The sequence below is a fragment of the Eleutherodactylus coqui genome, chromosome 1 (assembly GCF_035609145.1).
Source record: "Eleutherodactylus coqui strain aEleCoq1 chromosome 1, aEleCoq1.hap1, whole genome shotgun sequence".
Lineage (NCBI taxonomy): Eukaryota > Metazoa > Chordata > Amphibia > Anura > Eleutherodactylidae > Eleutherodactylus > Eleutherodactylus coqui.
Window position 1 is genome coordinate 358,869,505 of NC_089837.1, and position 72,089 is coordinate 358,941,593.

Sequence of the window (72,089 nt, forward strand, 5' to 3'; positions counted from 1 at the left end):
ATGAATGCATTCATCATCCAGGAAATGCCTCCATACTCTGGCCACAGGAAGCAGGGTGTTGTCCTACACCAGGAGGAACCCAGGGCCCACTAGTGAAAGTTCTGACAATGTTAGGATACTATTGGCTATCATATAGAGGTTTGAGCGACCCTCACACCTACCCAAAGGATACGACTCCCTAGACCCTCATTGACTTACCGCCAAACCAGTCATGCTGGATGAAGTTGCAGGCAGCAAAACATTCTTCAAGACATTTTCAGACTGTTTCACATCTGATTGCCAATGATAAGCTTGGCAATTCTAGTCTTCTGTGGAGAATGTCAATCAAACTGCATGGTACTGGGCTGTAGGCAGAGATCTCACTACTAGATTTTAGGGCATCATGAACCCTTTTGGAGCCTGTTTCTGAAAGTCTGGTCAGTTACTTGCAGACGAGTACCCCACTAGACATTTTGCAGGGCCATGGAAGTACTATTCCGGTTTCTCCTTACAGAAGGGAGTAGATACCAATCCTGACGCTGGGTTGATGCCCTTCTACGGCCCTTCCAGTATTCCATGTGTAATGGCCAGTGTCCCGATGTTTGCTCCATGTTCTTGACACAAGGGACACAGCAAACCCTGCAATTGCCTGTAAGGATGTGCCATCCTGAGGGAGCAGGACTACCTGTGCAACCCGATTGGGCTGCAAGTGCTTCCTCATGCTACCAGTAGTGGCAAGGACACTAGCAAAATACAAAAACTAGAGAAAAGCCTGTCAGGAGAGATAATGAAAGTTTAATTACTCGAGGCCACTTCCTGCAAAACAATTCCCCTTTTGGGAGTTGTCTGTTGCCAATCTAGTGCAGCTGATGTCACTATGCAGGTGAAATTGATTCAGAATTACTTATGCTTCCTAACTGGACAGATCGATATCCCTGAAGTTTTAGTGGTTTGGTGTTATAATGTGATTCTAAACGGTGAATGCCCACGGACGGATTTCTACCGCGTTTCCCATGGTGGAAATCCATGTGTGAATTCCACACCTAATAGGTTTTATTCAACCTAATAGCTTTCTGCCTGCCAATGAAAACATGCGGAATTCTACCGTGGATTTCCGCAGCGAGAAATAAACCACAGCATGTGCTATTTGCTGTGGATTTATGCCGCGGGAGGTCTCCATTAATATAGCATTAATGGAGACCGTGGAAATCCACGATTACCAGCAGGCACTTTTTTGTTTTTAATCGCAAAACTCCCACAGCGTAAATCTGTGGGCGTATCCCGCGACGCTTGTGGGTATGACCCCTAAGTGTTCCCTTAAATCGACCATCTGGGCCTGGAGAAACGGAGATGGCTGCACCTTTCCTCTGACTACCTGATGCACACTGTACATAGTATTGATTGTCTAAGACAGTACATGCTGCTCTGACTGGCGCTGGTTAATCAAAGCAGGTGCAATGACTTAGACTAGTCACCGGAGCTCAGGAAAGATGTTACAGTGCTTGAGGGGGTTCAAAGAAGGGCAACTAAACTAATACATGGAATGACGGGACTGGAATACCCAGAGAAGCTATCCAAATTGGGATTATTTACTCTAGAAAAAAGATGGCTAAGGGGCGACCAAATAACTATGTATAAGTACATGAGGGGACAATACAAGGATCTCTCCCATGGTCTGTTTATACCCAGGACTGCGATGGTAACGAGAGGGCATCCGCTACGTCTAGAGGAAAGCAGGTTTTATCACCAACACAGAAAAGGGTTCTTTACTGTAAGAGCAGTTAGACTGTGGAACTCTCTGCCTGAGGATGTGGTGATGGCAAAATCCATAGAGGAGTTTAAAAGGGGACTAGATGACTTTCTGGAGCGGAAGGATATTATAGGTTATAAATCTTAGGTTAATTGTAATCTGGGTATACAGGCAGGTAGGAACTATTAGGGTTTGATCCAGGGATTATTAGTCGGATTGCCATCAGGGAGTCGGGAAGGAATTTTCCCCAAAAGGGCTAATTGGCTCCTGCTCTTGGGGTTTTTTGCCTTTCTCTGGATCAACAACACAGGAGGATAACAGGCTGGACTAGATGAACATTGTCTTCATTCGGCCTTACATACTATGTTACTTAGTAATGATATATACTAATGTTCAGAGTGCATCAGGCAGTCAGAAAAGATAGTGTGGCCCTCTTTGTTTCTCCAGGCCTGGAGGGTCGCTTAAATTTTCTGAGCCTTGGCATGACTGTTTGGGGAAAATCTAGCCATGTTTTAAAACCCTTTAACTACAATCGACTAGTCTTTTCAAGGAAAATTGCGTTGACACCTCTTATTTAGTGTAGAAAGCCTCAGAAACCTCATGTTCGCAGTCTGCTAATTGGGCTTATATATAGGCAATCAAATCTTGCTTTCTAGGAACTTCAAGAAGTTTTATATGTGACTAGACTAATTTATCTAATCCCTTTTATTTGAAGAACAGAACGCTAATTCTATTATGCAATTACTGTAAAAACAAAGAAGCATCTACCAACATTGAAAAAAGGATGCATCCTGCCCATTGGACATTACACTTTTTACTGACTTAACAATAATTGATGACTGGTACATTGCCAGCAGCCAAGATGTATCAACAGTGTGGTTTAGGGAGCATAGAAAAGTAAAAATTAATAATTAAAGAGAATCATCGGTTATTAGAAAACAGGTCAGTAAAAGTATTAATAGTTTATGAGCTGTAATTACAAGTGTAATGTCTTTAGTCGGCATGCCTCCAAGGTGCTATTCCACAAAAAATATTGTTTGTGGGTAAAAAAAAAGCTTAAATCATTAGATATTCCAGAACTAGATCCAAATCTGTTAGAATAGCGCCACCTTCTGTGTCCTCCACAGAAAATGTTCCAAGGTGGTCACACATGCACAGTCTGACTGGTCCACCGGGTATGTGGAGGGATCTCCGGTGTGGTGAACGACTGCTTCTGAAGTTTCTGAATCTTCTCCGATTTTAGAAGTTGCTGATTAAAATATAAAAGCGCGAGACCGCGGTGCTGCAGAAAAACAAGATTGAGTAAAGGTCCTTCTATGTGGGCCGATTCTCCGCCAGATGTAAATGAACCCTGACTGACAAGCATATTGCTCTGCAGTCTTCCGCTTTACTTTACAAGGGCCGAGAATCACCACTATGGGGATGAAGTCTCGTTAGTACAATTGTTCGCCCCCAGAGGGCAGCTGTACATCTTCCTGTTAATAATTTCTTATTACTTACAGCATTCTGTTCTTTTTCTAAGACAGAGCCCTAAATCCCCGTTATACTAGTTTCACTAGTGTATATTAAAGTTGTATTTATGCATCCGTAATAAGGACGAGTGTTCCAGCCCAACTGTAGGTCTAGTGACCCAAACTCTCAGATCATCATAGAGATATATGATGCTGAGTTCCAGTCACTAGACCTGCGGTTACGCCAGGCTACTCGCCTGTATTACAGATGAATAAATGCAGCTGTAATACACTTGTGGGAGAAAGGCCTTATAGACAAATTAAAAAAAAACAACAACATTCCAGACACCACTAGGGGGAGCTCACTGCGTACAGTGTTGCTATAAAGTTCAATATATAAATAGTCAACAGTTATAGCTCCTCTTAGTGGCAGATGGCTGCGGCAGAGATGATGAAGTACAAGTGCAGTGGTGATGATATCCTCAATTTATAATTTGCGTATAGGTAAAGAAAACTACTTACTTTTTTTAGTCTTGGTTCACACCTATTTGAACTTCTAACAGAAGTCTCATTTAGCTGGACAAGACATCACAAGCAACATTTTCTTGTCCAGAAGGAGGCACTTCCATTATGTACAAGCTCAAACTACAGAGATGTGAACACAGAGTTAATGTTCAACTAGATCTCTAAAACCCTGGCTAATATATACAGTTTATTCACAGAGCAGGGAATCACAGCTGAGCTGTAAACACGGATGTGAATACCTGCGTCACAATCCTTATCCTGCATATCGCTGGCTGCATTAGTGAAAGAATAGACTTCAGATTTGTACAGAAGTGCTTACTGAACCAAATAGTTTGCCCCCTGTCTTAGCCCTTAAGGACATGGATTAACCCCATAAAAAAAGTTATGGCTTCTGAAAAGTGGAGATGAAAATCACCAAACGCGACGATTTGTTGGGGATTTTTTTCTTACATTTTCTATGTCCCTGTAGGGAAATTGAACCACAGCAGCTGTAAGGCATTGCAGATATTATGTATTGCAATGCCTTATCGCCTACAGTAGGTAATAGGCAATGGCAAGTTGTGACACCAGTATCTAGCATCCTTTTGCAATGGCAATGCATTGACGCTCCGCGGTGAGATCATTTGGAGTAAATAAACCTTATAACTGTGTAATGTAAGTTTTTGCGACTTTCTAAAATACTTTGGGACAATTTTCAAAGGCCTTTCTCACACAGGCGCTTTTTACCGCGATTGACGCAGTGTTTTCAACGCTGCGGTAATCGTGGTATAACGCTGCCATTAAAATCAATGGGGCCTCGCAGACATGCGTTCGATTGTGGTGCTTTCCAGCGCTGTTTGCTCCATCTCTGGCCATTTAGCGCACCTCTTCACCCATCTCAATAATGGGGTGTGCTAAAACACTCTGTAGAAACAAAAGTAAAATCGCAGCAAAGTGCCACGATTGAAATGTTCATGTGTGAGAGGACCCCAAGACTGATATTTCATATATGAAATGTAAGGGCGTTGGAGAAAGATACACCAAATTTATCATGGGGCTCATGCCTCTAAACACATTTGGTACATATTTTGCCTGTACGTATGTCAGAAATTCAAATCTACACTTCTATCACGTAGGTCACCACACAATTAAATACAGACATAGAGGTGATCAATGAGAAAGTTTAAATGTAACTTTCAATATCATATGTAATATATAATATGTGAACTCTCTGGAATCATCTGGACTTCTTACATTGATTACTAATAAAATGTGGTCTGTTTTTTTTAACTAAATGGTACCCTGAGGCAGGATGCACACTGGACATTCTGCGACACATCAGCTGCGGAGTGCCTGCCTCCAAGCCTTTTGAAGCAGGTTTCATCGCAAACTCCTGTGCAGAATTCACCCCTTCATTGAGAGGGGGTGAATTCCATAGCGGAGACAGCGACATAATTAAAGGAGATGTCCCGCGCCGAAACGGGTTTTTTTTTTTTTAAACCCCCCCCCCGTTCGGCGCGAGACAACCCCGATGCAGGGGTTAAAAAAACCACCCGCACAGCGCTTACCTGAATCCCGGCGGTCCGGTGACTTCAATACTTACCGCTGAAGATGGCCGCCGGGATCCTCTATCTTCGTGGACCGCAGCTCTTCTGTGCGGTCCACTGCCGATTCCAGCCTCCTGATTGGCTGGAATCGGCACGTGACGGGGCGGAGCTACACGGAGCTACACGGAGCCCCATAGAGAACAGCAGAAGACCCGGACTGCGCAAGCGCGGCTAATTTGGCCATCGGAGGCCAAAAATTAGTCGGCACCATGGAGACCAGGACGCTAGCAACGGAGCAGGTAAGTAAAAAACTTTTTATAACTTCTGTATGGCTCATAATTAATGCACAATGTATATTACAAAGTGCATTATTATGGCCATACAGAAGTGTATAACCCCACTTGCTGCCTCGGGACATCTCCTTTAATGTTGCATATTTGAATTCTGCTCCACCAAGGCAGTTTCCGCACGTGTTTTGTGCGGGTTATTTTCGCAGCTTCTGGACGAGATTTTCAAAATCTCATCCAGTTTGCTGCCACTATAAATGCAGGGGAAATTTCATGCATGGAAATACCGCTGCAATTCCGTTCCGTGTGAGCCCAGCCTTACACTGGATGACTATCAGCGAATTTAAATGCTAGTCGCTCAGTGTAAACATGACCACTGACAGGCGATAGGTCGCTGGTCGTTTAGTTTCAGCTTTCTAAAAAAATAAATAAATAGTCATCTGGTGTGAAGTCAAAGTAGGTCACAGTTGAAAGACTTTTGAACAAATTTGGAACGATATCTCAGTAAACAACTAATGAACAATCACTGCTCTGTGTAAGAACAAACAAACCACTTTTCTGAGCAACCATCAGAACGATAGTTGCTCAGTAGAGATGAGTGAGCATACTCGTTAAGGCGATTTACTCGAGAGCATCGCCTTTTTTGAGTACCTGCTGGCTCGTCCCTGAAGATTCGGGGGGGTTGCAGAGGGTATTGGGAGGGGATTGGGAGGGAGAGAGAGAGAGATCTCTCTCACTCTCCACCCAGCTCCCCTGCCCTGCACCGCCCCCCCCCCCCCCGAATTTTTAGGGACGAGCCAGCAGGTACTCAAAAAAGGCGATGCTCTCGAGTAAAATCACCTTAACGAGTATGCTTACTCATCTCTATTGCTCAGTGTAAAGGTACTGTACCCTACATCACAATAATAGACAAACACAGCTAAACTTACTAAACACAAAGTTGTACTGGTTGTGTCTTATTGACCACATCAAGTAAACATCTAATGCAGGGAGAAAAAGTAAATGAACCCTTGAATTTAATAACCTGCAGATCTCCCTTTGAGGCCTCCTTCACACAGGCTACAAAATCATCGCTACAATGTGAAGCTCATGGTTTCCAACGGGTTCTTTCACATGAGATGTTTTGTAGCCCGAAAGAACCTATTGTAAACCCTGGGCCTCACAGACATGGGTTTTGTAGCGATGATTTTGTAGCACATGTGAAAGAGGCTGTAATATGTAAACATAAGCAACAATCACATCTACCAAACATCTCCAGTAGCTGCAATTAAGATCCACACATTGCCTTATAGCATGACCCCACGTGTCTTCAGTTTGAGGCCATTTTTGCAGCCTTCTATTCCGTGTAACGTTTTGCCACATCTTACAATTTATTGTTCTCTCAATCATTGTAGGATGTTCAGGCCCGGAGGCAAAAGGCAGTCACAAACCATGATGCTCCCTCCACCATGCTCCATAACTGGGATGAGGTGTTGGTGTCCAAGAACATTTTTGCAGAAGTATTTTAGAACATCCAGCAGCTCTTGGGCAAAAAGCAAACCTTGAGACCTATTTTTTCTTTGGACAGCAGCAGCTTTTTAGTGGTGTCCTTCCATGAACACCATTCTTGTTTCTAATAGTGGACGCATGAATAGAAGTTTACGCAGTTTGTAGATTCTTCAGTAGGTGTTCTTTGAGGTTTTTCTCACTTCTGCAGGATTGGATGTTGTGCTTTTTGAGTGATCTTAACTGGACACCCACTCCGAGGGAGAGTAGCAATAGTCCTCAACTTTCTCCACTTATATATAAATGTGTCTAACTGTGAAGAGGTACACCCAGGGCTTTAGCAATGCTTTTGTAGCCTTTTCCAGCTTTGAGTTTCTCTAGAACTAAGGTCTTCTGAAAGTTGTTTGCATCAAAGGCATGGTTCACACTAACCCATCTTTCTTTAGAAGAACAGAATTGTCAGAAACTAGGCATTGTGCCAAGTTTCCATTTGGCAATAAAGTTGATGAAATCATAACATTGTATATACACAGTAACTTACCTCCTCTTCCCATTTTGGCACCACTTCTGCTCTAGCAATAACGGCGTTTAAGACACTTCTACGAGCAGTCCTTCAGTTTCGAAGTACTAAAAGGAATTCCCATGAGCACAGTGTGACCCTGGCGTGCGGTGCTCCTCCCAAAGCCTCATCTTCATGCAGAACCGTACCGGCTGCAACCTACAGCGTGCCCAGGGGGATCCAGGGAATGCTACAGAATGTGCTATTTTTATGCTACTGTATCTCTTTTCATTTACTAGTGTCTCCCTAATGTACATATATACTGATATAGATCTATAGGTGTGTAGTTCTATATACAGTACATACTCTTCCTACATGTATAACCTACACACAGAACTATCTATAGACCATAACATATGTAGTTCTCTACAAATAAGTCCATGTGTTTTATATATACACACTTCCACAAATCCATATAGAAGTAAACGTGTGTTTGGGTCAATCTATAATTGTGACACATGACAGCTCTAAAATGCTGGAGCAGCAGCCAAGTGTACAAGCGGATGAGACATTGTCACGTACGACTGGGTTGAGGATGTTTACACAGAATACATGCACAGGGCAGATGCTCGTTTCTTTAAAAAAAAAAAAAAGGCATTAATCTTAACATGAGACCCTTGTTGCCCCCATGAAATAATTGGCTGGTCGATGCATTGTTGAAACATTAGAGTGTTACAGCCAGCCGTGTCAACATAAAACGTGAGGCAAGCATACAGAGACCTTTTGCGGGACCACGCATGCAGTTACATTGTGAGCACCAGGGGCCTGATACATCATGACTCAAATATAAAAGGAAAAAATAATAAAATAACCTTAGGTGAAATCCACATTGTGTCTTGTACCTGTCCTTTGTTTCCGTCCTGCAGCAACAGTATTCAGACAGAACCCTGGACGGCTCTGTAATTAGCAAGCTTCGGTCTCTGTTTCAGCAGGTTCCTGGCATTTTCAGGTTCCAGATTTTAGCATTTCAGACAAGACCCCTAGATGGAAAGCAAGGACGGACTACAAGATATAAGGGGAATTTATTTTTTTCTCCCCACATACTGAATCAAAATTCCCAGCAGAACTCCGTGACTCAGAGTTCTGTTACAGATTACTATTGTCAGATACAAGCTGGAGTTTTCCAAGGTGGATCTGACAATCTAAAGCTGTGTGAATGAGGCCTAAGGCCCAATGCCCACGGACAGACATTCCGCCGTTGCACGCTGCTATAGGATTGCATTGGTTTATGCAATCCAATGCTGACAGCCGCAGTTTGACCGAGTGAAAACTTGTGCGGTATTAAAATCGCGGGATGCCCTTTTTCTGTGCGGGCCACAGCAAATAGTGTGCATTGCATGCTATGGAAAAGTGATTCTTCCTGCACACAAGTAGAAACCAATTGTGGTTTCCGCTCACATAGGATGCTTTCCTAACTAACACAGTGACTTAGGGCCACCACACGTCACAACAATGTCCAACAGCGTACCCAACATGGCGTCAGTCTAGGGGCGTCCTTCCCTGTCAGACTAGTGACCGTACCACAGCCTTGTCTGCCACAGACTTAAAGGGGTTGTCCCGCGAAACAAAGTGGGTCTATACACTTCTGTATGGCCATATTAATGCACTTTGTAATGTACATCGTGCATTAATTATGAGCCATACAGAAGTTATTCACTTACCTGTTCCGTTGCTGGCGTCCTCGTCTCCATGGTGCCATCTAATCTTCAGCGGCTAATCGCCCGATTAGACGCGCTTGCGCAGTCCGGTCTTCTCCTTTGCTGAATGGGGCCGCTCGTGCCGGAGAGCGGCTCCTTGTAGCTCCGCCCCGTCACGTGCCGATTCCAGACAATCAGGAGGCTGGAATCGGCAATGGACCGCACAGAAGCCCTGCGGTCCACCGAGGGTGAAGATCCCGGCGGCCATCTTCACAAGGTAAGTATGAAGACGCCGGACCGCGGGGATTCGGGTAAGTACTATCTGGGTTTTTTTTTTATTCCTGCATCGGGTTTGTCTCGCGCCGAACGGGGGGGCTATTGAAAAAAAAACAAACCCGTTTCGGCGCGGGACAACCCCTTTAAGGCTTTCAGCCTCCTCCCAGCTTCTCTCCCAAGGAGTAGCTCCAGCAGTAGCCCTGTGGCTCAGTGTGTCTGGAGGTTTTATCTCCTGCAGTCATACTCATACAGCTGTCCCTGCTGATTAGCACACAGAATGCCTATTCTCAAGCCCCCTACAGGCTCTCTCTTGTACTGCATTACCACAATATATACACATAGGCTGAAGGAATATATTTATATACTTATTAGCCAGACAGCTACCCTGTTTCCCCGAAAATAAGACGTATCTTATATTAATTTTTACTCCCAAATATACGCGTCTTATTTTCAGGGGGTGTCTTATTTCGCCACGGCAAATCCATCTGTGGCCGCTAATCCCTCAATTGGCCAGCTTTGTGGACGAAATTTCTCAGAAATCTCGTCCACATGGGACAGCAAATCTGTTACGGCAAAGCTGGGAGAAGCCGGTGTTGTGGTGCGGATTCACTGGCCACAGAAACTGAAAAGCGTGCAGCCAGGTCGCTTCAAAACAAGCGGCTGAGTGCCATGGGTTTTGAAGCAGCGCTTTCCCGGCGGAAATCTCGCTGTTTATCGCTGTGACCAAACTGCGAGATTTCCGCTGGAAATACGCTCTGTGAGAACCCAGCCTTAAGAATCACACACAGGTTGCCTGACTCACACAGAGCCATAAAAAAATAAGGGCTGTAAAGTAACGTACCTGTCTGCAGACAGAAGTTCCTGTACCACTTGTAAGCAGGGATGGTATTGCAGCTTCCGGTCACCAGGGGGAGCTCATCACAGCTGACATGTACAGCAGGAACAGAATGTACAGTATGGACTTTTCCAGCCAGCAAGGGGAGCTCACAGCAGCACACTCGTACAGCACAGCAGGGACAGGATAACAGCAGACAGTCTGCAGATCTACCTATGCATCTGGAGGTAGGAGACAACGGGGATGGCAGCAGGGGACAGGCCTCTTGACTTGCCTGCACACTTTACTATGCCTTACTATCGGGGGGGTGCCTTATATTTGGGACTTCTGTAAATTTCAGGGGGTGCCTTATTTTTGGGGAAACACAGTAGGATTCCGGTTGTTGATGTAAGTGTGCACCGTGACTAGACAACAGTGTGAAGAATGGTTACCTTTTTAACTATTTGCTGCCAAAATAAAAAGGACTGAATTTTACCACTTACTCTGGTCAGAATATGAGTCATTGCAGTGCAGCCACCTACCCAGGTGGCGATCCTGCAAGGTGACTAATCCCCTAATTGTCACAGTATGCATGTGTATAGATACACACAAAATGTATGTATATAATTACATTTACATTCATGCAGTCTATTCTGGCGTTGTAGTAACACATCTATATAAGTGAGGCTGAGAGTCCACTGGTGGGATGAAATATTGCGAGCAATATTCCGCTGCAGGGGAGCACTAATGCCACCGCAATTTTCCGCGATGAACCTATCTTAATGATAGGTTCATCGCAGAGAATCACAGCATGTCGCGATTTTTAGATGCGAGCTGAAAATCATGAGTGATTTTCTGCTTATGTACATTGGGCTGCGCTTTCCATAGTTATCCTACGGAAAGCGTGTCATGCCTGCGATTTATCGCCGTGGATCTCGCTATGATAAATCGCTTGTGGACAGCCAGCCTTAGTCTCCAAAGTGGTATAGCCACTACTAGGTGGGTGGCTCAATACTGTAATGATTACTATACATTGTTAGTAATTTTGCAGAACTTTGATCTGCATTTGTAACTTATGGATAGACTTGTTAACTGTTTACCACATTCCATTGTTAGATATGTGACTTGTGATAGGACACTTGAGCACAGAGACTCTGTTGTAGCGTAAATCTGGCTTACACAATAGGAAAATCTCCAGACATATATGCTGACTATATATGCATGATGTATCAAACTGTATGTTAGACAATTGCATGCAACCCCCATTGTAGAAAAGAATTAGAATCTTTTTGCAGGATCCCTTTGTAATGAAAAGCATATCCGACTACAGTTTATAAAACATGCTCATGGATATTTATAGACTAGTAATTAGGAAATTATATAATATAGTGAAAGGGATTAGAGCTGTAAGCAAACGACTGCTGGTTTAGAACCTCTGATGATATCACTGTCATTGCGCCTCTAGGGCGTTTGATAGATAATTAGATAGCTCGGCTACACGGGCGTCACACACAAAGCTTGGCTACACAGACGTGTGTCACACACACACACACAGCTGTTACATACATGCACGTCTCACACACAGCCCCATTGCATACATTCTAAATCACATACAACAGGGATCACAACAGGCACAGCAGAGTCCTACACACACTGATCACCCCCTTGTCAAGTGACCCCCGTAACCCTCCAACACAGGTGACTGATCACATGCTGCTCCGTATGTCACACGCACGGCTCTGCTGCTGCTGTCTGTCATGCGCATGGCTCTGCTCCATACACTCTCTGAATACATCCTGATGGGACACAAACTGCAGGTCACATGAGTCCTGCATACACTGAGGGGGAGACACCTGGTCATGTGACCCCAGACTCCTCCCACACAGGTGACTGATCACATGATGGTGACATTATCAAAGGTACCGTGAGCACACAGCTGCTGTCAGACTCTGCATTTTTTTAAATGTGTTATAGGACCTGTGATAACGTTCCCACCATGTGATCAGGGGGCAGAGCATGAGAAGCACTCACACACATACTAACAGACAAGCAGTGGTTAGTAGTTTGATACATTCAGCATATGTGTTAGGAACATTATCTGGCATGTACCACAAACATATTGTGAACGGAGACATCATTCACAAAAAGTGTCCTTACCTAGTAATGGCGTGCAAATATTACTCGAGGCATATTAAAACCACCACCGCAAAAGGTTTCAAAAAAACAAAATTTTATTTGTCTGTATTAGCATAGACAGCTACACATACATTTTACTTTCAGAATTAAATACTTAATTGTATATTTAGAACAGGCAGGGGATGGGGCATAGAAAAAAAATGAGGATGGCACATTTGGTTACTTTTCATGTAGAACTTTGAATTAAATAACTTGCTTATGAACTTTATGATTTTGCAGTAATTACATATGAAATACACTATTGACTACAATCATGTTAGCAGGGTGTTCTGCCACAATACTTTTGTGTACCCTGCAGAGAAGTGAGGAGGTATTGTCTGGTAGTGGCAGAGCACTGTACAGTGTAGAGAGTGTTTCTAGAGCCTAGGTGCCGTTTTAATAAACTACCTGGTAAGCAACGAGGCTACAAGTTTCACAGCCACAACCGATACAGCATGTCTACATTATTATTACTATTTGCTGCAGCTTCAGTGCATGTCATTGTGCCTAAATGTCTTTCAATAAAGATTTTTTTTAGATAACAAAAAAAAAAAAAAAGTTTGAGTATCTTAACACTGTTTCAAGTTGCCCCCTATTCCTCTTGCTAGCCGTACCTAGCGATGAACTGTAAACATGTGCAGAATAGGAGACTTTCAACCAAGGCATGACAGTGAGTGCTTACAATGGTCACTTAAGTGAGGTCTTTAACCTGAGGGCAAGATGACTTACAAACAAAAAAGACAGAACGAACACACAAATAAGAATATGTATTGTCAAAGTGTTTGTGGTATCAGAGGAGCCGGTATTGTTAAGACTGCTTCCTGTGTAATGATGGCTCTGTTCCATGGAAGTCATTTTTTCGGAACTAAGGCTTGAAGACTGTGAGGCCGACGACCAATAGGATGTCACGGTAGTGCTTTCACCAGATATAACTTTTCTCCGTGTTCGCTAGTGAAGATTGGGGCTTTTTTGTAATGTTCCACCAGTTCATCCAAGCTCTTAAACCTCCTCTGCCCAATACAATAGACCGTGTCCACCAGCTGAACTTTAAAATGTTTGTTTTTTCCTGAAGCCTTTAGTGATATGGAAAAGTCACTGGGCTGTAAGAGAAGAATAGAGAAAATGACATCTCATATCCGTATTTACATGCACAATAACGCTTTCATATAATAATGGATAAGATCAGATGGGCGACTCTGTACTGTGCATTAACAGCAGATTTAGTAAGAATGAAAGATCATCTTGCGTCACGACTTTACTTACTACACCGAGATCTGATCAAAAGATGACTGACCTCAAGTAGCACTTCTGGGAGACATCAACAGTAGGCAGTGCAGACGCCACAGTCTGTCAGGTTCCCTGCAGTCAGGGTGACCTTGTGTGGATCACAACTAACTACACTGACGTCACCACACGCACACATGGCACGGTGTAGGCATCTGGCAGGACGTCTTTACACGGGCTAGAGCACTATATTAAGAGCTTATATGTTACAAGTACAAGTCATTCTGGAGGTCATCACATCTGGGAACACGCAGGAGAGAGTGGTGACCCTGTGAGATGACAGTTTATGACCGGCGGTTAGTAAGTCCATTCCAGAAGACAACAGTCAGCCTTCCCGCCAAGCCTATAACAGAGAACTAGAGGGTGCCAGTACCTGCACAGCCAGAGAGGGATGGTATCCTGCCCCCATATATCAGTGTGCAGGGGCTACAGGTGCGTTCTCATGTGCAGGGAGTTCAGCCAAAACCGGGATTGGATTCAACCCTTTCCAATCCAGTGTCAGATTTCCCTACATTGCACCGATGTCGGGTGAGGACCGACCCGTTTATATCAGTATGCAGAACAGCCTCTGACATAAGAGCTCTGTCCTGCAGACTGTTACAAATGTGTGCCATATACATTGTATGCAGCTATAGGTTGTCTCTGTATTACAGGGATATCCAGCTATCATTAGAGAAATTAGAAATAAAGCATCTTATATACAATATATGTTATAGAAATACTAGAAATTATAGTACCAGTGTTTTTGGTGGCGCCAGGCAGCTCTGCCACATGCACATCTCCCCCCCCACACACGCAGCTCTGCCACATGCACGCCCCCCCCCCCACGCAGCTCCGCCACATGCACGTCCCCCCCACGCACGCAGCTCCGCCACATGCACGTCCCCCCCACACACGCAGCTCCGCCACATGCACGTCCCCCCCACACACGCAGCTCCGCCACATGCACGTCCCCCCCACACACGCAGCTCCGCCACATGCACGTCCCCCCCCCCACGCAGCTCCGCCACATGCACGTGTCCCCCCCCCCCCCACGCAGCTCCGCCACATGCACGTCCCCCCACACGCAGCTCCGCCACATGCACGTCCCCTCACACACGCAGCTCCGCCACATGCACGTCCCCCCACACACATGTAGGGGATGTAGTTTGCCCATAATCTGCACAGGGATGAAGGACCTATGATGTCACCACCATGTGACCAAGTGGCAGAGCATGTAACTCACTCCCAAACGGACAGGTGGTCGTTAGTATTTTGATACTTATTACAAGATGACAGATCTTCCCGATATGAAACACTCATAACTGACATTCAATTAAAAAAAAAAAAAAGCTAAAATGATTATGATTGTTCATTTTTGTGTGTTTCTGTTGAGTAATTCCAAGGAATTCCCAATTCTCTTGCCTACCCAAAATAACCAAGAGCTGGGGAGTGTGAATTACTCTACAGCTTTTTTTTCCCTTCAAACAAACTTTCACTTCCCAAAGAGAAGGGTGAAAACACCACAAGAGACAGACATGAGGGATCCAGGTAACAGTACCAAATGATATGTGCTTCAGGAGTTTGTGGAGGGAAGTAGGGCGGTCAGATAGCAACAAAAGGGGAGAAGAATAGAGGACAGATAGTACGCACCAAAAACACATAAAAACAATGTCAGCACTCAGAAAACTATAAATATCTGATAATAAAAAAGGGGGAGAAAGTGGTTTGCCAAAGAATCCCCATGTCAGCGGAGAGAGGATTGGGAGGGGGTGCTGCCCCATTGCCATCTGAGGCTATACTTGGACACCTTTGTTGTTATTATATTTCCCCACATTACTGTAGCATCCAGTGCAGGAGACGGGCAGAACTTTTAAGTGTCTGGACAATAAAACTTTCTAAAAAAAAAAGAGTTTAGAAAAATTAAAATTAAAAACTTAACACACCATGCAAAAAATGAGACAAAAGCTGCTGTTTTACATGGCAAAATCCACATTACATCAGTTCACCCTACTGCAAAAGGTGAAATCTGTGGCAGAATATTGTAGCATGCATGCTGTGGAGCTGAAATCTGCCCTGTTTGTCAATTTACCAGTGGATGAGATGTAGTTAGAGGTCATTCACTATGCCGCTCCGGTAAATGCTGCAGATTTTCCGCATGCACTTCAATGGTGTATTATGCAGCACAGAACCACAGAACCCGAGGCCACGAGAAGATCTTACACCAATTCACATTCATCTTCCTACAGATAACGCTGACAAGCCCAAATGAACAAACATCAGCAACATTGTAATGGCAGCGCACAAGTACATGACCGCACTGCATCCAGCAGGGAGGGGATTGCATCAACACTAGATTTTCAAAAACTTTTCTTAATAGTTTCTTTCAGTCAATTTGAAAACAGAAAAACAACCAAAAACTTGCATTACTATAATAGTGATATATGTATGCTGGGCCCACAATACCACAGTTGGATAAGTTACATTTTTCCTGCACAGACCTAATAATGCACACATTTTAGCCTGATGTGGTGCAGTTTGTTATGAGAACTCCTTAAATGTACCATTACACTATACCTCACTCATCATCACCATAGTGTCTACACCAAACTTCATGCCTCACATCATCTACATCCCCACAAGCGACGTGAAGCTCCTGTTACCATGCAGGGCGGCGCTGGTTCCCACGGCCGGCGCGCGGCGCTCCGATGTCGGCTCCGGCGTCCCAGAGCTCTGCTGTCGGGGCTCTCCCGGCGGCGTGGAGCAGCCAGCGTGCAGCGGCGTGGAGCAGCCAGCGTGCAGCGGCGTGGGCGTGTCCGCCCGTAGGGTGCCGCCCGCTCTCCTCCACCTTCCTTATGCAACAGTGGGAGAGTCGGCTCCTCCCACTCTCCGCCCCTGGGCGGAGGCTTTTAGTTAAAAGGCTGGCAGTGACCTGAGCTCACTGCCAGTTATTGGTTCTGCTAGCCTCTAGTCAGGTCTGTCCCAGTCTGTGCTAGTTGCTCATCAGTAGCCTGTCTGTTTACCTGTGAGCTCCATCTCCAGACTTACTCTGCTTGTAAGTTTTGTTGGTTTGTTCCACCTGCCTCTTCTGTCGGCACTCTGTCCCCTGTTAGTAGTTCCATCTAGGTAGTCGCCAGGTCCCTAGCCAGCGCAGGGACCGCCGCCCAGTTGTCCGCCTGGGGTTAGCCAGGACCGAGGCAAGTAGGCAGGGACAGTGGGGTGCGGGAAGATCAGGGCACCCCACCTGGCGCTCTGGGGGGCAGAGTGCCGTAACATAATAACTGGCCCTTAAAAACCGTTTGTCATGGAGGCGATCAGTTCCCTCACAAACCAGCTGCAGGCCCTGGTGCCTGTGATCCAGGATTTATCTGCCCGCATGGTGGCCCAGGAGCAGCAGGGGGTGTTGCAGGGATCGGACGCCGCAACCAGCCCCGAACCCAAGTGCCCTCTTCCCGAGGCGTTTTCTGGGGAGAGGAACAAGTTTTTTGTTTTCCGACAGGCGTGCCGCCTGTTTTTTCGGATGCGTCCCCGTTCTTCCGGGTCAGAGGCTCAGAGGGTCGGGCTGATAATGTCCCTGCTGCGGGGCTCTGCCCAGACATGGGCCTTTTCCATCCCCGAGGGTTCCCCCTGCCTGCAGTCTGTGGACTCCTTTTTTCAGGAACTCGGGGGTATCTTCGATGAACCGGACCGAGTGGGGTTGGCGGTTTCGCGGTTGTTGGCGCTGCGGCAGGGGTCGGCTTGTGTGGAGGATTATTGCTCCAACTTCAGACGCTATGCGGGGGATACGGCATGGAACGATAGCGCGCTGAAAGACGTTTTTCTGCAGGGCCTCTCGGACGCAGTTAAAGACCTGTTAATTTCCCATCCCGTTCCCGGGTCCTTAAGGGAGGCTATGGAGCTAGCAGTGAAGGCAGACAGGAGGCTCAGGTCTAGGAAGCAGGACAGGCAAACCCGTAGAGTCAGGGAGGTCGGTTATCCCGGTCCCTCTTCCTCCTTACCAGTCCCTGTGTCCGAGCCGATGGAGGTGGATCCGCTGGACCCCAAAGAGCGACGCCGGATCCGTTTGTTGCACCGTCTCTGCCTCTACTGCGGGAAAGCTGGACACCGGGTGATAACCTGCCCACTGAGGGCTCAACGCTCGCAGCCGGAACCGGCGGAAAACTCCGAGTCCTAGGCGATTGCAGGGAGGATCACCTAGGACTTCAGGTACTTCCTAAACTTTTGGTACCGTGTCATGTTAAATTCCGGGATTTTTTCCGATCAGGGCGGGCGTTTATTGATTCTGGAGCAGCCGCCAACTTGATAAGTCTGTGTTTTGTCCGTACTCTGATGGCGGAATTTGTGGCGCTGAAGACGCCAATTCATTTTACCAGTATTGATGCTACCCCCCTCTCTACAGGCCTGGTACGATGGAGGACCCCAAGATTACAGTTCACGGTGGGGATCCTCCACTCCGAAGAACTGTCCTTCCTGGTTATGGAGAAAATGTCGGTTGATGTGGTGCTTGGTATGCCCTGGTTGGCACTGCACAATCTCCCAATGGGTCAGACCAGACAACCTCAAGGCTCTTCAGCGGTTCTTAGGTTTTGCAAATTTTTACCGCAAATTCATTAGGAATTACTCAGTTATTGCTCAACCTCTGACCGACCTGACTAAGAAGGGGGCCAACTTGGGTAAGTGGTCGCCTGCAGCCCTTGAGGCCTTTAGCCGTCTAAAAAAGGCATTCACGACTGCCCCGGTGCTAATACAGCCGGACGCACAACTACCCTTTTTTATTGAGGTAGACGCGTCTGAAGTGGGGACAGGAGCAGTATTGTCGCAGGAAGTCAGTGGGAGGTCTGGGTATAGCCCATGTGCGTTCTTTTCGCGGAAGTTCAATTCAGCAGAGCGCAACTACGACGTGGGTAACCGCGAACTATTGGCTATCAAATGGGCCCTGGAAGAGTGGCGACACCATCTTGATGGTGCTAGACACCCAATTACCGTATATACTGATCACAAGAATCTGGTATATCTCGCCAATGCTAAAAGACTCACAGCTCGTCAAGCCAGGTGGGCGCTGTTCTTCGCCAGGTTTAATTTCGTCGTGACATATATCCCAGGAGAGAAGAACGTGAAGGCGGACGCCCTGTCACGGAGTTTCGGGGTACCGGATAGTGAGACCATGACTCCCGAGAATATCTTAGCCCCCGGCGTGGTGGTGGCAGTTGTGGAGTCTAACTTCGTCCCTCAACTACAGGATGCTCAGCAGGACGCTCCTTCGGGGGTGCCGGAGGGCAGATGGTTTGTGCCTGAGACCCTACGCCCTAGAGTCATGGATGAGTCTCACTCGTCGGTTCTCGCCGGGCATCCAGGGTTCCAGGGGACCCTGGAGCTTTGTTCCAGACACTTCTGGTGGCCAGGCATGTCTCAGGAGATCCGCAACTTTGTGAGGGGTTGCTCGGTCTGTGCTCGCAATAAGAGTCGGCGGCGTCCTCCGGAGGGTCCTCTGAGACCGCTACCGGTTCCTTCCACTCCATGGTCGCACCTATCAGTAGATTTCATCACTGACCTTCCAGAATCCCAGAAGTGCACCACTATCTTAGTGGTGGTCGACCGGTTCTCCAAGATGGCACATTTTGTGGCGTTAAAAAAGCTACCCTCGGCAAAAGAATTCGCCACGATTTTTGTAAAGGAAATAATCCGCCTACATGGGGTTCCCCAAAATATTGTATCTGATCGCGGGGTTCAGTTTGTGTCGCAGTTTTGGTGTGCCTTCTGCAGAAACCTGGGAACGTCGCTTTCCTTCTCTTCAGCGTTCCACCCGCAGACTAATGGTCAGACTGAGCGGAAGAACCAAGATTTAGTGCAATATTTACGGTTGTTTGCTAGCGAAAAGGCTCATCAGTGGGCAGAGTTCCTGCCCTTGGCAGAGTTTGCACTAAACAACCACCTTTGTTCTTCCACTGGGGTGTCTCCATTTTTTTGTGTATACGGTCAGCATCCTCGATTCCTTACAGCAGTCCCTACCCCGTCGGTCTGTCCTGCAGCGGATGTCGCCACAGATACGCTTCAGGGGGTATGGAAAGAGGTACAGAGGAACTTGGAGGCAGCGGGGGCCCGTATGCAGTTGCGTAGTGGGAAGAGTCTGTCTGTGTCTGAACCTTACAGGGTGGGACAGAAGGTATACCTGTCTTCTAAAAATCTCAAATTGCGGGTTCCGTCCTTGAAGCTGGCGCCACGTTACGTAGGGCCGTTTGCCATCACACGTGTGGTGAACCCTCTCGCTTACGAGCTGGGGCTGCCACCCACATGGAGGGTTCACAGGGTATTCCATAAGTCGCTATTGAAACCTTTTGTCCCTTCGGTGGCTGCAAAAAAACAAAAAAAAAATCCCAATGGCCAGTGTGAGGGAGCCCTTCTAAACGCAGCCAAGCAAGCCAATAATGCCAGAACTGCAAAAATGCTGTCAAAAATCGCAGTAACCACATTCAACCGTGTTTTCAGCGGTGCTGAATACACACCCCTATCATTTCAATGGGCAAAGCATCACATTTTAAAAACACAAAAACACATGAAAATAGAACAGACGGCACTTGAAAAACGTGTTGAAAACACAGCATTTTAGCGCATGTCTGCAAAACCCCATTGAAATAAACGATAGCTTTTGACAGCATTTGGCGCCGTGCTGGGGACTAAAGCCGCAGGTAGCCAACAACCTGGAGCTGTCATGGGGGCCCCCCGATATGCAACCCCCAACCACGTGCTTGCTGTTATTTAATGGATAACGACGATCGTATGAAAGTGGAAAAAGTACCCACCCCCGTTCTTCACAATGTCCAGCAGTCTTCTGCGCATGCACGCCAAACGTAAAACTTCAGGCGCACGCGCAGAGAAACGTGCAGCCCGACAGATTTGAAACCTCTCTAGCAGTGTGCGGTTCCCAGTCACATGTTGCCATTATCCAATGGATAACAATGATCGTGTAAAGTAAAAAAAAAAAAAAAAGGCAAAAGTGTAAAATTGAGAGGGAATGTAATTACGTACCTAAGGCCCCCCAAATTTATCGACGGACCTTACGCCGGCTTCTGCGCATGCATCCATTGACAAAACGGACGCATGTGCAAAAGCCGCGCATTGCTGGAGTAATTTTAAATCTCCCTGCTCATGGCTACAAAATGTAGATGAGATCCTGGAGATTTCACATTGGGGGCGCGGTATGGATAACTGTGATCACCTAGAAGTAAAAAAAAAAGTTAAAGTTTCACCTCCTGTCATGAATCCGATCCATGAGCGGAGGTGAAATTACTTACCTAAGGCCTCCAGCGATGTCCTCAGACACGATCTTTATCCGCTGACCTTTTTACAGCTTTCGTGCATGCACTCATCGCCAAAATAGCGGACACAAGCGCAAAAGCTGTGGAGGGCCTGGGAAATTTAAAATCTCCTGGCTACTAAAGCTAGCCGAGAGCCTGGAGCAGTGACTGAGGGCTGCGGTGAACAACCGCCGGTCACATGATAGCCGTTATCCAATAGATAATGGCAATCATGTAAAAGTTAAAAAACTGTTGAACTTTAATGCTCTTTTCGGTTTGGGCCCCGTTGTGCATACAGACAAAATATGCAGTCCACCCCTAGATGAATTCGTTAAGGGGGATAGCTTTCAAAATGGGGTCATTTGTGGGGGTTCTTCATAGTTTTGGCCGCTCAAGAACTCTACAAATGGGCAATGGGGCGTAAATCACCTTCATGCAAAATGTCTGCAAACGTCCACAATGGGTATGTTTCTAAACACAGGAGAAACAGGAGTATCTATTTTGGGGTGAAAGTCTTCATTCATGTGTGTGCTGCACAAAAAAAACCCAGTTTTTAAAATTACACAAATGCAATTCAAAAATTGTGGGGTCAAAATATGCAGTAGACCCCCTAGATGAATTTGTTAAGGGGTCTAGTTTTCAAAATAGGGTCATTTGTTGGGGTTCTCTGGCGTTTTGGCCGCGCAAGGGCTCTACAAGTTTGCAATGGGGTGTAAATCAATCTTCAAGTAAATTTCTGTACTGAAAGCCAGGCTGCTCCTTTCATTTTGGGAATAGTGCCACAATGGGTATGTTTCTGAACACAGGACAAATAGGGGTATAAATCCTCATTTTCATGTGCACTATAGAAAAAAAAAATTGTCTTTAAAAGGACATTTGCAAAAATATAAAATGTTATTTGTTCTCCTCTAAATTGCATTAACTCCTGAAAAGTAACTGTGGGGTCAAAATACTCCTGCCCCCCCCCCCCCCCCCCCAGTGAATATATTAAGAGGTGTATTTTTTAAAATGCAGTAATTTGTTCGGGTATCTATCATTCTGACACCTATGAGTCTTTGCAATCTTGGCTTGGTGTAGAAAAACAAAATGTTCCTCAAAATGTTAATAACCAATGTTAAATTTGTACGTTTCCTAAATGGTTAAAAAAAATACAAGTTTTTCCAATATGCGCCCACAATAAAGTAGACAGATGAAAATATATATCTCAATATAAAAATTGTACAGTATGTTTGCAGATATTTGAGATATTACAGATGAAAATGGGAAAAAAAAATTACAATTTTGTTCATAATTTTCTCAATTTGGGAGTTTTAATAAATAATATACACAAATTCCATCCAGTCTATGTTTACCACCTAAATGAAGAACAATATGTGGCAAAAAAAACAATGTCAGAATCACTTGGCTATGCAAAACCTTTACGGAGTTATTCTATGTTAAAGTGTCAGATTTCCAAAATATGGCTTCGTCACAAAGACGCAAAAAACAGGCTTCATCATTAAGAGGTTAATTAAACCAACATTTGGCCCTCACACATGCATGCAGCTATTTAGCACTTTTCCATAAATAGTGGAACATTTTACAACTTTTCCAGTAAGTGACTTAATGTTTTATGATAACATCCGGTTTCAGTAATTACCAAGGTCATAGTGTGAATGTAGATTAAAGTGAGAATGATACATACATGAAGGTTAACATAACAGAAGCAACATGCTAGTCAATACGGAGACAAGAAGAAGAAAATGCACTCACTGAAGACTCGCTGTCTCGGATAAGAAAGTCTCCATCCACTCCCCTCTCATTCAGGGCACATTCTGCTTGGTGTCTGGTCACCCCTCCATAGTACCATCCTTTCCCAGCGAAGCGTCCTGTGCACGCGGGCCCAGTGTAGCTTATTTGGTGAACATGAGGACTATTGATGGAAGGGCCATCGTTTAAAATGAGAACGTAGTTTTTGGGAACAAGGCCAATCTGTCCACTGGAGTTTTTACATTTCCACCACTCGGGGTCATTTTCAGGCTTCTCAATGACTTCCATGATTTCTCCTTTCTCGAAGTTCAGCTCTTCTTCCGTTACCGAACTGAACGGGTAGAGTGTTTGAACAACGTGGAGAATTTTAGTGTTCTGACCATTACTTATAGAAGCTCCTTTTCTCAAACTGAGAAAACTAGGGGAATCGGCCGTTGCCTCATCAACTTCTTCCACTACATAGTTTGATGGAAACCACCCAACCTGTCCGTTGTATGTCCCACGCCACCAGCCATCACTACACTTTTCCATAACTATCAGTCGTGAACCCTTCACAAGGGAAAGTTCATCATCTCTCTCGGCTGCATATGCAAATTTTACATACGCTGGAATGTTTAAGTCGTAGATCCGATCTGTGTTGGTACCATTTGATGAATACTCTGCATCGGTGCTTGGAGTGGGTGAGGCATCTCGAGTGCTCGTTTTCCTCTTGGTCTTCCCAAGTCCTGGAAAGAAAAGAGGGAAACCACAATTAACAGCAGTATACTCGCCATGAATAGAAACATTCCCATATGAACAGCAAACGCGCGAGATCTCATAGGTCATCAGCAAATCTAAGCAACTATAAGCGTTAAGCTAAGTTATGGTGCTTATGGTTTAGGTGACGAGGAGCTGTGTATCAGAGTTGCTGCGGTATGCAGGAGCGCCAGCAGGCTGACTATTTCTGCGTGTGCATCTCCCATTCACCTCTATGGGAGGTGCGCCCACAGAAAGAGAAAAGCTGTTGATGTATTGGTGTGTGATGAGTATGGCACACCGCTCGCTGGACTCATCACCTGAACTCTAAGCACCACCACTTAGTTTATGGTGCTTATAGCTGCTGACAGGTTCCCTTTAAAGGAACTGATGTAGACTAGTTTAGCTTTAGAGGGGATTTTCCCACTATTACAACTGATGATACATCAGTAGGATATGCCACAACCTGTTGGCTGGGGAGGATCCAACGGCTGAGACCTTTACTGGCTAATTCATATTTGCAGTTTTCTGCACAAAGGAACACAGGAAAGGGAAAAACAGAAAAAGGGTCCATGAGAGGGACTCAATGCAAAGTCAGCATGAAAATAATCGCTGGTTCGCTCAATTCTCGACACGTCTAAACGCTCCCCGCTCAGCGTTTCTTTTCATAGAACGTGAAGCGCTACGCGAGAAAAGGAGCGATGCTCAGCGGTGATCTGTCCGTCTAAATGCTCTGCATGAGTGCGAACAACTAGTGGTGACGTCAGCTGCTGATGAAGATCGTTTAGCCGACAGTCGTCCCGTGTAAATGGGGCAATAGTTAGCAGACTGCACTTTGTAGTTAGCTACATCTCCCCTCTTACTAAGGCTGCAACTTGGACTTAACACATCTCTCCACCTTCAACTGCTATGAACATTATCTTACACATTTCCCCCACCAAATCTCAGTCCTCCAAAAGCGTTAAAGATTTTTAATAACAACTAATTCAAAAGGTATTTATTTAAAACCAATTTACAAACAAAAAAGTTTGCAAAAAAGTGTCCATAGCCTTTAAGCATACCTCATTTTACAACATTTAGGCCGGCTGTCCACAGGCGATGCGGTGTCCCGCGGCGAAGCTCCTCCGTGGGAGCTGCCGCCTGGGAGCAGGAGCTGCCGCTGAATCTCCGCTGGTCAGCCCTATCTAATAGATAGGCTGACCACAGAGAATCGGGGCAATTCGCAGCATGCTGCGAATTGCCCGCTGCCAGCATAGAATCGCAATGCATAAACTGCCGTGGACAGGGGGCCTTATACTGACTGACTTAAAGCTAGCAGTGAAGCTGCAAAGAAATCTAATTCGCTGCAACCTACTTTCAACAAGTACATACAATAGATAAGACTTCTCTTAACAGTGCAGGCTAAAGCCAACAAACTAATGTTTATAGTCTGTCTTGGAAAATGATTTCACTCTAGGCCCATTTACACGTAACGATTATTGCTCAAAAGGTGTTCAAACAAATGAATTTGCGCGATAATCGTTACATGTAAATGCAAGGCCATCGTACACTATTCATTCATTTATCGGTTATCGCTGAGTTTTAGCCTGCATAAAAACTGGTCATTAGTTTGTTTGCCATTTAAACTAAAGGCCCTTTTACACGCAAAGATACTCTTTCAAATGACTCAAAGATTGAAAGATTTAGTGATCCATTTGCAAAAAAGTGTTAATGGCCATTAAGACTTTATCATCTTCATGTAAAAGGACCTCCAGGAGCTGTTTGCCAAGCCCAGTGTGTGTTTAAACACACACCCAGCTGTGTTATCAGCTGCTGGCAGATTGCATTGCATCCTGCAGTTTATTGAAATACATTCACTTAGAACCCATTGTTCACATCTCTGAAAGACTGAGCAAATACATTCCATTTGAATTGAAATCCATCACTGAAACGAAAACTGCAGGGATTATCTGTACATTTACATACTCAGCATTTCTATGCAAAAAAGTTGTTAATTCGTTCAGTCTTTTGGATAATCATTGTGTGTAAATGGGACGTTAGGCTTTTTGTCCTCTAGCAGTGCCGATTGTGCCAGTGATCATGTACTAGGGAGCTCCTTAAAATGTAGTGGATGCAAGTGGCAGTTAGGTACTTAGTGGCTGGACAAGTCAGGAAAGGACTAGTAGGAGCATGACACCATGTCACAGGATATACCCAATTTCTTCATAAAAACGTACAAATCAGTGTGCAAATTCATGTGCATGTTGCAATAGTGTTTATCCTCCATGTTATCACTATACTGGTGGGATTTCACTTAATAGAGTTTTCTTACAAGAGATAGTTGCGGCAGATTGACATTGGGCACACTTGCCCGTTTGTCTCAAATACTGAGAAGTAGTAAAAAACATCACTTCTTAATTAAAAATGGTTGAGAAGACCCCCCTGATCATTGGCATGCCAGTGGGTGGATGCCCATCATTCTGAGGTTAAGGCCCCCTGTCCACGGGCATTGCAGTATCCAGCAGCAGATCGCCGCCTGGGAGCAGGAGCCGGCAGATGGTTCTCCGCAGGTCGGTCTATCTGACAGATAGACTGATCGCGGAGAATCGGGGCAATTCGCAGCATGCTGCGAATTGCCAGCTGCCTGCGGAGAATGGCAATGATTCTCCGCTCGTGGACAGGGGGAACTGTGCTTTCCATAGCAACGCTATGGAAAGCTTCAGCTGTTGTGATTCGCCGGCGATTTACCGCCCGTGGACACGGGGCCTTATACTGCATAATCTATTGATATGCTACAAGTGTCTCTCCTGAGAAAACCTTATTTTGAAACAGAACAGACTTACCTAAGGTGTCTTTCAGATTCTTAACCAGTGACCCTTTCTTTAAGCTGTTCTTCCTCTCCACGTAGTTGGACGGCACGTATCCTGTCTTGTTAGCTGCGTTTCTAACTCGCCACCAGGTTTTGGAGTCATCCAGCAACCACAGCCGCTCATTCTTCTTAATATCAAGTTCTTGGTCCTGCTGTGCCATATAATCCCATTTGGCAATAACAATGACCTCCTCTGTCATTTTTCATGGAGTCACTGTTGATAAATGTTAGAAACCTTAATTAGTAACTGCAATTCAGAAATACTCTAACGAGGAAAAACACGCGGCATTACTGTAAAGGGGGATTCTTTATAAATGTAACTATTTTTTGAAGATTTTTTACTTTCAACATAAAAATTGAAACCAGGATGCATGGGCATCATCTTGCAGGGCACGATACATACACAGGAAGCAGAACATAACATCAGTATTTAAATGTGTGCGGAAAAATATCATTATCTATCTAAACAGTGGAAAGAAGAATAAACAGCACTCAAAAACATAGGCACCCCGCTAATGTCCTATTTAGACAAAATGAGTCATCTAAACGACTGCACAAGTGCTGAAAGGGTAATTCCTGCGACCGAACGCTCCAGTCTATGGATGGAACCGAACAGCGCCGGGCAGACCCCATTGACTAATAAAAGGGGTTTGCCCGCTTTTTGCCCAGCTTTCGGATGGAAGAGAAAGCACTGCATGCGGCACTTTTTCTTCCGGTATTCGCAGCCGCATCCGTGATGGAACCTCTGACCGGAGGCTTGACGCAGATGTGAGACCGGCCTAGTCCAACATGGCTACACTTCCTGAACCTTTGTTGTCAAATGATGCGCCGATTTATGTTTCAAAGGTAACTTTATGAAAAAAACACTAGAATTAAAATGTAATTGAAGAAATACTTTAAGGAGGAAACAAATTCCAGTCATTATTATCCCTGAACTTATTTAGGCCTCACTCACACCGTCCTGAGGCCTCCGGGGAGATCTCCATTGTTCGACTGCTATGGAAGCCGAATAATAAAATCAGGGGAACCGCCAGATGGATCTCAATGTGAACCTTCTGGCTGCTGACATGCCACCTGACATTCTCCAAGGTAAAGCAGTGTGGCATGCCTGGCATTTTGTGGCATACCTCCGAACTGAGCCTCCAGCACAGATGTGAGTGAAAACTAGAAGAAAACCCCAAAGTAATATAGAAAATTCTGTATTTAAAAGTGATAAAGCGCTAACTTAGTCCTTTCCCAGAAGCATGAATTAAATTACAGCCAGTCTAATTACACACACTTCAAATGAATTTCACCAGCAGCACAGAAATGCAATTTCTCTGTAAAAAGCGACAAAATAATTCTAATTATACAGAACTGGTGCCGTCCTGCTGGTCACAAATTATTCCCTCAATGCTCCCAGCAAATGAATGCAGCTGTAAGCAGGTCTGTTACACATGCTCTCACTGCTCTGCAGAAGTGCCTGCATGGTAAATGCTGCCCTAGATAAGGCAGCCTCGCCACAGACCTAAATATTGGTACAACAGCCATACTGCTTTGTATGATATATAGCTTATCCCTCCTCGGTGCAGTAACAGATTCCAGACGACATGCATCCTTGAGATGTGACTCGTTAAATCCTTAGCGCCACATTTATGGCTCATGTCCACGACCGTGTTTTCACTGTGTATTATGCGTGTGTTGCATGGCCACGTGATAAGCGGTGAATGGACTTTCATTGAACCATGCACATGTGCGTGTAGATGAGCATGAGAAATAGATCGCTGCATGCTCTATTTCTCTGTGTACCACACAATGCAAGCCCTATACATTGACATAGGTAGCAAATTAAACCCTGTTCATACACACTACATTGTGTATGGGTGGCATTTTCATACGCATCCCCACTCGCAGCCATTCGCGGTCTCGTCCCACCGCTGTGGGAAGACCTGCAGCGTTTTACCGATATAGACATGAGGCCTTAGGGTGCATTCACATGTGGCAGATTGGAAGCAGTAAAAGCCTACAAACACCGCAAAGCTGCATCTTAAACGCACACTTTTTTCTGATGCAGTCTTTACAGCAGTGTGAATGTACCTTTGTGGCCCCAACACTGTGTTATCACTATGTTATACTTGTAGATGAACAATTACCTGTTTATAAAGGCCATCTCCCTTATTTGCATATTACCCAGAGGAGTATGAATCATCCACCTTCTAGATGCTCTCCCTAAGGAGAAATGATAGTGTTTCGGACCCACATCACAGGCCTCCCACTAGCCAAGCCAGAAACTGCACTGATGAGGGGCGATCACCCCGAAACAGCTGTCTGTGTATGGATTCTGGCTTGGCTTTCAATTCCCAGTTATTGTTACAAGGCTTATATAGTCTAACATTGACTTGTAGGAGCGCTGCCTTGCAGAGGTATTGTTCCAGCTTCCTTATTTGTATACAGGCTAACAGTCGCTTGGTTTTTAGGTGAGCTGAAAGCCAAGGGACTCCAACAAGTGAGTGATTCTCGATCACTCGCCCTGTTGGGTCCTGTGCTTACATGGAATGCTAGTTGCCCATAATCGCTTTTATGAGGGATTACTCAGGCAACTCTGGCCGGTGTAAAAGTACCCTAAGCCAGCAGCCCAGCTTCACAGACAGATCTCCTATTGAGATTACAAGTATGCTGACATAGCAAAATTCACTGCAGAATTTTCTGTTAATTCCGCCTCTAAAAACTGCATCAAAATCCACAGCTGTGTTACGGAACCTTTTATGGAGTTTGTCCCGTCAATGGCAAAATTTTGCATGCAGAAATATAACAAAATTTCCGCAAGTTTCTGTGTCAAGAAGTGAAACATTTCCACGTCAGAATTCTATATGCAGATGGTGTCCACTGACGAGGCAAAATCTGCAAGTGAATTTGTGACAAAAACCGCTAACATGCATCCGATTGAAATCAGTCTCATCTGCCGGAAAACTGCTCACGTTTCAAAAGCCGCCTGCCAACTTATAGTAGCGTCTTACAGCATCTGAAAGACAACTGCATTATATAGAATAAGACGATTTAGTGTAGGACGATAAAGAGGAAAACTGGTTCTATCCTAACAAAATCCCTTGGGTATCAGCGGCCAACTCCGTCCATCAGCAACTTCACCATTCATTTTACCAATGACATTAGGGCAGATTAGCTCAGATTGTAGCCTGGTTCTTCTATATGCGCCAAAATATTTGCCTTTTTGTCTATTTTCTGCTTAGATTTTCAAACAATCTCAGCGAGATACATTGTGTAAGATTCTGACCTCATGCTGACAACCCTCTGACGGCTGTCAGTGAAGCAGAATATACATGGGAGGTGCGAGGCATTTCATCCTGTCATGTTTTCCTATTGCTAACTGCTGACGGAGCTCCATTCCCCAGCCCAGTGTTATTGAGCATCCAAGCTGTAATTGGGAGCAACTGATGGAGAAAACATTGCTGGAGTATATGAAGCAGGGGAGGAATGGCAGCCCGGTGCTGACAGGGGACTACTCTGCAGGCAGCGTCCACGGAGGAGGGGATCACGATTCAGGGAGTGAGGCAATTACTGGAGGATCAGGAGAATAAACATTCAGCTTCCATTCCTGATGAATAGACCACTGACAGTTATTGTAGTGCGGGATGATGAAAGAACCAAGTGACAATATAGGAAATGTAACTGATGGGTGAGCAGAACAATGCAAAATACATGAAGATTTCCAATTAATCTGTCTGTTCTGTGTGCATCATAATGGATAAAGCCATCGTTTTCAGCGTTCACTACTTCTGAAGTCCTGGTAAAGTGTACCTGCACTTTCAGATGAATAAGCTGTCATTTACATGTACATGGAGGATTAAGACTATGTATCCTGCATTTTTCACTAGGCTTCCCGTCTGCAGGAGGAATCTCAAATTCTCAGTTCTCTCTGAGCTGGAGGGAGGAGACTGCTGTTAATTCGTCTTCTATGCACTGCACGTAGGATGCAGAATCTGCTGTTTTCTCTACCTTAGGCTACACGCATACGAGCAGGACACTCACATGAGTTTTGTGCATTGCGAGATGCGCAAAACTATCACAAATATGAACTCCATTCTTTTGAATGAAGTAACACAGACGTTTTCCCCAGCCAATCAACTATTGATGACCTATCCTAAGGTTAGGTCATCAATAGTATTCTCCCTGGAAAACCCTTTTAAAGACATCATATGGCACTTGCATGCCGTGCAAGGTTTCCCACTGAAATCAATGGGAAACACTTGTGTTCCTCTATTGTGTGTGAAATACACGTGTGAGGATCGCGTGTAAAACGCCTGTGTAAATGTAGCTTTACAGTAACAGAAGAATAGCAGCATCATGTAGGACAGTGTACAGCAGTACAGAGCAATGTAAATGTGATTCTAGCAGCTGTGACACACTAAATATTTACAGGCACTCTTTAAGCCACTTCTGTCTAATAGTCCATTTAAAATGCCGCTGACAGTTTTAACAGCCAGCCATATCCCAGCCATATGTCAGTTATCAAAGACAGCCAACACCCGCCACATGTGTAAGGGCTTGGCTCCTGAGCAAACTCGATACAAACAGCAGATGGTGGGAAGGGAGTTAACCCGCCAGCAGTTTAGCACAAGCTATATTTAACTCCTTGTTACCCATTACTAGAGATGTGCATCACATGACAACAGGCAGTGGACAACAAAATACAAGGGCGTTAGATCCCTAGTGGCCAGTACTTTATTTACTTAAAATGACATTTTTGTGCTGAAAAATTACTAAAGTGATTTGCACTTGAAGGCCTAATTCCCACGGCAGGATTTCCGCCGCGTTTCACTGCAGCTATTAGGTTCTATTGAACCTAATAGCTCAATGTACATGCCGCGGAATTCCACAGCATGAAATTACCCGCGGCATGTCCTATTTGCCGCGGGTATATGCGCGGACGGCTTCCATTGCAGTCCATGGAAGCCGCCCGTCACACTATACTTTCGCTGTAGCAGAGTGGAAGTATAGCATGAATAGGCGCCCCGCTCAGCGCGTCATATGACGCTACCGGTGGGTCATGTGACACCGCCAGCGCGTCATGCGCTGCACTGCCCTGGAGCGTCATGCGGGACTTCACGCAGCGGATCCGGAGGCAAGTAAGGGGTTTTGAGGGGGGGGGTGCTGTGACACTGTGGCGCTGCGGTAGCTATCACTTTGGCTACCAGTTGTCTCAGAGTGCGGTGACCATTAAACCAAAATCCATAAAAAGGTTTTGTTTTTTTTATAGCACCACTAGTGTATATTCACACAGCACAAATTTGCTGCGGATTTCACATTAAATCTGTTGCAAATCCACACGAATAAACTGTATCAGTCAGTTGAATGGGAATCTGCGCTGTAGTCTACATGGCACAGATTTGCCCTGCGTGTGGGAAAAAAGTGGTATGTCACCTCTTGACGCAGAGTTCGACACATGCCCACAGACTATGGCTATCCACAGGTATAGAAGATCGTAACCACGGGAGAAAACCTTGGCTCAGCTGTGGATTTATGCCATGGTTTTTGAGATGTAATCTGCATGGAAAAATCCTAAATCTGCCTGTGTGAACATAACCGTATTAGTTCATTTACCATGGTGACTCTATATCACCATTTAACCTCTTCACTGCCACTGGTTTCAAAATAAATTGTCATACTGACATATAAAAATACAATATGAATTCTAAAAGCATAAAAAGGTTTTGCTAAAGAAAGAAAAAAAATAAAAAAATAAAAATTCATGTTTGTGGCTGAAAATTTGACACAAGCAGTGCCAGAGACATACAACACCTCCTAAAAATAGTATGTGTGCCGGGTTTATACAAACCACTCATACCCATGTGTGCAGACACATCGTCACATAAAGCACTGGAGACCAATAAACCAAAAACCTTCATTACAGAAGCAGAAAAAGCCCATGCGGTCCATCTAGTCCACCCATAGATAGATCTATGCTTATACCAGGCATCGCTGAATTCAGTCATTTTCCAGCCACGTCTGCTGGAAGTTTGCTCCAACCATCTACTACTCTTTCAGTGAAAATCCCATGTCCAGATTGCGCCCCCTAGTGTTTAGCTTCCGAATAAATAAGTATAATAAATTAACTCATAAAAGCACAATCCAAAGGACATTGTGGAAATACCACCCAGTGCTCTCTTATATTAATGTGCAAAACAAGCATGTGAAAAAATAAATTCAGTGAATGAATGAATACCAAACATCACACAGTGTTTTAGGGAAGAACAAATGTGTGAAAGAAGCCTAAAACGAGTCAAGGACCTTCTAAAAATATGCATTCTAGAAAGGCAAAGTTTATACAGCATGTGTCCACATTGCCATTTAGCATGTGTCCATGTATGGTTTTTAATAACGAACCAGTCAAGAAACAATGTCAAACAACAAGAACTTCTTTTTTGTGGCCGACGTGGTTTCTTGATTAAAAAAACCTTACGCGGACACATGCTAAATGGCAATGTGGACATAGTCCCCCTGCACACGGGCGGAAATTCTGCGGTGGGATTTCCCACAGAATTTCCGCCCCTGCCGGTCTGCATAGGATTGCATTGCAATACACAATCCTATGCCTATGGCCGCAATTTGTCAGCGTGACAATGCACACGGAAAACAAATCGCGGCATGTTCTATTTCTGTGCCGGTCTCGCAGAGGCCCGCACATAAATGTCAGTATTGGTGCTTGTATAGTGGTAGTGTAATACTTTTTTCCTTATTGAAAAAGCCATGTCCTTGACAGCATGATTAGTTGTTTCTATGTGCCACATCTTTTTTCATTCCTGGTTTATTGCATGGTTTACACACTAAGGGAGTGCTGAGGGGCGTCATTAAGTGAAGCAAAACATGTTGTATACATTGTGTACCAAAATTCTTTCAGAATAAAAGGAGGGTGGCTCAATATCCTATGTGGATGGTGGGGTCTGAATGCCAGGGCTGCCTGTTAATCATTGTCCAGCCTTGTCAATAACACATTTAGCCATGGTAAATGCATTGCACTGAAAAATTGAGTGCAACATTTGATAAAAGTGCTGCATGTCTATTACTAGTATCAAAAAATTATAGCGCAATGCATGTTAGAAGAAAAATAATTGCCCTTGGATCCCACCAGAGCTTACCTCTTTTTTTAGTCAGACAGGTTAAAGGGGTTTTGTCATTAAAAAAAAAAAAAAAAATTCTATACTCACCTATTCTTCCCCAGGCAGACTCCTTGCTGATCTTCTCCAGCCCCCGAGTCAGCTTATCGCAGGCCGGCTAGCTTGTTATGATGCCTGCACTCCTCTTCCTGCAGGTCAGTGAAGGTCACATCCTTATGATGTAGCGTTCACTGGCTAGGAAGGAATGCTGATCTATTGCAGAGACAGCGGGCACTCGCAGTCTCTGCAGTAGCTAGGCACTCCCTGCCAGACTGTGAACTAGCGACGTAGCGTACATCGTCGGGCAGGAAAAAGGCTACCTGTGAATGTACGTCACGTACAGAATCAGACAGCTGGAGGTGAGGTGACCCGGGGGGGACTGCAGGAGACGACCAGCGAGGAGAAAGTGAGGTAAGTAGAATGCCTGTGGAGGAATAGGCAAGTATAGAATTTTTTTTTTTACTGATAGAACCCCTTTAAGGATGGGCCACTACTTATGGACTCCTCTACCCCAGCCAGCCTCTAACAATGCATATTGTCTACAAAGAAAAAGTACAAGCTCAAAATCAGATTTAAATAATTAAAAACAAACTTCTTTATTACTACTAAACGTGGTTGGATTACCCCACCGAGTGATTGAAGAAGCCAAATAAGCTCTCTAGGTCTCCGGCCATCTTGGCTATGGATGAGTTAGTAAGATTACAACTGCTACTAATCTATGCACTTACTCCTGCTTAAATATTTAAGGATCTGTACGAGCAATGAATCATTAATGGGCAAGTGCACCTTAAAACACATTCTGGCAAGTCACTGCAGCATGTTAGAATATGCAATCGATTAGGGTTGTGCGAGCTTGGACATCACCTAATTACTAAACAGAAGTAGTTGTGGTTATACAGTGCTGAGGATGGAGCCCAGTCCCATGCCACCGAGGAGCAGGTGCTCCGCCGTCTAATGATCGCTGACACAATCAGAGAAACCTCCCATCCCGGACGTTTAATGGGATTTAAAAAATAGAATAACACATTTACTAAAGCATCTGCAAAAAAAATTTGTTTATAAGGTATCCGCATGACCATAATTATTTTAGCAGGTCATGCAGTGTGACATATACACACATATCCATATACACACACCCCCTCCCCCCCCACCCCCACAGGATTAGACAGCAATTTCTATATGCACAAGCCTGCATTAAACAAGGCCTCGCAGAGCCACATGGTTAAAACAAAAAAAGTCAAAGCTACTGAAATGAATAGAGGCAAAAGCTTAAAAATAAATCCAGCTGTCATTAAGGGGATAACCACCATCTAAATGAGACAGGTCTGAGTATGTAAACATTCATCATCTGTCTGTATGAAATGTGTGATTAACCAATATATCATTAGAACTTATTAGTCAGCCTCATGTATGACGGCACTGCTGGTAAGATGATGAATTAGCAGTTTAGTGCCCCATCTATCTGGGGCTTCCCGGCCAAAGCCATTTGCTGCTTTTTTTTATTTATTATTGTGATACTATTTATGTGCAGCATTTATAATTGTAGCCTCATTTTATTTAGTCCACTCTCACACATGCCGTCGGCAAAACTCAGTGATTTGCCGCGTTTTTACCGCCGTTCTCAGACAGCAGGTTTTAATGCACTCCATCATTCTGATGGGTGATAAGCTACGTGAATTGTGATAAAATGGAGCAGATCGTGCTCAAAAATCGCGGTGTTACTAACGCAGTCGAGCTCAGGTCTGCGAGGCTCCATTGAAACCAATGGGAGCCTTGTACCGCGGCGTTTAGGGTGCCGCAGTAACCGCACTTAAATACGGATGTGTGAGAGTGGCCTAAGGGTCAAAATACATTGTTGGACCTTGGCGGACTAAATATCCTACCACAACATGGGCTCATAGAGAAAAAAACCTTAACAACAGAAATCTAAGCTCTCTCCTTAAAGCGATGGCAATCAGCGGGATATATCCACTTTCCACACCCAGCCCAGACTTGCGAAAATTCTCACCCCCTATGTTGGCAACCATACAAGCCTGGAGTTTATACATCCAAAAATTGAAACGAGACCCTGATAGGGGCGTGATTGACCTACCTTTGGAAACACTAACATACTTTATCCCAGACTTATCGATCACAAGATGGTCTAGATTGGGAATTGGCCGAGTGGGGGATCTGTTCACAGGAGAGAGAGTTGCCTCCTTCCAGACCTTAAGAGCGACTTTCAATGTTCCTCCTGAAGATTTCCACCTATACTGTCAAATAAGGTCATACTTGAATGTATCCCACCTAAAGAGTAGCTTACTCCCTAAAGCATTGGTCACCTTTCTCTCCAACAAAGAACCAAAAGGGATATCACATACAAGACACTACTATAACACCCTGACCGGCGACATGGGAACACAAAAAAAGTCCATCTCTTAAATTGGGAATACGACCTGAAAAGCACTTTCTCCCAGAAACAGTGGACGCTTACCTTTAACTGGGCAAACCTCCTCCAGACACATTATAAAGTGTTAACCAGATGGTATTACACACCTTTCAAACTAGCAAAATGTTTTCCTAGCACAGACAAACACTGCTGGAGAGGATGTGGACAGGTGGGCACACTACTTCACCTACTCTGGGAATGCCAACATATACAGGAGTATTGGAAGGCGATCTTGCAGACCATATACAAGGTCACCCATCAGCGTATTCCCAAAAGGCCAGGACTCGCATTATTGCTACTAGAGTGCAATGAGATTCCCCCGCCGATACGAAAATGGACCTGCCCCATGTTGATGGTAGCTAAGCTAGCATTATCCAAAAAAATGGAAATCTAACCCCCCTCCAACAATAACTGAGGTTCATGACTAGAGATGAACGAACCTACTCGGCCACGCCCCTTTTTCGCCCGAGCGCCGCGATTTTTGAGTACTTCCGTACTCGGGCGAAAAGATTCGGGGGGCGCCGTGGGTGAGTGGGGGGGTTGCAGCGGGGAGTGGGGGGGGGGGGGGAGAGAGAGAGGGCTCCCCCCTGTTCCCCGCTGCTACCCCCCGCTCCCCCACGCCTCCCCCCGCCCCCGAATCTTTTCACCCGAGTACGGAAGTACTCAAAAATCGCGGTGCTCGATCGAGTAATTACTCGAAACGAGTAGGTTCGCTCATCTCTATTCATCACACATTAGCAGACCATTGCTCTTATGAAAAAATCTATGCTCTATCCAACGAAACTATGCCTAATTTCTTTCGCACGTGGAATCCCTGGGCACAATACTACTCTAACATATCCTAACCAAACTTTTCCACCCCCCCTTGCGGAGAATGGTGATGATATATAACAAAAAATAACTCTGATAATGGCTGTATAGTGTGTTAGTGACTGCTTCCAGTGTCTTGAGGAGTTATTTCCTCAGTTCTTTACCAGTTATCCTATACCCTCAACCACAACTCTTTTTCATTCTCATTCGATTCCTCATGAAAATCCCGGGTAATAATTTGTTATACTCGGACAAGAATTATAGAAGATGTTTTAATTACGTGTATTCTCATTACTATCTCGATAATTTGTACTTGCTATGTTATACATGCTCAACATGTAATTTCTTGTATGGAATCTTTCGTGTACAACAAAAAAATGTAAAAACCAAATAAAAACTACCTGTTTAAAAAGACATTGTTGGAGATTTTTTATATAAAAATGTTTTTGTTTTTTTTACACCACCTTTTCCCTGTAATCAAAGCAGGCTCAATACCCAAATACACTATGTTGTCTTATAGTTGTCTGAACGGCTCTGCTGTGTATGGGACTTCTTCATTTTCCTGACAGATGATGATCTGGCACATCGAATTTCAATGTCCGATCCTCTCGTTTTCCCTGGACAGAAGTCAGAACTGTCCAACTGTGGCTTACCTCCACCTCTTCCCATGTAGACCACATGAACGCTCAGCCGAACTGAGCATTCATGTATTTGGGGGGGCGAGTCAGGAGAAACGTCTGTCACCGAACGAACGCTTGGCCAACAGCTATTGAGGATGTATGGGCACCTTCACTAGTGGCAGTTACAGAGAAAACTGGCACAATCAGAGCCATGCTTGATCTAGTTAAGGTGCCCCATATATATTGTCTCTAACTTGGCCAAACTGCTGACTGCAGCTGGACTGGTCAACTATCTAACATGAATGACTGCTGACCGAGTCCTACCTCTCCCCTGACAGCAAATGTTGGAGGAAAAGATGGAGCGTGTTGGATTTCCCATCCTTTGTACCTGAAGGCAATAAGCTGTTGCAAGCAGTCTATTACTTCTTCCCTTTTCACCATTGAACATACAAGCAAGCCTGGCCAAGCCTAGTGTGCATGTGTATGGAGGAGTCAGGAGGATAGCTGCCGGCAACACTCAGAAGTGTGGTCATGGGACCAATCTTCTCCTGATGACAGTTGGAGAAGTTCTGGCTCTAGTACAACTTTTTAGCTGCTCAGGCATCATGGAACTACCGAACTTTCAACCATTCAGTAAATGATCAAGCGTACAGATGAGCCTTGCGTGTGCCGGCCAATTTGCAGGACACTGCACAATTTTATGTCCTCATATTAGGTTTGTGGATCAGTCACCCTAGGTGTTGTAGCATCTGCAAAAATTCAGCAGCATGCCAGCACAAAAACTGAACCATAGACTTGAACATGAGACTAGCATGCAGAAGAATGGGACACCAGTAATCTATAAGTGCCGCAGTCTCTTCAAACATTAGACTTCCGGGGGTCCCAAAGGCTGGACCGCCACCAATCAGATGCTGTTGATCTATACTACGAACAGGCCATCGATAACGGAGTCCCAGAAACCCCCTTTAATCATTGTATCCTGAAAAGTTATGTGACTTTGTAATCTACTTTCAATTTCTATTTCTTACCATTTCCAAGATCCCTGCTTACCATCAGTGAATGTATCCTCAAAAGGAAGAGAGATAATCTTACACTGAAGATTTACAGTGAAGGCAGCCCAAAAGAGCAAATGGATTTACAAAACAAGAAAGTGCAATGCGATTTCCAGCTCCACCTGATTAGCGGCGTCACTCACACTGTATTTATAGATCCTTTTAATTAAAGAAGCAGAAATGCAAATTGAAAAATCAGGTCTCATGAAATTTTCCAGTTCCTCAGCCGCTTCCATTTAACGGCAACATTTGATTTAATCTTATAATTAATTTCTTGCAGCGGACGATGGCCACATCCTGCCACTGCTTACTAATTGGTGACATCACTAATACAAATCTATTTTTAATCTATTCCTAAGGACCAAGAGGATTTAAACAGGAAATCATTGTGCTTCCGTGGCAGAGAGCTGGAGGGGTGACAGTAAGAGGCCATCAATATACATACATTGCTGGATGTACTTTACGGACTCCTACAGGGGACTGTGTCCCATTTAGGTCTGACATTAATCTGTGTCCATGTTCTTTGTGTCATCCATACGATGCACATACAATGAGCACCATAGAACAGGACACGCTGTAATTTTTCTTTACATGGACCATTCGGTCATGTAAAGAAATGTGCCTGTCTGCACAGCCTTAGGCCTCCCTCACACAGGGCGTTAGCAAAAACGCTGCGTTTACAGCACAGCTGAAAACGCTGCTCATTCATTTCAATGGGAGACTGATAGCTGAAACCGCCCAAGAATAGAACATGTAACGCTTTCAAAACGCAGCGTTTTCAGCCTTGTGTGAGCAGCCCCATTGAAATGAATGGGAGCGTTGTACAGCGTTTAGTGCTGGGCTGAAAAGGCAGCGCTAAACACTGTACAAAAATGCCTGTGTGAGGGAGGCAAGCTCTGATTGGCTGAGACAGTCAATGAAGGGCTGTGATTGGGCATCCAGCCAGCGCTGACAACCAATCCCAGCACTCTATTGCCGGAGGCGGGGTTCTCAAACCTGCCCTATGGCAATAGACTTGTGAGTGCAGGGGAAGCCCGAATCAGCAGCAGAGACCAGTGGCTGCGACCCGTACCGCAGCGGCTAGGTGAGTATTGCTTCTTTTTTTCTCTATCTAGCCTAGCTCGGACTGATTTTTGGGGTAGGGCTTCTATTGCAGGCCCTCCCCCCAAAAATCGGTGAGCGGCTAACGCTGCCAAAAACGCGGCACCAAGTGTTGCCGTGTTTTCAGCAGTGCTGAAACAGCTGCAGATTCATTTCAATGGGTGACGCGTAAAAATAGAACTTGCATCGCTGTCAAAGCGCAGCGTTTTCAGCCTTGTGTGAGCAGCCCCATTGAAGTGAATGGGAGCGTTGTACAGCGTTTAGCGCTGGGCTGAAAATGCAGCGCTAAATGCCGTACAAAATGCCCTGTGTGAGGGAGGCCTTACTGTAAGGCCTGACAGACGCGGGTGGAATCTACGATCAACTTGTGCGTGCGATCCGCTGTTCGAGTTGCCCAGAGGAAACCATGGAGCATCCTCAGGTCCGTGCACACAGGCAGATCTGATTTCCAGATTCTGCAAGCAGAAAATACATCGCAGCATGCTCCATTTTAACGCGGACGGGCTCTACTGATCTCTATGGAAGAGTTCGATCCGCAATGCATCCGCGAGGATGATCCACTGTGCATTCGCGTACATCCATGTGGTAAAACCATCAAATCCATGACTCCTGCAAGCATTTTAAAATACTTTCTGCAATGAATTGCAGGTCTTCCGTGGTGGAAATCCACTTGCGGAATCTGCCTTTGGCATATGTGTAAGGCCTAATAGATCAGTATACTGTCCATTGCAAACATGGACAGCATACAGATGTGAAAAATCGCCCATGTGAGTAAGCCCTTAAAGCAACTCTCCAGTTTTGGGGCAAAATTCTGTCCCGGTACAGAAGGCGGTACATTATCTGCAGGCTGCCTGTCCACGGGCGTTGCGGTATCACCCGGCAGATCTCCACTGCAGGAGCAGGAGTCGGCAGGCGGATCTCCGCTGTCAGCCTATCTGACAGATAGGCTGACCCCAGAGAATCGCAGCGAATCGCAGTAAATCGCAGCATGCTGCAATTTGCCGTCCGCGAGTAGAGAATCTAAATGATTCTCTGCTCTAGACAAGGGGCCAGCGCTCTCCATAGCAATGCTATGGAGAGCGTTCACTGCGTTCCCCGACGCCGAATTATCGTCGCGGGGAACGCAATTCAAACCCGCCTGTGGACAGGCAGCCTAACACGGCAGCAGCAATTTTCTAACTACCTAGTAGTGCACACTGCGGACTGCTCTCTGATTGGCCAGTGCTGATTATGTAAGCAGTTATAGCCAATTAGAGAGCAGGTATTTAGGCAGTCTGAAGACTGTTTAGGCAATCTTGGACAGCTGAAAATGATCTGGAACCAGTGGATCAGAGGGACAACCGAAGAATAACTGCAGTTGAGAAATCCCTCAAGTCCTGGGACAGAATTCTGTCCTAAAACCATAAGGTTGTGAGAGTCCAGATGCATTAAATAGATGAAATAAATCCAATACTACAATTACAAATCAGCACATCTCCAATCACCGATATGAAGAAACTGCTACCAATATGAACAGTGACACTTTAAAGGGAACCTGTCACCACCTTTGAGTTCAAGCTGATGGAATGGAGAGTCACTATGTGTGGGCACCAATTTCGAGGATATAAGCTCAGGAAAGGGGCACCCGGGAGTATAAATATCAGCTGTGCTCCATGCTCACCGGGTGTCTCGTTCCTGCACTATGTCCCCACAAATTTGGATCGAGCATACCGCATGACTCTTTTCAGACCGCTTGGTCGGCTCTCCCATAGAGATGAACGTGAGGGCGCAGGCACAGAGCCGCCCGGAAAGAATCACACTGATTCACGCGCTAATTTCGCAGGGACACAGATAAGGAACATAGCATCTGAGTATGAAATACAGTTCCCTGCAATCACCGTTCCCTTAACCTTTGAGCCCCATGACGTAGTTTATGGGGCTCAAAGGTGATGACAGGTTCCCTTTAATTGACATCTGCACCCAGGACCTTAAAGACACACTAATCTGACCATTAAATGGAATTGTTGTAACATGTGAAAGTCGCCTCCATCCATATTATAAGGGCTGCACTACATATACGGGATGTGTTGCATTAACAGAGGTCCCATTTAGATGCTATTTCCGCTGAACAACGCAGGTTTTATGTGTGACTAAGTGGAAGCCATTCCCCTGTAAACTGCTGGGCCGGAGACAGATGATAGCAGTGTGATCGCCGTCCGCTTCTATAGAAAGCCGTCTGTTCCCATTGTCTCTGGAGGCAGGCGCTGAATGAGCACACTGTTTAAGAAGGCTACCACTGACCTTTGTGACGACATCTGCAGGATTCAATGGCTTTACTAATGGAGTGCAGAGCCCATTTACTGCAGGGAACACCAGTATATTGGGATTAAATACAACAGACCCTGAAGGGGGCCGAGCCGCTGCTGGGAAACACTCTCCACACAGACGGTGAGAGGGAGAAGACTACATTCATTTTTTAGACTGTGTTCACAATACGATTAAGGCCTCGCCATATAAGTCAGACTGATGCTGGAAGCCATATAGTGGCATCCGTCTGTCATAAGGTCGCCCGCAGGTGTCTTTGAACATTCAGCTCACAGAGCGTCTGCAGGAAGTAAGCTGAGCGGCGGCAGGAGAACGGAGGGGCGGCGGGGATCAGGGAGAGGCAAGGATAGGCTCTTATCATTTCTATTCAGCACTATTTGAAAAAAAATGTAGCCCTATAAGCTAAGTCTAAGTAGGTGACCCATGGAGTCCAACGATTAAAGTTTTATAGTTAACTTTCCAGTCACGTATTACACGCAGGATATACACATGCGTAATACGCGGCGACACTACGCCCCTGTGAACGAGCCCTTAGGGTGGTTCACATCTTCATCAGAACCTCTGGCTGGAGGTTTCGTCGCAGATCCGACTGCAAATACAGGTAGAAAAAGTGCCCTAAGACCAGGCAGCTGGGTGGGAATTGGGCGGACTCCATTATAATCAATGGGGTCCGCCTGGCGCTGTTCAGTTCCGTCCAGAGATAGAGCAGGAAAGCGGAATCCCCAGCGCAAGTGTGAAACCACCTTTACATCCCTGGAATGAACAGGTGACCTACTTCAGCCCATAAGCTTCTCTTGTAGGGCTAAGAGTAGGTGACAGGTTCCCTTTAAAAGGTTTTGTCCAACAGCAGAACACAAAAAACTAGCAGCAAGCAATGCTGAAATGAGAGAAAAGGAAGGACTTAAAATCCCCCGCCTCTACTCCAGTCTGTTCTTCAGGACTGATAACACAACATCCAACCCCTAGCCTCAGTGGTGACAGCGTTATGGAGGACATGTGACAGAGATGATGCACACTTCTTTTACAACCTGATAGCTTTATTGTACTGTGACAAGCTCCTTTACTCTTTATTTTTAACTTTAAAGAGACTCTTACCTACTTTCAGTCCTCTGAGCTAAGCTTATGGGCTAAAAGTAGGTGAAGCACCAAGTCCGGGGATGTGTTATACTTACCTCCCCTGTCATTCCCCCGAAGTGACCGCTGGAAGTTGCCTCTCGGTGCATTGAGTGGCACTGCTAAGTAGTCCGCCTGTTCAATTTTATAATGGGTGGACTACTTAGCAGCGGCGTTCAATGCACCGAGTGGCAGCTTCCAGCGCTCACACCGGGAAATGACAGGGGAGGTAAGTATAACACCTGCATCCCAGACTCAGTGCTTCACCTACAGGGGAGGCAAGTATAACACCTGCATCCCAGACTCAGTGCTTCACCTACAGGGGAGGCAAGTATAGCACCTGCATCCCAGACTCAGTGCTTCACCTACAGGGGAGGCAAGTATAACACCTGCATCCCAGACTCAGTGCTTCACCTACAGGGGAGGCAAGTATAACACCCGCATCCCAGACTCAGTGCTTCACCTACAGGGGAGGCAAGTATAACACCTGCATCCCAGACTCAGTGCTTCACCTACAGGGGAGGCAAGTATAACACCCGCATCCCAGACTCAGTGCTTCACCTACAGGGGAGGCAAGTATAACACCTGCATCCCAGACTCAGTGCTTCACCTACAGGGGAGGCAAGTATAACACCTGCATCCCAGACTCAGTGCTTCACCTACAGGGGAGGCAAGTATAACACCTGCATCCCAGACTCAGTGCTTCACCTACTTCCAGCCCATAAGCTTAGCTCATAAGGTTAGAAGTAGGTGACACAGTCTCTCCTGACAGGTCTGTTTTACTAAATACTTGTATTCCTCATAAGGCATCTATTCTGGAGCAGCTGGTCTGCATTGTGCTGTTCTTCTGTTCTCCTTCCTAGAAACGAATGAGTGAATTGTGAACTGTTAGCAGTAAGGGGGCGTGTCCCAACACACACTATCCAATCAGTGCGGACCGGTAGGAATACACCCCTTTGACAAGAGCATTGGTAACACCCTGTTGTCAGTTTAGTCATACATTTCTAGGAGGAATACCACAATGCAGAGCCATAGGAAACGCGGCTCCAGAATGGTTACCTTATAAGGAATACAAATCTTTATTAAAGCAGACCTGTCAGGAGGGTGAGGGGTCCGCGGTCCTTTTTAAAGGGAGTCTGTCAGTAATTTTCCTCCATAAACAAATCCTAAGCACCGGTAGGGGATGTGAAGAGTACTCTATACTTACCTGTTTACTTCATGGTACTTCCAAGGCCCCCCAAATCTCCGCTTTCATGTGACGCGTACAGCATGTTAACTGGGAGGCATCCAATAGACTGTTCACAAGCTGGAACCGCTCTAATTCTCTTTCCATTCATTCAGCCCAAGCCTCACTCCTTGACTGGTAATTAAAGGGCCACTCTGGTGATTCTTTAAAATCCAATCATTATGTAACTATCCCCCCAGTATATATTAGTGAGCTACTGTTCCTTTGGTTAGTTATACCTTCCTGCCTGACTCTCCCAGCCTCTTTTTCCTTAGATGGCCATGTGATCTCAATTCTGACCAGCTCAGATCTACCATACTTGGGGGTAAGGGCTCCTGCATCGCTGCGGGGGTTCCCTTCATCCCCACCACGGCTGTCACAGCTGCAGCAGGGAATCAAGATATTCTCCATTGCTTTCAATGGGCCCGGAGCTGCTGCCGCCGGCTCTATTGGAGACATTGGGCGAAATTGAAAAAAAGAAAAGGAGATGCTATGGCTTTTTTTTTTTGCAGCATCACAGGAGTGAACACGTTGCAAACAAGAATAAAACCACTAAAAATCATTGGTTTCATAATCATCTGTTTTCACTCACTCTCGCATCATGAGAAAATCACGTGATTTTCTCACCAGTGAGAAGGAGCCCTTATGGAACCAGATTCTCAGTTTGTGTGATGCCATTACATGATCCCCACCACATAAAATTGTATTAGGGCTCATGTCCACGGGCAAAAGAAGAATTAAAATCCGCAGCAGATTTTATCTCTTCTCCCACCCGCGGATCCGCACCCCATAGGGATGCATTGACCACCCGCGGGTAGATAAATACCCGCGGATGGTCAATAAAAGTGATTTTAAAAAAAATGGAGCATGAAAAAATCTGGACCATGCTCCATTTTCGTGCGGGTCTCCCGCGGGGACGGCTCCCGCGGGCTTCTATTGAAGCCTATGGAAGCCGTCCGGATCCGCGGGAGACCTAAAATAGGAATTTAAAAGAATTTACTCATCCGGAGCAGGCGGGGAAGGTCTTCTCTTCCTCACGGCCGGATCTTTCTTGCTTCGGCTCGGCGGATGTGCCCGGCGCATGCGCGCGGCACGGCGGCGACGTGCCGCCGGCGTGACGAGTTCATCCGCCGGCCGAAAAAGAAGATCCGGCCGTGAGGAAGAGAAGACTTTTCCCGCCCGCTCCGGATGAGTAAATTCTTTTAAATTCCTATTTTCAGCGCTCATGTCCGCGGGGCAGGAGGGACCCGCTGCAGATTCTCCATGTAGAATCCGTAGCGGGCCTGATTTTCCTCGTGGACATGAGGCCTTAATGGTGAAGATGTGACAGCTTTACTCCCTCAGCAATCCCAAAAATGAGGGGGGGGGGGGCCCCCGTTTCCTGGACCCCTACCAGACATTCATGAAATATCATATGGATGTGTCATAACTGCTTAATAGAAACTAAACATTATTTTTTTCCTAAGAGGATTTAGTAGGAGTTGTTTTTTTTTTTTATAGTCTCTAGCATCTGTAAAACATAATGTTAGACAGTGTAGCCCCTCCCACCTCACAAATAATTAACTGCACTTAATGAGCTTTACCTCTAAGTGCAGTGATAAAGCCTGATAAGGTTTCCTATGTATAATGCAGACCAAAGGTGCACAAGCCTTAGGGCTTATTCAGATATGCGTATTTTGGCCAGGTTTTCACGCCTGTCCGATATACACTGTCCCTTTCTGCAGGGGAAGGAGGCGGGTCGGGTGCAGTGCACTGAGCTCCCGCCCCTTCTCTGCCCCTCACCACTATTTGCAATGGGAGGGGGCGGAATGGGATCGGAACTTAGCTCTGCCCCCGTTCCGCCCCTCCCATTGCAAACAGAGGCGAGGGGCTGAGAGAGGGTGGGATCTCAGAGCACTGCACTGTGAAAACCTGGCCAATATACGCAGATCTGAATAAGCCCTTATACATAGCGAACGATGTTAAGAGTAACACTGCCGTTAATAACCACATTGCTTTTAGTGCAGGAAAAGTACAGCATGCAATGATATTGTGCAGATCATTAACATAATTCATGCAGGACATAAAAGTATGTTAAATCAGTGGTAGCGTGGGCTTAATTTAGCAATGCATTAATTAACTCATTAATTTCCATTACTAGTGCTTACAAGCAATTATAAATAAAATAACAAAAAAAAAATTCTAGGTGAAAATTTCAAAACTTCATGATCGATGAGGGTCGCCTCACAGTTTTCTGATTGAGCTAAAATTTTAAAATAAGGACCACCTTACGGTATACCTATGGTCTATAGCTTACATAGGTGAATACAGAAGGTAATGATAATTATGCTTTTCACCTGCAGGCAAAAATGGTATAACCTCAGCTAATACCGTGCTGATGCATCATGGGATAGATGTGAAACAAAGTTAAAAAAAAAAGAAAAAAATCTCATTCACAAGATGCCTGATAAGCATCAGACAGGAAGCTGCACTGCAGGGAGGTGGCTGGAATACACAGAGACCTCCAGTACGTGACGGGCAATCAGATCAGTAGGCAGGCATCGAAAAATGTGTTTTTGCCTGAGTGTCCCTTGAATGTCTCCAGCTCCTATGAACTGTACTGGCACATCACTGTGCATACATGCCCGAGTACACCCTAAAAGGCTGTAACAGGACAGCGCTGGGGTGGGCTCTGGTAAGAAGATGCACTGAGGATGTTCAGACCCTCCTCTATGACAGCAGGGTTCCTTGCTTTCTATGATGGTAAGTGTAGCCAGGCCAACATGTCTTGCATGCGTGTTCCATCCCCATGTTCTGCCTGATACAACCACAACATGTGAACCCTTCACGGAGAGCTGTGTCCTCAGCTATATAATCACTGTAATTGTACGCAGCGAGGCTAATCATTTGCTGCGTGCACAATTTCTTTTAACCCTTAATTTAGACTAAAGGGGGCCGCCTGATAAGTTATAAAACTCCATTTATTGCACTGAGGATGGAAATTAATTTACCACCAACTGAATACTTATTTTTTTCTAATAACACATCTAGTCTGTATCAATTCCCACCAAATATTATCCCAGCGCCAAACCTATTAACCCCATGTGGTGCCACCGTTACTAGCTCCAGAAGCAAAACATTTACGTAGAAGGCAACATTAGTGAATCAAGGGCAAATTTAATATAAAAATGGTTAAAGAAATGCTGACTAGAGAGGAGCGAGCGTACTCTGTGAGGACATCGTCCTTAACGAGTACCTGCCTGCTTGCCAGCAAAGATTCAGGTGCCGGCGGGGGTAAGCGTTGTGTTGCGGGAGTGAGCAGAAGGGAGCGGGGGAGAGAGAGAGGTAATCGGTAAGTATGCTCGCTCATCTCTAATGCTGACACTTTACAATAAGGAGCATTAAAATAGGACCTTCGCTTTTCCTTGTTCTTATTAAACAAGTTTGTAATGGCTACCATGTATGGAAAGCAGCAGAGGAAAAATACATGACAGCGCCATCCATGCACAACTACTCTAAAAGAGGTTGTACCAAGATGACAAGTTATCCCCTGCCGATTGGTGGGGGTCTCACCGCAGAGACACGCCCTGATCTTGAGAACGAGGGTCCCATGTCCCCACTGCGGGTTTACAGCAGTCATAAGGGCTTCCGTCCATGGGCATTTTTCGCCGTGTTTCCCGCGGCGATAATCCGGCCGCGGGAAATGCAGTGACCGCTTTCCATAGACTACTATTGAAAGCGCAGCCCGCTGTCCACGAGCGGAGAATCATAGCGATGTTCCTTCACAGGATTTAAATGGCAGCATGCTGCGACTCGCCGCGGTTCTGTCAGATAGACTCAGCGCGGAGAGCCGTCAGCTCTCCCCTGCGGCGGCTCCCATGGCAGAGATCTGCCGTGGGATATCGCTACGCCCGTGGACAGAAGGCCTAAGGCAGTGAGGAGGAGACTGAATGGAGCAGTGATTGCGTAAGACTACTGGCACCCTATTCACTTTCAGCAGGACTGCCGACATAGCTGAGCAGCAAGCGCTTGCCCATTACTGTCAGTTATGTTGGAGCGCCAACTGCGCAGGCTCGGCCTCTGCTCCATCTGAACGGGTTATGAGCTTGTGTAAAAGAGCCCTAACAAAAAGCACACTGCACTGCCACCTTAACCCCTTGAGTGGCGGGTTTCCTACCACCCTGTCGTGCCCACCAGGGCAGGTTTTTTTAAAATGGTCTAATCATTGAATTTCAACTAATTTTGCAGTTGCGTCTCAAGAGCCATAACTTTTTCATTTTTCCATTGACACGGCCATATGAGGGCTTGTTTTTTGTGGAACAAGTTGTGATTTTTTAAACAGGGGGGGAGGAAAAAAAAAAATGGGGAAAAAAGAAAAAAAGGGGCCATGTCATTAAGGGGTTAAATAATGTATTAACTTCCTTCTCTGGGTCATTACGACTTATGGATACCACATGTGTGATTGTATTTTTGATTTTTTTTACAAAGTAAAGGGAGACAAGTGTTTTTATAATTTTTTACCTTTTTTTTTTTTTTTTTTTTTTTTTTTTGTCCCTTTAGGGGACTTCCACAGGGACCCATCAGGACCCCTGATCCCATTCCGGGGGTCTGATGGTGACAGCCCTTTACATGCTGCAGTCACATAGACTGCAGCATGTAAGGGGTTAACACAGCAGAAATCGGAAGTTTTCTCTGATCTCTGCTGTAAGAGCTGGTACCTAGCTGTCCTCTGACAGCTAACAACCAGCTCTCCCTGCCACAGAGACCATCGGCTTGCTTCTGACAAGCCGATGGTCTCCATGGCAACCTGTAAACAAACCAGTGCAGGAGATTGCCGGCATATCGGCAATATCTTCTGCTGGTTTTTCAAAGCCCTTGCTTTGTTCTCTGTGGGTCTGTGCAGGCAGAGCACACTGTCACAGCTTGTGGCATTGTGCTCTGCAGCTCCCATAGTGATACATAGCCCGGAAATCTTCCGGGCTGTATCGCTATGAGCAGTGGAGCTCGTCCCGGAAATTTTCCGGGCGTGCCACTCAAGGGGTTAAGGGTCCAGAGAACGGTATATTTGGGACTCTATTCCACAGGCAGCACAAAGACCTATTAGAGGCACTTGAGCTATTCACATGGATGTTATACCAGATGGACAATGGTCTGCGTGTCAGAAATCACTGCATGCCCCATTTTCACAGGCTGGTATAGTAAATGCAATGTGCAGGGTCTGCGCATATCATATACATGTGGGGAGTCTGTGTTTTAAGGCTTTTTTGGTAAAAACATTGCAAAGAGGTTAATTTATAGCAAGTTATTGAAAAGTGTACAGTTTCTTGTTTTTACATTGATGGCGCTTTGGGTATTTGTGTTTTTTTCCCTTTAGCCGCATCATGCTCCGGGTGTAGTGCTTCCCAGAAGATTCACTTTAGAACATGAAATGCCAGGAAAAAAGAGCAAGTAAGAGTCAAGGGGTTTTTTAAAACACACAAGCATGTCAAAAGTGAAAATACTGTCTGCAAAAGAGGACTAATCTTCGTATACAAATCCAGAGTTCTGGTCCGATTTTAGTGAAATTTAGCATGAGCGTTCTTCAGCACAGGCGACGAATACTGGCGGAATTAAAAATCAAGAACTCACGACTTCCCCTGTAATTCTTGTTGCTAATAACAACCAATCACAGTGCATCTTTCATTTCTTATGCTGCTGAGGTAAAATTAAAGCTGCGCTGTGATTGGTTGCTATGAGCAACACAGATCGTCTTTTGCACAGCTTCCATAACAGTGCGGCGCTGGGCTATTTTTGTGGCCACTTTGTATATTCCAGGACTGCTAGTCATAAAATCTTTTTGAAAGCTCAATTTTCAATACCCAATCTTGCTCTTAGGACTTATTTAGACCACCGTATATTGGCTCGGTTTTCACGCCGTGCCGATATACTGTGTCTCTGCGGGGGGGGTGAGGATGGAAGAGCCAGGAGCAGGAACTGAGCTCCCGCCCCTTGCCACTATTTGCAATGGGAGGGGTGGGATGGGGCGGAGCTAAGTGCAGGCACTTAGCTCCACCCCTGTCTCGCCCCCTCCCATTGCAAATAGTGGAGCAGGGAAGGGGCAGGAGCTAAGTTCCTGCTCCTGGCTCTTCCATCCTCCTCCCCCTGCAGACAAGGACAACGTATATCGGCTCGGTGTGAAAACGGAGCAGATATACGGTCGTCTGAAATAGCCCTTATAGTGTCGTGCAACGCATGGGTGCATCACCTAAAATTCTGCTATGTGCACAATCTAATAGGGCTACAGAGAACGGCACGGATTTCTATCTTCCACTACATAGGTGCATGCATATACTGCACTACACATAGGGACTGGGCTACATTAGTCAGCATTGGGGGAGCAATATTCAGAAGTGAGTGTACTGGGAAGTCAGAGCGCCGAAGCTGGAGAATAACTAGAACAACCGCAGTTACAGTTTGTCTGACAGCATCTTAGTACATTGCTCATAAATTAGTGAACACTTAAGCATCACAGCATATCTCCAAGCCACTTACAATTCAGGGCTAATCTGTCCAGTTAGCAGGCAGAAGTGATTGGGAATCAGTTTCACCCGTTTTGGTGCAAATAAAAATCAACCCCCAAAAAGGGAATGGCTTTGCAGGTGGAGGCAACAGACTATTACAGCGCCACAGTCAGACAGTATGCGGGTGCACTGGGCCGTGGGTTCCTCCTGGTGCAAGACGATGAAGGCCATTTATGTGGCTCTTACATCCCCCAGAGTGAATCTGAGAACATCTAAGACATTGTGTACCAGTGTATTCGAGTAGAGCCACAAACTGTCCAGGAGCTCACCGACGCCCAGATCCACCAGGACACCACCCACTGTCATCAGGAGAATGCCCACATGTCACCAGTGGATACACAGGCACATGGGCGCCATACACACTACTGAGGACACATTAGGAGTTGCCATAATGAAATCTACACTAATTGATTCTCTGGATGCTTTTGGTTGCTATTGACCACCATTACATGATTTGGATCAGCGAATTTTACAATTTGTATCTGTAAAGATTTTCAACTTAGCTCTATTGTTAATTGAGATCCGATGTGTGATGTAAGTGTTCCCTTAATTAATTTGAGTAGTGTAGTATTCAGGTCTGCAGATTCCAAAGAATCTGCATGTTAGAGGAGGCTGTGCCACAGATTTCACTTCACTCATTTAGGGCTTATTCAGATGGAACTTAGCTCCGCCCCTTCCTATTGCAAATCATGGTGAGGGGCGGAGAGAGGGTGGGAGTTCAGTGCACTGCTCCCGACTCTTCCAGCCTCCTCCCCCTGCCGATATACGGTCGTCTGACTAAGCCCTTAAAATGGTGAAATCCACTGCTTAAGGCCAGCTGCACATGGGCGGATTTGCATTGCGGAATCCGGAGTTAGCGTCTGTCTCCGGATTCAGCAGCAAATACCGTCCATAGCATGGTATGGAAAAAAAAACGCTTTTTCCTCCATTACACACGGAAATCAATTGCAATTTTCCACTCGCAGAGGGGAAGAAAAAAAAATCACAGCACGCTCCATTTCTGTGCGGATCCTGCATGGATGGCTTCCATTGTAGTAAATGTAAGCAGTCTGACCCACGGCCCTTGCGCAATGAAAGGTCACGGATTCCACATCATCACCAAGCGGGAAAAGCTGGGATTTACAAAAAGAAAAAAAAAAAACTGTACTGCACATGTCCAACGGCTCGCCATGGGGACCATTCGCAGTACATCAAAAGAAGAAGAAAAGCAGGTACGCGCGGATGGCGGCTCGGCACAGGCTCAGATTCTGCAGTGGGCTCCAGCGTGAGGAATTCGAGCAGCCGTGTGCAGCCGGCCTAAATGGTCACACTGGACTGAATCCGCACCGTCAGGTCTATTTACACTGTGGATTTTCTTTGCCGCAGGTGGATGAGGTTTCTTCCGGTATCACCCACGTTGCTTGTACTATAGAACGCAGTGCTTCTGCTGTGTGGATGCACCCTTGTAGTGGCACACAGCCCTGCCCGTGTTACGCCATAACAAGGTTGAGTTGGTATTGATTGCCATACGGCTTAATCTTACCCATCTATCACAGGAAAGTATTTAAAATATACGTCCAAATGTAAGCAGCTGATTCTTCTGGTAGAGGCTTACTAATAATAGGAGGGGGTCAGCCACGACATGTCCGAGCGCCAAGTTCCCACCACTGGTCCTACATGTGGCCGCAGTCTTCATCGGAGATGTACTCTACAGGTTCTCGCTCACCCCGGATTCCTCTATAAACATGCATACTTGGATCAGTGGAGTGATCGTGTTTAGGGCAGTTCCACATCAGCGTTGGGACCCGGTCGGAGGCTCTATTTCAGATCCAGGATGAAATCCAGGCAGCTGAGCAGAAAGTGAACAGACCCCAATATAGTGAATGGGGTCAGTTCGGCGCTGTTTGGTTCCATCATAAGACGGAGCCGTTAAGTCTCCCCGAGCGGATCAGTAAACCGGAACCCCGAGCGCAGATGGGTGCACTGATATATGCAGGAACAAGGGCTAGGGCTTGTTCCGATTCAACTTCACCCATCCTTGATGTCCACTCCTGCCGGCCATGAAGGTCCACATAAACGGACTGCAGGCTGATCCTGCCTGCCGCTGGGACTACCGTCCATCACCGGCCCTGTGGGGCCACGCTGGGTCTCCCCACTATGGAGAGCACTGGATGGTCACTTAGAACAGTGTTCCAACTCCAGTCCTCAGGGACCACCAACAGGTCATGTTTTCAGGATTTCCTCCGTGTTGCACAGGTGATGTAATTATTGTCAGTCCTCAGACATTCTCTCTATATAGGATATCCTGAAGACATGACCTGTTGGGGGCGCTGAGAATCGCTGACCTAGAAGATGGGCAGTTGGCATGTTCTGCCATCAGTCCACCAGGCACAGATGACTTGTTACCCTGAGACCAGGGTGCCCACCAGATGAGGAAGCATTTATGCATCAGAGAGAAGACACATTTTCATCACAGCGCCAACTTCGAATATTCCACCATCGCCTCCTCCCCGACGGAGAACGGAACAGTCACAAACGGCGTCCAGACAACAGAGGTCAGTAGAACACAGACGTGAAGAGTTAGGTTTCAGCGCAAAAGATCAGCCCAGTCCTGGTATGTACAGACAATATTCACACGCATGTTCAGCATGATACTAGAGGCGCCGAGCGGGAACGTGGGAGGAAATTATTTGTAATGGGTTAAATAGCGCAAGCGATTTTAGGCTGATTGAAAAAAAATTGCAGCATGACCAATTTTTGAGCGATTCTGCCCATTCTTTCCTATGGGAGCGTGGCAGCACACGGGCATACATACCAGGGTGATGTGGGGTTTTTCATTTCGCTTGATTCTAAACATGGAAATGCATCACAAAAAAACTGAAATTCGCAGCCTAAGCGCATACGATACAGGTCAGATTTTTTTCCACTCGCCCATGTAAGTAGTGCCTAATGGCGGGCAGAGGTAAGTGGCATCAGCGACATGTATCTACCTGCTGTGGGGATGACTGGCATCATTGTGTTCTCTGCGCCGGATTACATAGAGTTAAAGTGTCCGTGTTGGTGGCATCCGGGTCCACAAGACTGGCACAGCACCCATACTGCCAGCTAGATGCTCCCTTCTTCAAGTGGCCATGTGGTGCCCAATATGAGCCACACCGGGCAGAGATGTGCCAGCTGCTGCCACCCTCACCTGCAGCGCCTCCACTAATGGACCCTCCGTGCAAAACTTAGAGCTGCCGGAAAGTTTGTCCCCGGCAGCTCCGGTCACCTCCAGCTCCCCCGAAGCCCGGCGAGCAGAGGGGGCTATGAGCGCCGCACACGGGGGGAGCACGCCTAACAAAGGCTGGAGAGCGGCACATCGGGCACCGCTGCCGGGATGTACAGGCCTCGGGGACACCGCTGCTCCAGCATCCCCATCACTCACCTCCCGCAGATCACCGCTTTGTTCGCCGGGCCCCCCCGGTCACAGGCCCAGCTGCTTCTTCCAGTCGCTCGTGGCCCACTTTCCTCCTTTCTCTCCCTCTCTCCTCCACCTCCTCCTGGCAGCTCTCTCCGGCCAACCGCCACGGCGCGCTCTCCGCCTGTCACCTCCCGCCGGCGCGCTCACGTCTCCGTGCCCGCGCCGTCACCTGACAGCGGTATCTCCCGGGACCCCAGTCACGTGACTGGCCGAGCTCCGGTGGGGCAGCGCTGGGCTGTCCATGTCCTTCTGCTGCTCTACTAGGCGGAGGTGCAGCGGCTCCCCCAGGGCAGAGCAATGGAAGAACCTGTACAAGCCCCAGTGCAGTTAGCTGCTCCGGCCCCACTGGACAACTTTTACCTCACAGCATGTGCAATGTCGCCCTGCCAGTGTCACAACTAGGGAATGTTGTCACATGCAACATGGTGGTTGGCATTGCGGCAACTTTTGGGTCATGAGTGTGACTGGCGCGTTCGCTGTATTCTGGATCGTAGTAGAATACTTTTCTGGGGGGTTCAAAATGGCGGACACATTTTCTGCATGGAAAAACTGACAGGCTGCAGATTTTCGAATCCCTTGACAGAAATGCTGCAGTTTTCACCCAACGTAAAAACATGCGATCCGCAGCAAATTTTTGCAAAGTATTGTATTCGCCTTTCCCTAAGGACTCCTTCACAATGGCGAGCGCGGTATCGCCGCAAGAAAATCACATTTGTGTTCAGGCGATGTTTGGGCATCAGCAATGCTTTTTCCTGAAAAATGATCTCCATCGCTGCGCCTGCGTTTTTTTTTTTCGCGCAATACACAGCAGTAACCGTTTTTAATGTTAAAAACGCATCACATGTTCGTGTGTTGCGATGCGATAAAACGGAGGCGCCATAAGGAATCACGGGCGATTTTAAAAAAGCAAAAACGCAGAAAGCTAGAGCAGGCAGCGATTTCCAAATGTCGCAACATCGCAGGTCAGCAGACCTCACACGTGGGAATGAAGCCATTGAATGGCGCGAGTTTCACAATCCTGCGTTTTCCTGCACTCTCACATCACGCAATTTTATCACAAGTGTGAAGGCGGCCGAACAAGACTACGTTCACGCGGGCGAGTGCGATATCGGGTAGAAAACCGCAGTCTAATGTTGCGCTTGACAACATGCATTTCACCAGGGGATGTAAAGTGTTTTTTATGCAAAACCGTCTCGCATCGCTTCTGTGAAATTCCGATCCAGCGGCGCTTGTTTCACGCACGTCGCAGGATCGGCCAGCGTTTCCAGTGATTTCAGTGGGAAGCATCCCATCGCACACGCCATGCGGTGTGTTTGACTGTCCCATTGATAAAATGGCCGATGCGTTCCGAGGGCCGCGATAAAATAGGACAGGCAGCGGTTTTTTTTTACCTCACAGCGTCGCTCATGTGTATTCAAAAGAATGGAGTTCATATTGAGGCGAGCTTTGCGCGTCTCGCAGCACCCTGAACTCGCGCGACATTGACGCTTGTGTGTGTGTGTTGCCTTAGGCCTAAGTCAGACGGCCGTGTTGGGGGTTGTGCCCAAGAATCTAAGGCGCCATTCGCATTGGAAGGTACACGGACTGCATGTTAGGGTCAGTGTGCTGTCTGTGCTAGTCCAAATGGCCCCATTATAATAAGGACACACACTGATGTTTTCTTCACATGGACTGATGGGTCTGCATCAGGGGTGTAACTAAAGGCTCATGGGCCTGGGTGCAAAAGTTTTTCTTAGGGCCCCCCAACTTCTCTTACCCCTTAATGCGGAGGCGTAGCTTGACTCTCCTGGGCCCCAATACAAAACCTGTTACAGGGCCCCCAACTATAATGCTTTATTCATAGTACTGGGCTCCCTACATGTAGAGGAGAGGCCTTATGGGCCCCCTTAGGCTCCTGGGCCTGGGTGCAACCGCATCTCCTGCATCCCCTATAGTTACGCCAGTGGTCTGCATGAAAAACCCATTGTATGTCCTATTCCAGTCTGCATCACAGATGAGAAATAGGACATACCAATGCGATGTACTAATACGCTAAAAAAACGGCCTAGTGTACACCTAGCCTAATGGTGGAGGCGCCAAGGTCCAATCCAAGCAAGTGTGATGCAACACTTTTCACACTCCCATAGGAAAGAATGGGTGATTCTCATGGTGGAATCACTCAAAAATAGGACCTGCTGCATTTTTTTTAATGTGGCACTATCAGTGAAGGCTAAAAGTTACTCATGTAATTTAACCCAATAATGGTTTATTTTTCAAGCCTCCAACACTCTTGCCTTGTGCCAGGCACAACTCACATCAGTCATCACATGGCCGCCTGCCCGTGTGCTATGGCTAATATATTCACATACAGTTAGGGCCAGAAATATTTGGACAGTAACACAATTTTCGCGAGTTGGGCTCTGCATGCCACCGCATTGGATTTAAAATGAAGCCTCTGCAACAGAATTCAAGTGCAGATTGTAACGTTTAATTTAAAGGGTTGAACAAAAATATCTGATAGAAAATGTAGGAATTGTACACATTTCTTTACAAACACTCCACATTTTAGGAGCTCAAAAGTAATTGGACAAATAAACATAACCCAAACAAAATATTTTTTTTTCAATATTTTGTTGCGAATCCTTTGGAGGCAATCACTGCCTTAAGTCTGGAACCCATGGACATCACCAAATGCTGGGTTTCCTCCTTCTTAATGCTTTGCCAGGCCTTTACAGCCGCAGCCTTCAGGTCTTGCTTGTTTGTGGGTCTTTCCGTCTGAAGTCTGGATTTGAGCAAGTGAAATGCATGCTCAATTGGGTTAAGATCTGGTGATTGACTTGGCCATTGCAGAATGTTCCACTTTTTTGCACTCATGAACTCCTGGGTAGCTTTGGCTGTATGCTTGGGGTCATTGTCCATCTGTACTGTGAAGCACCGTCCGATCAACTTTGCAGCATTTGGCTGAATCTGGGCTGAAAGTATATCCCGGTACACTTCAGAATTCATCCGGCTACTCTTGTCTGCTGTTATGTCATCAATAAACACAAGTGACCCAGTGCCATTGAAAGCCATGCATGCCCATGCCATCACGTTGCCTCCACCATGTTTTACAGAGGATGTGGTGTGCCTTGGATCATGTGCCGTTCCCTTTCTTCTCCAAACTTTTTTCTTCCCATCGTTCTGGTACAGGTTGATCTTTGTCTCATCTGTCCATAGAATACTTTTCCAGAACTGGGCTGGCTTCTTGAGGTGTTTTTCGGCAAATTTAACTCTGGCCTGTCTATTTTTGGAATTGATGAATGGTTTGCATCTAGATGTGAACCCTTTGTATTTACTTTCATGGAGTCTTCTCTTTACTGTTGACTTAGAGACAGATACACCTACTTCCCTGAGAGTGTTCTGGACTTCAGTTGATGTTGTGAACGGGTTCTTCTTCACCAAAGAAAGTATGCGGCGATCATCCACCACCGTTGTCTTCCGTGGACGCCCAGGCCTTTTTGAGTTCCCAAGCTCACCAGTGAATTCCTTTTTTTCTCAGAATGTACCCGACTGTTGATTTTGCTACTCCAAGCATGTCTGCTATCTCTCTGATGGATTTTTTCTTTTTTTTCAGCCTCAGGATGTTCTGCTTCACCTCAATTGAGAGTTCCTTTGACCGCATGTTGTCTGGTCACAGCAACAGCTTCCAAATCCAAAACCACACACCTGGAATCAACCCCAGACCTTTTAACTACTTAATTGATTACAGGTTAACGAGGGAGATGCCTTCTGAGTTAATTGCAGCCCTTAGAGTCCATTGTCCAATTACTTTTGGTCCCTTGAAAAAGAGGAGGCTATGCATTACAGAGCTATGATTCCTAAACCCTTTCTCCGATTTGGATGTGGAAACTCTCATATTGCAGCTGGGAGTGTGCACTTTCAGCCCATATTATATATATAATTGTATTTCTGAACGTGTTTTTGTAAACAGCTAAAATAACAAAACTTGTGTCACTGTCCAAATATTTCTGGCCCTAACTGTAAGTTTGTTGAAATGACTTTTGAGCTTGTTAGTCTTGTCAGGGTAATCTAGTGAACTTTGGATTCACTATTCGTTAAATGGGTTTTCCCACAACCTAAAACTGCTTCACAGCCACTCTACTTCCTGGTTGCTTTTGACCAGGACATGTGACTGCTGCAGCCAATCACTGACCCTCTATAGCCAGTAATTGGCTGCAGCAGTCACATGTCCTGGTCAGAAGTAACTTGAAGTAGCAATTTTAAGTGGTGGAAAACCCCTTTAAGTTTTCACACACACAAGACTCCCACAAGTCTCAGGATATATGCAATTTAGGCCACTAATTAGAGATGAGCGAGCACCAAAATGCTCGAGTGCTCGTTACTCGAGTCGAACTTTCAGTGATGCTCGAGAGTTCGTTTCGAGTAACGAACCCCATTGAAGTCAATGGGCGACTCGAGCATTTTTGTATATCGCCGATGCTCGCTAAGGTTTTCATTTGTGAAAATCTGCAAAACCCAAGAAAGTGATGGAAACAACACAGAAACGGATAGGGCAGGCGAGGAGCAACATGCAGGGTTGCATTTCGGGCTCTGAGGTCTCACTATTAAGCCACAATAGTGGCAAGAGTGAGACCCCCCCCCCCCCCCGCACTGTCAGCATAAAGATCATTCTCCTGAATGACAGCTGAGAGCTGCCCCTGATTGGTCCCTGCGCTGAGCCAATCAGAGGCAGCACTCACCCATTCATGAATTCATGAATGGGTGTGAGTGAGAGCTGCCTCTGATTGGTGAGGCTGTGACCAATCAGAGGCAGCTCATTTAGCGGGCGGGGATTTTAAATCCCCGGCTGCTGAATACTACTCCGAGCAGTTTAGGAGAACTGCCGGCCAGACGCGGCTGAACTCCGGCTGCAGCGGAAAGGTGAGTATACATTTTTTTTTTTTTATTTTTACACATTTTAGGATGATTTTCAGGTAAGGCCTTATATTTTTAAGCCCTTCCCGAAAATTCATCCCGCGCTCGCCGGCAGCCCATTGCTTTCAATGGAGCTGGCTGTATTGCCGGCTCCATTGAATTCAATGGTCAGTGCTCGTTTAATCGGGACGAGTACCGCGTGGTGCTCGTCTCGAGTAACGAGCATCTCGAGCACCCTAATACTCGAACGAGCATCAAGCTCGGACAAGTATGCTCGCTCCTCTCTACCACTAATGTGACCTTACTTCTTGGAATGTTCATCTTATCTTATACTGAATTCTCCTTGAGAACCTTCAACCTACCTGCATTTTTCAAGAGTACTAGTTCTCAAGGGATAACTTGAACTTCAAAGGAGTTAATAATTAATAGAAGACTATTTCCACTGTATTTTGTGCTGATTGGACTTTGGCCTGGAGCTTTATTGATTGCAAACCCTTGATATTCTGCATAATTATATACATATAGAAAAGCAAATCTTTTATGTATGATTTGTGCTTTGTATAAGGCATTCATGTAAGCAATGATTCATCACATAGAGGTTTCCACAATTAAAAATTACCCTTAAGGTGGTTGTCCAGTTGTAAACTAATAATCCTCAGGATAGGTTATCAGTAGTAAATCATTAGGGGTCTACCGCCTGAGCCCCCTGAGAATCAGCTGGTTGCCAGGTCAATGTGCCCCTGGACATGGCTGATTTCTGCAGGAAGCAGACGGATCCTCCGTTCTCAATGCAGTGGCCATGCTTGGTATTACAGACAAAGTTTCCATCAAAGTGATTGGAAACTTTGCCTGTAATCCCAAACCTGGCCACTGCAGTGGGAGCAGAGGATCCATCTGCTTCCTGCAGAATTATGGAGCCAGGGAAGTATTTGGAAGTCTTGATCGTGCTCTTTCAACCACTGCCAGACATTTCTAGCTATGTGACATGTCACATTGTTTTGCTGGAAGATCCCACCAGCTTATAAAGTAGAAAATGTAACTCATCGGAATGGTGACCCTTTGCCAATCAGCAGAGGTCTAATTCCGTACTGAACTGTTGTTGTAGACACGCGTCTGTAAGCCTCTTTGTTCATGGTGAGCAGCTTCACTGTACCATATCGCTGGACCCTCATGCAGCTTCATAGCCAATGGTACATGTAGGTTATTCCCAATGGTCCTATAATCTCACTTTCAAGATGGTGCCTAATAAGCATCAGACAGTAGGCTGCACTGCATGGAAGTGGCTGCAGTACACAGACAAGACATGCAGCATGTGACAGAAAATCAGGTGAAGGGCCCGGGATAGAAAAATGTATTTTTGCCGAAGTGGGACTTTAACATTCAGGCTGCCAAACTGAGATGTATGCTGTGGTTTGCAGGATCATTACACTAAGGAGCTGTTTATACTGTTCTTGTGCCTGCTGAACTGATATGGTCGTCACCAGGAAATATCTTTCATTAACTAATCCAAATGGAGACGTAGTGACACAGTACTTTAATAGTGCTTGTGCCACTTTGTCACAGTGACATATCATAGTGATAAGACACCAATGTCTAGAGCTGCTTTAACCTCTAATGAAGTTATGCTAACAGCAGATCCATAATAATATTTCTAAGGCCGAATGCACGCGGACGGGTCGGATTCCGCAGCGGAATCCGACCCTGTACCCGGTCGGTGAACTCTGCCTACCTGATTTTCCATAGCATGTCTATGGGCAGTATTTGCTGCAGAATCCAGAGGCTGACCCCCTCTCCAGATTCCGCAATGCAGATACGCCTGTGTGCATTGGGCCTTCTTCAGCATTGTTTATTTATGTAATACAATATATGTCTATTATTTACTTTGGTTTATAATCTTTGTATATTGCATTACACATCACTATTATGTATAGTTAAGCCATATGATATATAGGAAAGTGGAAGTTCAGGTTTGGGATGCCAAAGTCCCAGAAACAAAGCAAGCATTGGGCACTATTTAGATGTAATTTTCTTGCTTTTAATTTGTACTTTTCATACTGACTCTTGCAGCTTATATGCCTTCTGTAATTGTCATGAACATAAAACTCCATATTGAACTTTCAGTTTATCTCAGCTGGTCAATAAACCGATGGAAACAGATACCAATAAAAAAGCTTACAACATTTGGCACAGTTGGTAGCGGCAAGCACTGAGGGCTTATCTCTCTGTAAATATGTGTGAGCCGCAGACATACATTAATTTCTGAGTTACTGAACTGTATAGTTTACAATAGTCAAGAATGGAATTTCTAACAGCTGGCTAAATCATATGCTTTCTTCTGTCCACGGAAACTCTCAGCTGGGGCATGCACCAAGTGAATGCTAGCATTTACTGACATTTGTGCTGCATACTTCACAAGTAGGAAAACATATGAGACTATTGATGAATCCCACACTAAGCAGGTAATGCATTGAACCATTAATGAACTCTCCATTAAATATTAGGACCTTACATTAACAACAAGACACTTGCATTAGCAAATATGTGTTATTTATATGAGATAAGCGAGTATACTCGCTAAGGCACATTACTCGAGCGAGTAGTGCCTTAGCCGAGTATCTCCCCGCTCGTCTCTAAAGAGTCGGGCGGCCGGCGGGGGTGACAGGTGAGTTGCGGGGGGAAGCAGGGGGGAGGGGGCAGGAAAGAGGGAGAGGGAGATCTCCCCTCCGTTCCTCCCCGCTCTCCCCCGCCGGCCCCCGAATCCTTAGAGACGAGCGGGGAGATACTCGGCTAAGGCACTACTCGATCGAGTAATGTGCCTTAGCGAGTATACTGACTCATCTCTAGTTATTTATGATTGTATATTAAAATGTGCTCTATCAAAACTTTGCACCTGAGAATAGCTACAGGGGTCTTGGAGCATGGAAGGATGCAGAGGGAAAGAGACTTTGTGAAAGATTTTTGTGGTTGGAAAGAGAAAGCTACAATCACATCCTGCAGGCTGACTCTCTGCCATCTTGGTCTATAGTCCCACCTGTGTACTCCTGAGCGATCTTCTAAACTTGATTACCATCAAATCAGAGTTTATCAACTTAGATGAGCACTGAGAAGACCGGTGGGGCAGGAGACCAAGTTGTAAGAGAGTTCCTCTGGCAGAATTGAATGTGGACAGCATTCTGCAGCGTGCTAAGTACTGGAATGCATGCAAGATGCATAACCCAAATGAAACAAAATCCTAGTATTATAGTCATGGTATGTAAGCCTGAAAAAGGACATATGTCCATCCAATTCAGCCTATTACCCCCCCCCCCCCCCCATTGTTGATCCAGAGAAAGGCAAAAACCCCAATGAGGTAGAAACCAATTTTCCCCATTTAAGGGAAAAAATTCCTTCCTGATTTCAATCTGGCAATCGGAATAATCCCTGGATCAATAATCCTTTTGAAGTTATTAATGATTATAACATATAATATAGTCTCACTGCTCTTACAGTAAAGAACCCCCTTCTATGTTGCTGTAGAAACCTTCTTTCCTCTAGACGTAGAGGATGCACCCTTGTTACAATCACAGTCCTGGGTATAATAGATGATGGGAGAGATCTCTGTATTGTTTACCGATATATTTATAGTTATTAGGTCGCCCCCCCCCCCCCCCAGCTTGCTTTTTTCTAAACTAAATAATCCCAGTTTTGATAATGTCTCTGGCCATTGTAGTCCACCCATTTCTTTTATTACTTTAGTTGCCCACCTTAGTACCCTCTCAAACTCTGATATGTCCTCCTTGAGTACTGGCGCCCAAAACTGTACACAATATTCCATAAGTGGTCTGAACAGTGACTTGTAAAGAGGAAGAACAATGTTCTCGTCATGTGCCCCTAGACCTCTTTTGATGCACCCTATGATCCTATTTGCCTTGGCAGCAGTTGCCTGACACTGGTTACTCCAGTTTAGCTTCCAGTTAACTAAAATCCCCAAGTCCTTTTCCATGACAGTTTTGCCCAGTGGTTTTGCTATTTGGTGTGTAATGGTGACATGTATTTCCTCTGCCCATGTGCATAACTTTACATTTATCAGTGTTAAATATCATTTGCGACTTTTCTGCCCAAGCCCCCAACTTATCCAGATCTTCTTGCAATCTCCTTGCGTCCTCTCTAGTGTTAATTTCTTAACATAGTTTTGTGTCATCTGTAAATATTGATATTTTATTGCAGAATCCTTCTACCAGGTCATTAATAAATATATTAAAAAGAAGAGGGCCCAAAACCGATGGTGACCCAATCACAGTATGTACCATTTATAACCAGCCTCTGCTTTCTATCACTGAGCCAGTTACTTACCCATTATACACATTCTCACCCAGACCAAGTATTCTCATTTTATATACCAAGTGGCACTGAATCAAACGCTTTGGAAAAGGCCAGATACACAAGAGCGAATGACTCTCCACGGTCCAGTCTAGAACTTACCCTCCTCATAGAAGCTGATCAGGTTGGTTTGACAGAAGCGATCTCTCACAAACCCATGTTGATACGGAGTTATACAGCTATTGTCCTTGAGGTACTTCAGGAAGCATCTCTTAAAAACCCTTCAAACATTTTACTTACAATAGAGGTAAGACTTACCGGCCTGTAGTTTTCAGGTTTACTTTTTTACCCCTATTTGAATACCGGCACCACATTAGCTACGCATCAATCCAGTGGAACAGACCCTGTCACTATAGAGCCCTTAAATATAAGAAACAAGGGTCTGTGTATCACATTACTTAATTCCCTTAAAACCCGGGGGGTGTATGCTATTTTAATCTTTTTAAGATGACTCTGCACTTCTTCCTGGGTTAGACTGGTGACATCTCATATGACATTTCATTTTCCTCTGTGAATACATTAGAGAAAAAGCTATTTAATAGATTTGTTTTCTCTTTATCACCCTCTACATTATTTATTAAAGGGCCAACACTTTCAGTATAATCTTTTTACTATTTATATAGTTAAAGAACAGTTATGGGTTAGTTTCACTCTCTTTAGCAACAAGTCTCTCTGTCTCCATCTTTGTTGATTTTATCTGATTTTTGCATTATTTTTTTTACTATTAGTAAAAAATTATTACCCCCTTTACATCTTTATTAAGCCATATTGGTTTTCTCCTATTCCTGTAAGGTATGAACCTCTCACAGTAAAGGCCCATTTAGATGGGACGAGTCTCGGGTAAACATTGCCTGACACTTGTCCCCGCACATACTAGCTCCCGTGTACCTGCCCGGGAGCTAGGAACGCTGGCTCACAGCGGGGAGGCTGCAGGAGATTTCTCTCCTTGCGCTCCCCTACCCCTCTCCATTGCCTTAACATAGCACCCGTTCAGTACTGAACGGCCGCTATGTTATGTCAATGGAGAGGGGCTGGGGAGCGCAACGAGAGAAATCTCCAGCCTCTCCTCTGTGAGCCAGTGATACTAGCTCCCGTGCAGGTGCATGGGAGCTAGTATGTGCGGGGACGAGTTTTGGGCATTGTTTTCCCGAGACTCGTCCCATCTAAATGTTATTCTGTCAGGTCTTCTGGTTAATAATAAGTCTAAAATGGCCATCCTTCCAGTTGGGTCCTGTACAAGTTGGGTGAGGTAATTATCTTTGTTACCTTTATGAGATCCGCAGGTTTCGGATTCCCAGTTTATATCCAGATAGTTAAAGTCCCCCATAATTACCTCATTGTGATTTGCTGCTTCATCAATTTGTTTCAATAATAGATCTTCAGTAGCTTCTGCTATATTTAGTGGTCTATAGAAAACCCCTATGAGAAATTTAGTATTGTTTTCGGCTCCATGTATTTCCACTCATAGAGACTCCACGTGTTCATCTCCGTCCCATATATCTTCCTAGAATGTGGGCTTAAACAGCATTTTACATAGTGACAAACCCTTCCACCTTTCTGTTTTTTTACGATCCCTTCTGAACAGATTGTAACCCTGTCAGTTCACTGCCCAGTCACAGCTTTCATCCAACCAGGTCTCTGTCTTCATTTCCACTGTGTCGTAGTTTTCCTCAGACATTATTACTTCTAGTTCGTCTACTTTATTTGTCAGACTTCTAGCATTAATGATCATGCAGTTTAGAAGGTTTTGGTTATTTTTTATATTACGTGTATCCCTACTAACTGTTCTGCTAGTTCTAACTGTACTAACCCCTCCCACCACTCCGCTCCCATTTCCATAACTTAGGCCCAGGTCACTGTCTACACTGTTTACCCCCTATCTCTGTCGTTGCCCCACCCCCCACCCCCACCCAGTCCCTAGTTTAAACACTCGTCCAACCTTCTTGCCATCTTCACCCCCAGCACCCTCCACCCCATTAAGATGCAGCCCATCCCTATGGTAGAGCCTGTAGCCAACAGCAAAGTCAGTCCAGTTCTCCAGAAACCCAAACACCTCCTTCCTACACCAACTCTATCTACCTCCCTAATCTCCTGCTGCCTTTCTTGTGTGGTATTTCAGAAAATACTACTTTATTATTGGTGCCAATGTGTAGCATGACCGCTGGATCCACACCAGCCCCTCCCAATAATCTGTCTACCCAATCTGCGTTGTGTGGAACTCCAGCACCAGGAAGACAACACACCACCCGATGATCCCTGTCTTTGTGACAGATTGTCCTGTCTGTCCACCTAATAATTGAGACTCCCACTACCGGGACCTGTCTAGCCTGCCCTGCACTCCTATTCCCTATTGCACATGTTTTTTTATTCTTTCTTGCAGCCAACGCCAGAAAAATTGCCCTAAAGGTGTCTATAGCCTCTAAAGTTGAGATACAAAATATATAATGGGATGCTCTGGGCTTCTGGATCCTAAGATATGTATACTCTGCTCCTGCCATTTGAATTAGAATTTATATGGAAAATAGTTTCCGTTTCTTATTATCTGCATGTAGGACATGTGGCGTTTGGTGTAATGTACAGTCCTTACCTATAACAATCAACATCCAATAATATCAGCCAAGTGCATTCTGTGATGCAAATCCTTCGGTTCTATCGCTGTTATCAACATGCTTTTGGTGTAATTTTAAAGCCTAGGTTCTCGGCTTTGCCATAACACTGATAGAACCTGAGCTATGGCTGTTTGAAAGGGAGTCAGGAATACCGAATTTACAGCTGTCAATTTTCATTGTGTGTATAAAACAGAGGCAGGGGGGGGAGCAGGCAGTATAGAAGATTTGTATATGATTCTCCTGTTTTTCCCCCTAGGAGGGGTGACATGGACTTTTATTCATGCTTTCACCCCTCCACCCCACCATGCATAGAGAAATAAACAAAGTGCCAGCAAGACAAACCACAACACTTCAATAGTGGGGCAACATATGCATAATCACCTGGAACATGACAGCATCCAAGGTGCAAATATAAAAAGTCTTTATTCCTCCAAGAACATAGCAGCAACGTTTTGACCATAAGATCTTTGTCAAGCATGCAAATAAATAAAAGTGTCATATATACCCAAAAAAGCTTTAATCATGCAAGTCACTCTCAATAAAAAGTCACTAAACTTTCAGCATCTTTGCTCAGCCTTCACTAATGCGTACATATCCCATAAGGCATCATCCACACTATTTGGCAACATGGCACTATTACTGCGCAACCATAGGAATTAAATCTCCACATCCTGCAGGATTACGCTCGCCTCGGCGTTGCAACCTTACATCAATCCATCACCCCCAAGTTTACCTATTCAATACGTCATATATTCACAAGAACACTAATAAAACTCTCGTGAGGACAATATAGAAGGGCATCTCGTACATCACAATGAATCTATACCCCAATGACACACGCATGCGTACAACTCCGCCAATATGTAACTGCAGGCTGACAGCCCATATGGCCATATCAACCTACATATGTTGAAAAAATGCCCATATATCAAGCGAACCACAGACCCAAGTCTGCATTTGCACTATTGTGAGAAATAAAAAAAATACACACATAACAAGCGGATAAAAACAGGGTAGTATGTATTGTTGCCTATATAGTTCTCCAACCCTCTCCAAAAAAAAGTATGTATAGGTGTCAAAAGACTATCCTTTTAAATTTAAGGAATAAGGAAAAAACAAAAAGATCCAGCGCTCCAGAATGATTCCCATTAAACTAAAATAATAAGTCCCTGGGATTTTCCAAAACAAAAAACTAACTTTTATTAACAAATATGTCCGACGCATAGAAGCGACTTTTTCAAGTGACATATACACATATCTCTTATCCTTATATACATATAATAAACCTTACCCACCCAATCATCTCTGCATATCCTCTGTGTGGTAGCCTGAAGCGCCGATTCGTAACTTCCGGCAAACGGAGGGTTGCATGGAGAACTTCCGGTTCACGGTTACTACTTCCGGATAACCTCCATGGATATATTTCTCAACAACATGACGTGCGGACGTGCCGGTCATGTGACTATTACGGCCACATGATCACACAACGTCCTGACGTCATCACGCTCAGGATACATCCGTATAGTCCTTATCTGGAGGGTGCATTACCATGGTGATGGAACGCATTCCTCCGACGTACAGCGGAACTATCTCTGTGCAACCATCATGACTTATATACAGGGAAAGTATATTTAAAACTATAAAGATTAATCAAATTGGCATATACCTTCTCATCCTTCCTATACATATCAATGTTATAAGTTTACACAAAACTCCATCACTCAATTCTTATGTACCATACTATTAACCACATAAATCCCATTACTATTAATACATTCCTACTACATTAAAAACTTATATATATATAAAATTATTCGATCATAAAATTATTTTCAAAATACCAATAATGTCCATATATAATATCATGAAACTACACATATCAATTTAAAACATCAATAGATACTTTATAGACTATAACCCCATCCATATGTCTATAGATGGGTGCATCCCTACCAGAAAACACTCTGAAATATATATCGACCATGTTTTTAATAAAAACTATTAAAAACTATTAAGCTAAAATTAAATGAATAAATAACTAGATAAAGGGCCCTAGTCAAAATTTCTCAAACACTTCGTTTAAACCATGCGGGATAAGGGGATTTAACTTAAATATCCAAAACATCTACTTGGTACGTAAATTTCTAATAGACCGTAAGGAGATGCTCTCCAGAGGGGTAACCTTCAAGCCTGCGGGATCACTATTATGATGCATTTTAAAATGCCTAGATACGCTGTGTTGTATGAATCCCTTCTTTATGTTGCTTTTATGCCTTGAGATTCTTGCTCTCAACATATTAAGGGTTCTTCCCACATACTTTTTATGGCAAGGACATTCCAAAAGATATATAACATTTTTGGATCTACATGTAAGGTGTTGCCTTATCTGGATTTTTTCTCCATCCTGACTTGTTATTTCTTTGGTTTCATGTGTAATGTGTATGCAGCTCTTGCACCTCTTTTTACCACATTTATATACACCTTTTTTCCCTTCTTTCCCTTCTTGATCTTCTCTCACTCTTTTTTCTTTTTTCGGGCGGGATGGGGCCAACATATTCTTAAGGGTCCTGTTTTTTCTAAAAATGCATCTCGGGTTTTGATCTATGCAATTTCCCAAACAGGGGTCATTTTTTAATATACCCCAGTTCTTCTTAATTATTGCCTTAATTTCCTTATGTTGTGAACTATACTTTGTGATGAACATGGTTTTTTGAAATCTCTTTTCCTGAATCTCCTCCCTATCTTTTTCCTGTTCATTTCTTTTTGATATCTCACATACCTGTTTATAGGCCCCCTCTATTATTTCTCCTGGGTATCCCTTCTCTCTAAATCTTTGTTTTAAAATTTCTGATTGTACATCAAAATCAGATTTTTTTGAACAATTTCTTCTTATCCTCCTAAGTTGTCCGTACGGGATGTTGGTACGCCAACTTTTAAGGTGACCACTATTAAACTCTAAAAAACTATTAGTATCTACTGGTTTAAAAAATGTCTTTGTAGTAATTCTTCCCTCTTCAATAAATATCTCCAAATCTAAAAATACTATTTTATGCGGATTAAAGGTATCGGAGCGCTGGATCTTTTTGTTTTTTGCTTATTCCATTTATACTTAGTCGCACCCTGTCACAGGGGTGTGACAGATCCCTGCTTGCTCCATTGGCATTTGCTTCCTGATCATTCGATTGGTGAGAGGTGATTGCAGTATTCATACAACTTGTACCAGGACGTGGAGGTGTTAGGTGGAGGGTCCCTTTTTAGTGGTCCATCCACCTACACCGGGTAAGTCCCCAGTTTTTTCTATTGTCTACATCTTGGAAATTGTACTCCAGTGGGTGGAGCGCCGTCCCTTATTGTCTTTTAAATTTAAGAACATACAATTCAAAGGATTCCCCCTATATGAAAATCACATGCTGGATATCAATGATCTATAAATATATGATGGAAAAAATATTACTTATGTAGCAGACCCCCTTGTCCTCTACAATAACATATATAATCCAAGAATAGCAATCGGGTAAACACAATTCCAGAACAATTCATAGCAAATAAATGCATAGCCAAATGGTCCTTTAGTAATTATATCATGAATATACATATATCATACCACCCAATCGATGACTATATTTACTCTTCCATGGTCGCCATGTAAGTATGTACGCAAAGTCAGGCTGGCTATCACAAACAATTAGAAAAAAATAAAACTAGACACTAATTAAAAACCACATAAAACATACATATACAGATGCGATGTGGCAAGATATCCAGGACCTCATATATATGGCTGAACATTGTATTCCACATTGAAACCTTTTGGTGACATACTATCTAGCAGATCATCGATGAGAATCACTCACTTCTCGTAAAGTGCTTCACATTCCTATGTGAAACACGGAGCAGAGAGTGTTTAGGCATAATGAGAAGTAAGCGAACAAAAAAAAGTTCATGATGGTTCATGTTTAGATCTAACGATTATTGCACATTTTTGTTTGTTTAAGCGAATTTTCAGCGACAATTGTAATGTGTAATTGGACCATTAGTACATATGGTACTCTTGTGTTTGAAAATTCGAGAGCGAACCTTCATCATTGTTTCGCCCATGTAAATCAATCCACAAGGGCATGTAATCACGTATATTACATAACATGAAGTACGGTTATGTCTATTTTTGATGTAAAAAGATTTTCACGTAAAGGGCTTCTCAATTTATGATTTATAACTCTCCTGTAAAAAGAGCCTTAGAAATCTGTAAATAAATTGACAACTGAGTCTTACCATTCTTCTTGTCAAAGGGGTATGTCACAACGCAGTTATATATTGTCACCCGTAATTAGACAATGCTAGAATATGTAGGCACAGATCCCCAACTGGGAACACCCACTTGTCAATTTATTCATATTTCCAGGTGAAATAACAGAGTAACAACACAACACAGTGTTCTAAGAAAAGATGCTCCAGAGTTACAGGTCCTCTTTAAGATCTTGTAAATGGTAAAGAACTAATACTCAATCATAGAAAAAGCTGAATAACCATTCATTGGCCAGTTATTAAATTTTATTGATTTAAAACTGGATAACCTCTTCTAGGGTGTCCAATCCATACGTAAAATGGTTTATTTGAAAAAACATGTAATGATTTGTGAGAACTAGAGATGAGCGAGCGTACTCGCTAAGACAAACTACTCGAGCGAGTAGTGCCTTACGCGAGTACCTGCCCGCTCGTCTCTAAAGATTCGGGTGCCGGGCGGGGAGGAACAGGGGGGAGATCTCTCATTCGCTCCCTTCTGCTCACTCCCACAACTCACCGGTCTTCCCTGCCGGCACCCGAATCTTTGAGACGAGCAGGCAGGTACTCGCATAAGGCACTACTCGCTCGAATAGTTTGCCTTAGCGAGTACGCTCGCTCAGCTCTAGTAAGAACCCCACAGCAAAACTGTACATGGTAATATTACTAAATGAAAAATGGGATTAGGCTCCTATACTGTGTAGGACTTGAGTATTTGTGGCAGCAGCCAAGACAATTAAGAAAGGTACTGATACACTTAGGTTGTCATTATCATTCTAGATGCCTGCACTGACCTACTCTTTTGGCTTGGTACCATAGACAGGTTTTGCTAAAATTAGCAGCATCGACTGCCAAAAATCTAATCTAATGTCTTTGGCCAGTTTTTTTTTTATTTATCTGGATTTATTCTCCTTAATGCATGCATTTCACATGGTGGAAAATTGGCAGATATGACTTATTTACAAGTTGCCAAGGTAACAATCTTGCTTGCAAAGCTTCTACAATGACACCTTCATTAGTCACATTGCATTGTTAGCTTTGGTTATCACAGGTAGCAGTAAGTGAGAATGTGTTGTAAATCAAGCAGCATGTAATGGCATATATACAGCTTAATATTGCAGGCCTTTAACATTCACCATGTGTTGTGGGTAGCATTGTAAATTTTAATAAAACAGTTTATTCAAAAAATGTAATATTTTAATGGAATTTCTACATACTGTAACATAGTGTTTTGGATTTTATGAATTACATGCTATAATATTAAAAAACAAAGTATCAACAAATAAAGTTTGTCCCATAGAGAAACATTTATTTATGTGTAAGAAAATGTGTCAAAAAATACCAAGCGAATAGAAACAAATGATTTCTTATGTTAAAGAACAGTTTGTACTTTCATAACAACTAAATATCAAAATATCCCACTAGTAAAGCAAAAAACAATAAAAAGTTTTTTTCAAACTTTGTTGCATGCCCTTTACATAGAATGACTTCTTCTAGTTGAGAGGGCATTGAGTTTACTAATATTTAACTCTCCTTGGGTAGTTAAATCCCAAATCTATTGAATGTTTGCGTTCAACCCTTTCCAATCCAATTTGTATCCTGGTTTTCCTAGGGGGCTTACTCTTTTTCTGCCATTATACAACTGCACTATCTGCTGGCTAAAGCCAGTACTGCATGAAATGACACGTTGGATTGGCTCCAAAAGCAGAGAGGCTGGCAATATACAGTAAGAGAACTCCGACGGACGTCTTCCAAATTCGGAGCTGTACAGCCTTGACTCATAATGTCTTTAGACGTCAGACAGTGGATTG

The 72,089-nt window shown here is 44.9% G+C and overlaps 1 protein-coding gene across 1 annotated transcript; it reads right to left on the bottom strand.

Moving 5' to 3' along the window:
• Window positions 1-12,532: 12,532 nt before the first annotated feature.
• NCK2 (NCK adaptor protein 2) lies at window positions 12,533-54,263 on the bottom strand. Its single transcript, XM_066577594.1, has 4 exons — window positions 54,101-54,263; window positions 26,329-26,568; window positions 22,775-23,496; window positions 12,533-13,564 (listed from the first exon to the last, which is right to left on the bottom strand). The coding sequence occupies exons 2-4, from the start codon at window positions 26,552-26,554 to the stop codon at window positions 13,370-13,372; spliced, it is 1,143 nt and encodes a 380-aa protein (XP_066433691.1). The 5' UTR covers window positions 26,555-26,568; window positions 54,101-54,263; the 3' UTR covers window positions 12,533-13,369.
• Window positions 54,264-72,089: the final 17,826 nt, after the last annotated feature.

Coding starts and splice junctions, on each gene's coding strand:
- NCK2 (XM_066577594.1), bottom strand. CDS start 26,554: ATGACAGAGGAGGTCATTGTTATTGCCAAATGGGATTATATGGCACAG. Junction 23,497..26,328: donor GAATCTGAAAGACACCTTAG/GTAAGTCTGTTC, acceptor TTTTCTTTCCAG/GACTTGGGAAGACCAAGAGG. Junction 13,565..22,774: donor TCCGAGACAGCGAGTCTTCA/GTGAGTGCATTT, acceptor CTTCTCTTACAG/CCCAGTGACTTTTCCATATC.